Source organism: Coregonus lavaretus (assembly GCF_964263955.1).
Source record: "Coregonus lavaretus genome assembly, chromosome: 30".
Taxonomy (NCBI): Eukaryota; Metazoa; Chordata; class Actinopteri; order Salmoniformes; family Salmonidae; genus Coregonus; species Coregonus lavaretus.
In genome coordinates this window covers 1863779-1929176 of record NC_140017.1, presented here as the reverse complement: position 1 = coordinate 1929176, position 65398 = coordinate 1863779, and the positions used below count along the sequence as shown (strand labels likewise).

Genomic DNA, 65398 nt, shown 5'->3' with positions numbered 1-65398 from the left:
AAAATCATATAAAATAATGGCACAGCATATAAGCATATCTTGTCAGCTAAATGAACAAGCCTACAGCCTATGGCATGGAGCATAGCCAGATAACATAAGCCTCCAGTAGGCCAACTCATATTCTGTTCTTCTGAAATACATTTTCTTCATATCAATGCTTCTTTAGATCTGACTAAAATAAAAAATTGATTTATTGTGATGGTGTATATTACATTGATTTATTATACGTTTTTAAAAATGTATTTGTATTTATTAAGGATCATGATTAGCTACTCCCAAGGCAGCAGCTACTCTTCCTGGGGTTCAGCAACATTAAGGCAGTTATATACAATTTAAAATATTACATGACATTACATTTCAAAACACTTTTCACAACATATTAAGTGTGTGCCCTCAGGCCACTACTCTACTATCACATATCTACAATACAAAATCCATGTGTATGTGTGTCTGTGTCTCTTAACAGTCCTCACTGTTCCTTAAGGTGTATTTTTATCTGTTTTTTTTAATCTGATTCTACTGTTTGCATCAGTTACCTGATGTGGAATAGAGTTCCATGTAGACATGGCTCTATGTAGTACTGTGCACCTCCCATAGTCTGTTCTTGACTTGGGGATTGTGAAGAGACCTCTGGTGGCATGTCTTGTGGGGTATGCATGTGTCTCTGAGCTGTGTGCTAGTAGTTTAAACAGACATCTCAGTGCATTCAGCATGTCAACACTTCTTACAAAAACAAGTAGTGATGAAGTCAATCTCTCCTCCACTTTGAGGCATGAGAGATTGACATGCATATTATTAATGTTAGCTCTCCGTGCACATTTTAAGGGCCAGACGTGCTGCCCTGTTCTAAGCCAATTGTCATTTTCCGGGGTCCCTCTTTTTGGCACCTGACCACACAACTGAACAGTAGTCCAGGTGAGACAAAACTAGGGCCTGTAGGACCTGCATTGTTGATAGTGTTGTTAAAAAGGCTGAGTAGCGCTTTATTATGGACAGACTTCTCCCCATCTTAGCTACGATTGTATCAACATTCTTTTACCTTTTTATCCAGAACCTCCAGAAACAGGATGCACCTGAGCTAAATTTCGAGTCTCATAGCAAAGGGTCTGAATACTTATGTAAATGAGGTATTTCTGTTTTTTATTTTTTATAAATATACAAAAATGTGTTAACCTGTTTTCGCTTTGTCATTATGGAGTATTGTGTGTAGATTGATGAGGAAAAACATTAATTTTATCAATTTTAGAATAAGACTGTAACGTAAGAAAGGGGTCTGAATACTTTCCAAATGCACTGTATGTAGCTTATGAAATAAGGTTCATGAAATTAATAACTTGCTAGTAACAGATGACATTCATATTCTGACTATCTCTGAAACTCACTCAGATAATACCTTTGATGATACAGTGGTAGCAATACACGGTTATAACATTTACAGAAAAGACAGAATTGCCAATGGTGGAGGTGTTGCTGTTTATATTCAGAAACACATTCCTGTAAAGCTTAGAGAGGATCTCCTGTTAAATACTGTTGAAGTAATATGGCTACAGGTTCATCTGCCTCACCTAAAGCCCATTCTTGTGGGAAGCTGCTATAGACCACCAAGTGCTAACAGTCAGTATCTGGATAGCATGTGTGAAATGCTTTATAATGTACACTACCGGTCAAAAGTTTTGGACACCTACTCATTCAAGGGTTTTCTTTATTTTACTATTTTCTACATTGTAGAATAATAGTGAAGACATCAAAACTATGAAGTAACACATTTGGAATCATGTAGTAACCAAAAAAGTGTTAAACAAATAGCCACCCTTTGCCTTGATTACAGCTTTGCACACTCTTGGCATTCTCTCAACCAGCTTCAATTTGAATGCTTTTCCAACAGTCTTGAAGGAGTTCCCACATATGCTGAGCACTTGTTGGCTGCTTTTCCTTCACTCTGCCGTCCGACTCATCCCAAACCATCTCAATTTGGTTGAGGTCGGCAGATTGTGGAGCCAGGTCATTTGATGCAGCACTCCATCACTCTCCTTCTTGGTAAAATAGCCCTTACACAGCCTGGAGGTGTGTTAGGTCATTGTCCTGTTGAAAAACAAATGATAGTCCCACTAAGCCCAAACCAGATGGGATGGCGTATCGCTGCAGATTGCTGTGGTAGGCATGCTGGTTAAGTGTGCCTTGAATTCTAAATAAATCACAGACAGTGTCACCAGCAAAGCACCCCCACACCATTACACCTCCTCCTCCATGCTTTACGGTGGGAACTACACATGCAGAGATCATCCGTTCACCCACACCGCGTCTCACGAAGATTGCTCGTGTTTCTTGGCCCAAGCAAGTCTTGTCGTCTTATTGGTGTCCGTTAGTAGTGGTTTCTTTGCAGCAATTCGACCATGAAGGCCTGATTCACAGTCTCCTCTGAACAGTTGATGTTGAGATGTGTCTGTTACTTGAACTCTGTGAAGCATTTATTTGGGCTGCAATTTCTGAGGCTGGTAACTCTAATGAACTTATCTTCTGCAGCAGAGGTAACTCTGGGTCTTCCATTCCTGTGGCGGTCCTCATGAGCGCCAGTTTCATCATAGCACTTGATGGTTTTTGCGACTGCACTTGAAGAAACGTTCAAAGTTCTTGATATTTTCCGTATTGACTGATCTTCATGTCTTAAAGTAATGTTGGATTGTCGTTTCTCTTTGATTATTTGAGCTGTTCTTGCCATAATATGGACTTGGTCTTTTACCAAATAGGGCTATCTTCTGTATACCACCTCTATCTTGTCACAACACAACTGATTGTCTCAAAAGCATTAAGAAGGAAAGAAATTCCACAAATTAATTTTTAAGAAGGCACACCTGTTAATTGAATTGCATTCCAGGTGACTACCTCAGGAAGCTGGTTGAGAGAATGTTTAGAGTGTGCAAAGCTGTCATCAAGGCAAAGGCTGGCTATTTGAAGAATCTCAAATACAAAATATATTTATTTTGATTTGTTTAACACTTTTTTGTTTACTACATGATTCCATATGTGTTATTTCATAGTTTTGATGTCTTCACTATTATTTTACAATGTAGAAAATAGTAAAAAATAAAGAAAAACCCTAGAATGAGTAGGTGTTCTAAAACCTTTGACCGATAGTGTTTGTGATATCAACAGAGAGGTATATTTTCTGGGTGATTTAAATACTGACTGGCTTTCATCAAGCTGCCCACTCAAGAAAAAGCTTCAAACTGTAACCAGTGCCTGCAACCTGGTTCAGGTTATCAGTCAACCTACCAGGGTAGTTGCAAACAGCACAGGAATGAAATCATCAACATGTATTGATCACATCTTTACTAATGCTGCAGAAATTTGCTTGAAAGCAGTATCTAGATCGAGGTTGAGAGGGATGAGGCAAAAATAATGTCAAATAAGTCTGGCTGTACAACCGATTGGCAAACGTACTGCAAATTGAGAAAACATATGACTAAACTGAATAAAAAGAAGAAGGAACTATACTATGAAACAAAAACAAATTATATATAGAATGATTGTAAAAAGCTTTAGAGCACCTTAAATTTAACTTTGGGCAAAAAGGCAAACTCAGTTCCATCATTCATTTAACTAGATGGCTCATTCATCACTAAACCCACTGATACTGCCAATAACTTTAATGATTTTTTCATTGGCAATATTAGCAAACTTAGGCATGACATGCCAGCAACAAACGCTGACACTAGACATCCAAATATAACTGATCAAATTATGAAAGACAAGCATTGTAATTTTGAATTCTGTAAAGTGAGTGTGGAAGAGGTGAAAAAAGTGTTGTCTATCAACAATGACAAGCCATCGGGGTCTGACAACTTGGATGGAAAATTACTGAGGATAATAGCGGACAATATTGCCACATCTTCAATCTAAGCCTACTAGAAAGTTAGGCCTGGAGGGAAGAGAAAGTAATTCCGCTACCCAAGAAAAGTAAAGCCCCCTTTACTGGCTCAAATAGCCGACCAATCAGCCTGTTACCAACCCTTAGTAAATTTTTGGAAAAAATTGTGTTTGACCAGATACAATGCTATTTTACTGTAAACCAATTGACAACAGACTTTCAGCTTATAGGGAAGGACATTCATCAAGCACAGCACTTACACAAATGACTGATGATTGGCTGAGAGAAATTGATAAAAAGATTGTGGGAGCTGTTTTGTTAGACTTCAGTGCGGCTTTTGACATTATCGATCATAGTCTGCTGATGGAAAGATGTATGCGTTATGGCTTTACACCCCCTGCTATATTGTGGATAAAGAGTTACCTGTCTTAATAGAACACAGAGGGTGTTCTTTAATGGAAGCCACTCCAACATAATCCAGGTAGAATCAGGAATTCCCCAAGGCAGTTGTCTAGGCCCCTTACTTTTTTCTATCTTTACTAATGACATGCCACTGGCTTTGAGTAAAGCCAGTGTTTCTATGTATGTGGATGACTCAACACTATACATGTCAGCTACTACAGCGAGTGAAACCACTGCAACACTTAACAAACAGCTGCAGTTAGTTTCAGAATGGGTGGCAAGGAATAAGTTAGTCCTAAATATTTCAAAAACTAAAAGCATTGTATTTGGGACAAATCATTCACTAAACCCTAAACCTCAACTAAATCTTGTAATAAATAATGTGGAAATTGAGCAAGTTGCTTGTAGTAACCCTGGATTGTAAACTGTCATGGTCAAAACATGTTTATTGTTTTTTTTTTTCTTCAAATTTATTTAAGCAGGTAAGCCAGTTGAGAACAAGTTCTCATTTACAACTGCGACCTGGCCAAGATAAAGCAAAGCAGTGCGATTTAAAAACAACAACAACACAGAGTTACATATGGGATAAAACAAAACATACAGTCAATAACACAATAGAAAATATTCATACAGTGTGTGCAAATGTAGTAAGTTATGGAGGTAAGGCAATAAATAGGCCATAGTGCAAAATAATAACAATTTAGTATTAACACTGGAGTGATAGATGTGCAGAAGAAGATGTGCAAATAGAGATACTGGGGTGCAAATTAGCAAAATAAAGAACAATATGGGGATGAGGTACAGGTGCAGTGATCGGTAAGATGCTCTGACAACTGATGCTTAAAGTTAGTGAGGGAGATAAGAGTCTCCAGCTTCAGAGACTTTTGCAGTTCGTTCCAGTCATTAGCAGCGGAGAACTGGAAGGAATGGCGGCCAAAGGAGGTGTTGGCTTTGGGGATGACCAGTGAGATATACCTAATGGAGCGTATACTACGGGTGGGTGTTGCTATTGTGACCAATGAGCTAAGATAAGGCGGGGATTTGCCTAGCAGTGATTTATAGATGACCTGGAGCCAGTGGGTTTGGCGACGAATATGTAGTGAGGGCCAGCCAACGAGAGCGTACAGGTCACAATGGTGGGTAGTATATGGGGCTTTGGTGACAAAACGGATGGCACTGTGATATACTACATCCAATTTGCTGAGTAGAGTGTTGGAGGCTATTTTGTAAATGACATCGCCGAAGTCAAGGATTGGTAGGATAGTCAGTTTTACGAAGGCATGTTTGGCAGCATGAGTGAAGGAGGCTTTGTTGCGAAATAGGAAACCGATTCTAGATTTAACTTTGGATTGGAGATGCTTAATATGAGTCTGGAAGGAGAGTTTATGGTCTAACCAGACACCTAGGTATTTGTAGTTGTCCACATATTCTATGTCAGACCCACCGAGAGTAGTGATTCTAGTCGGGCAGGCGGGTGCAAGCAGCGTTCGATTGAAGAGTATGCATTTAGTTTTACTAGCGTTTAAGAGCAGTTGGAGGCTACAGAAGGAGTGTTGTATGGCATTGAAGCTCATTTGGAGGTTTGTTAACACAGTGTCCAAAGAAGGGCCAGATGTATACAAAATGGTGTCGTCTGCATAGAGGTGGATCTGAGAGTCACCAGCAGCAAGAGCGACATCATTGATATACACAGAGAATAGAGTCGGCCCGAGAATTGAACCCTGTGGCACCCCCATCGACTGCCAGAGGTCCAGACAACAGGCCCTCCGATTTGACACATTGAACTCTATCTGAGAAGTAGTTGGTGAACCAGGCGAGGCAGTCATTTGAGAAACCAAGGCTATTTAGTCTGCCAATAAGAATGCGGTGATTGACAGAGTCGAAAGCCTTGGCCAGATCCATGAAGATGGCTGCACAGTACTGTCATTTATCGATCGCGGTTATAATATCGTTTAGGACCTTTAGCGTGGCTGAGGTGCACCCATGACCAGCTCGGAAACCAGATTGCATAGCGGAGAAGGTGCGGTGGGATTCGAAATGGACGGTGATCTGTTTGTTAACTTGGCTTTCAAATACTTTCGAAAGGCAGGGCAGGATGGATATAGGTCTGTATACCCCCAGCTTTCCAATCTCTGGGGTTCTCAGATGATACGAAAGAGAGGTTGAACAGGCTAGTAATAGGGGTTGCTACAATTTCGACGGCTAATTTTAGAAAGAAAGGGTCCCGATTGTCTAGCCCAGCTGATTTGTCGGGGTCCAGATTTTGCAGCTCTTTCAGAACATCAGCTATCTGAATTTGAGATGGTGAAGGAGATGCGGGGGGGGGGGCTATGGGCAAGTTTCAGCGGGGGGGCAGAGCTGGTGGCCGGGGTAGGGGTAGCCAGGTGGAAAGCATGGCCAGCCGTAGCAAAATGCTTATTGAAATTCTCGATTATCGTAGATTTATCAGTGGTGACAGTGTTTCCTAGCCTCAGCACAGTGGGCAGCTGGGAGGAGGTGCTCTTATTCTCCATGGACTTTACAGTGTCCTGGCTACGTTTTTTAAACCGTATTGTCCTGACATAAGAAATCATATTCAGACAAGACACAAAAAAAAAACATTTAATTTAAAAACATTCCTAAGTTTACTCAACAAGGGCAAATCATAAAGTCCTATTCTATTATATGGGCAGTCATGTGATATATAGTGTTGCGGTACATTGTCTTTTCGCAATATTCTGTATTTCGGTATATTGTCTCTTGCCTGATTGTTTGGGATAAGGCCTATAGCACTGCAAACGTTCACCTCTTTGGATATGTTTGAATTTTGCAGCACAGACTTTCATTTGCATGTAAAGACTAATGTTACCTCAGGTCTTCTCAATCGACACACTCCATTTCTATCTCTAATACAATCCAGACTGACTGAAATCATTCGGCTAGCCAAAGCAGACGCTGGAGCAAAAATGAACAAGTTAAACCATAACTCATATCTCCTCATAGCGTATGTATTTCCCAAAGAGCACTCCCGAGAGGATTCACTCTGTCCCGACGTGTGAATTACCCAGCCTTCTCTTCTTCAACTCTCTGTCTGTCTGCTGGGGGATTATTAACACATCGTTGAATGCCATCTATTGTCTGTAACATTAGGGCTGTGTCTGACATGACACCCTATTCCCTATATAGTGCATTACTTTGGCCAAATATAGTGCACTAGATAGGGAGTAGGCTGTATGGTACAAGAGAATAGGGTTCAACTTTTGGCCAAAGTAATGCACTATATAGGGAACTAATTGGATATGCGACCTGTGTTCACCCTGCCCTCCAGGACGGCCCCTCCATTTTCTAAACGCTCCAAAATAGGTGCCATTTCAGACTCACCCTAGACTTGTATAGTAGCCTTAGCCAGTCCACTGTGCTCAGTGAGTCAACTTCCTGTGTTCTTCTCCAGTGGAGGGTGCGTAAAGAGGCCATGATGGGTCTGGCTCAGATCTACAAGAAGTACACTTTCCAGGCAGAGGGAGGGAAGGAAGCCTCCAAACAGATCTCCTGGATCAAGGACAAAATTCTCCACATCTACTACCAGAACAGCATCGATGACATGTCCATCTATAACACATCCACAACACATCTATAACCCATCTACTACCAGAACAGCATCGACGACATGTCCATCTATAACACATCCACAACACATCTATAACACATCTACTACCAGAACAGCATCGATGACAAGTCAGTTGGTATATTACATGTCTATAACACATCTACTACCAGAACAACATCGATGACAGGTTGGTTTATAACATCTCTATAACACATCTACTACCAGAACAGCATCAATGACTGGTTGATATATAAAACATATACTACCAAAACAGCATAGATGAAAGGTCAGTTTGATTTTGCATTACTGAAATAATACTCCATCCCTGAGGACAATGCCAATGGAAAAGGAATATCGGCTGGCGTTACTAGTGTGCTGTGAAATGGCTCCGATGCACTCGCCTCAAGTAGCTGTTTCTCAGGGAGAGCAGAGGCTGTGTTTTTTTTTTTTTTTTTTTTTTTTTTTCTTCGGGGGGATGGATCAGCTTAATATTGCAGATAGATTGTATCTTCTATCAATGTAATTGTCTGCATCACTTCCAATCCCCCATGTTTTTTTTATTTTTTATATATATATTCCCCTTTATTACTTTTCAACCCCACCATCCTTTCCCTACTTGGAGTAAATTAGTGAACAACAACACCCAGGCCTCTACTTCCGGTCTATACTTACTATCTACACCTTATAGACAGAGTTAATTTTACAATAATTCTATATCTATCTACAGTGGGGAGAACAAGTATTTGATACACTGCTGATTTTGCAGGTTTTCCTACTTACAAAGCATGTAGAGGTCTGTAATTTTTATCATAGGTACACTTCAACTGTGAGAGACGGAATCGAAAACAAAAATCCAGAAAATCACATTGTATGATTTTTAAGTAATTAATTTGCATTTTATTGCATGACATAAGTATTTGATCACCTACCAACCAGTAAGAATTCCGGCTCTCACAGACCTGTTAGTTTTTCTTTAAGAAGCCCTCCTGTTCTCCACTCATTACCTGTATTAACTGCACCTGTTTGAACTCGTTACCTGTATAAAAGACACCTGTCCACACACTCAATCAAACAGACTCCAACCTCTCCACAATGGCCAAGACCAGAGAGCTGTGTAAGGACATCAGGGATAAAATTGTAGACCTGCACAAGGCTGGGATGGGCTACAGGACAATAGGCAAGCAGCTTGGTGAGAAGGCAACAACTGTTGGCGCAATTATTAGAAAATGGAAGAAGTTCAAGATGACGGTTAATTACCCTCGGTCTGGGGCTCCATGCAAGATCTCACCTCGTGGGGCATCAATGATCATGAGGAAGGTGAGGGATCAGCCCAGAACTACACAGCAGGACCTGGTCAATGACCTGAAGAGAGCTGGGACCACAGTCTCAAAGAAAACCATTAGTAACACACTATGCCGTCATGGATTAAAATCCTGCAGCGCACGCAAGGTCCCCCTGCTCAAGCCAGCGCATGTCCAGGCCCGTCTGAAGTTTGCCAATGACCATCTGGATGATCCAGAGGAGGAATGGAAGAAGGTCGTGTGGTCTGATGAGACAAAAATAGAGCTTTTTGGTCTAAACTCCACTCGCCGTGTTTGGAGGAAGAAGAAGGATGAGTACAACCCCAAGAACAACATCCCAACCGTGAAGCATGGAGGTGGAAACATTATTCTTTGGGGATGCTTTTCTGCAAAGGGGACAGGACGACTGCACCGTATTGATGGGAGGATGGATGGGGCCATGTATCGCGAGATAATGGCCAACAACCTCCTTCCCTCAGTAAGAGCATTGAAGATGGGTCGTGGCTGGGTCTTCCAGCATGATAACGACCCGAAACACACAGCCAGGGCAACTAAGGAGTGGCTCCGTAAGAAGCATCTCAAGGTCCTGGAGTGGCCTAGCCAGTCTCCAGACCTGAACCCAATAGAAAATCTTTGGAGGGAGCTGAAAGTCCGTATTGCCCAGCGACAGCCCCGAAACCTGAAGGATCTGGAGAAGGTCTGTATGGAGGAGTGGGCCAAAATCCCTGCTGCAGTGTGTGCAAACCTGGTCAAGACCTACAGGAAACATATGATCTCTGTAATTGCAAACAAAGGTTTCTGTACCAAATATTAAGTTCTGCTTTTCTGATGTATCAAATACTTATGTCATGCAATAAAATGCAAATTAATTACTTAAAAAATCATACAATGTGATTTTCTGGATTTCTGTTTTAGATTCCGTCTCTCACAGTTGAAGTGTACCTATGATAAAAAATTACGGGCCTCTACATGCTTTGTAAGTAGGAAAACCTGCAAAATCGGCAGTGTATCAAATACTTGTTCTCCCCACTGTATATATATATATATATATATACATATATATATATATATATATATATATATATATATATATATATATATATATATATATATATACATATATATTTATTTTTTTGCTCCTAAACTTCTTCTACTCTCAACCTCTCCGATCATTTTCATGATGTCCATCCGGTTTGCTTCTAAATGCCATATCTTTCTAACTGTGCTCTTTCCCAAAAGCTCCCAACATACAACCTATATACTTATTATGGACACAGTATGCTTACATTATTAGCTATCTTTGTTATTATTTGTTGTTATTTGTTATTAGTCCCATCCTTCAACTCTATTCAATACCTCCCATCTATCTCTTAACACCATCCATATAGGATTTCTATTTGCCATATATATTTCAACCATACTGTGATGTTTTACAAAAGTTCTGAACCTTTCTATTCTCATTGCTTCTACAGATTGTGAATTAAAAATAAACATTTTTGCTAAAAGTATTATTATATTATTGATTGATTGACTATGACTTTTCAGATCACCCAGTAATGCTATCTGCAAGGTTAGTTCCAGGTAAATATTGCAATCCTTTAGCCATTCCTGGACCTGTGTCCAAAAACAAGCTACAAATGGACAGAACCAAAACAAATGATCTAATGATTCTATCTCTTCACAGCAAAATCTGCAGAGCTGGGAAGATTGTATCCCCCATATAAATAACATTCTATTGGTAGCAAGAATTTTATATAATAATTTAAATTGAAAGATTCTAATTTTTGAATCCGGTGTCGTTTTGCGTGTCAGTTCATAAACACTATGCCATGGGATCGGTACGTCAAAGATCTCTTCCCAACTATTTTGCAATCTATATGGGACTGCTGTCAATCCTTTGGTCCTTAAGTGAAACTGATATACTTTTTTATTTATCACAGTTTTCCTTAACCAATTATGTTCTTTAATGCAAGGCCGACAGACAAGTTCCTTACTTTCTCCCCCTTCAACTTTCCTCTTCCACTTTTGCGGTAAGGCTGCAATTATTTGGTTGTAATTTTGGGTAGAGCAGACATTTCCATATGTTTTTGTTAGCTGCATGTGCGACATAACTCCACCAGTCCTACCGATGATATCATTTACGAAGATTATACCTTTTTTAAACATTCTGTCAAAAAATAAAGGTTTTTTGTCAATTAGTATATTTGAATTTAACCACAATATTTGTTGCATTATTTGTTCTGTCGTTTCTGGAGGATTAAATTGAAATTGCAACCAACTTTCTATGGCTTGTTTTAGAAATAGTGACATTTGGGAGATTATTTCCTTTTCAAATAACTGAAAGTGAGAGGTTGTAATCTGAATAAAGGGAAAAAGGCCTTTCTTGAACAGTGGGTGAGACAATCTTACTAATTTGCTTGAGAACCAGTTCGGATTTAAGTATAACTTTTGGATGACTGAAGATTTTAGTGATAGGTCTAATGCTTTAATATTTAATAATTTCTGTCCTCCGAATTCATATTCATTATATAAATATGCTCTTTTAATTTTGTCTGGCTTGCCGTTCCAAATAAAATTGAATATTTTTTTCTCATATAATTTAAAAAACTGTTTGCTAGGCGTAGGCAAGACCATAAGCAAATAGGTAAACTGGGATAATACTAAAGAGTTAATCAGGGTGATTTTTCCACAAATTGACAGGTATTTTCCTTTCCATGGTAGTAAGATCTTATCTATTTTTGCTAACTTTCTATTAAAATTTATTGAAGTGAGATCATTTATTTCCTTTGGGATATGTATTCCGAGTATATCCACATCACCATCAGACCATTTTATTGGTAAACTACATGGTAATGTAAAAATTGTATTTTTTAGTGATCCAATACGTAATATAGTACATTTGTCATAATTTGGTTTTAATCCAGAGAGGTTAGAAAATGTATCTAGATCCTCTATGAGGCTGTGGAGGGATTCTAGTTGTGGATCTAAAAGAAAACATGAATCATCTGCGTACAATGACACCTTTGTTTTTAAGCCCTGTATTTCTAATCCTCTGATATTATTATTTGATCTGATTTTAATAGCTAACATCTCGATGGCCACAATAAATAGATATGCCGATAGTGGACAACCTTGTTTCACTCCTCTTGACAGTTTGAAACTTTCTGAGAAATAGCCATTATTTACTATTTTACACCTAGGGTTACTATACATGATTTTGACCCATTTTATAAGAGATTCTCCAAAATTGAAATGCTCCAGGCATTTATATATAAATTCCAGTCGAACTTTATCAAATGCCTTTTCGAAGTCTGAGGCTGTGATTGCATTCATCTCAAGGACATGTTTTCGACCTGCTCCCTTTTGCCATCGACTGCACTACACAGCCAGGCAGTCTGGATGCAGAATACAGACGGTTGATGAGATCTCGTATTCAGACATCCAAGCTGACTTTTTTTTTTTTTTTTACAATTCTTGCCTGTTAGTAGCTAAAGATGGATAAGCTCATTAAACAGCTCTTACTGAGAGAGACCACAGCCTCCCAGTGAGAGAGGATCTGATTAGAGCATAGCACAGACACGTTTAGGAGTCAATTTCAGATGGGCCAAATTGGATTTACCAGCCATTCTGAGGTAATTGATTGAGTCTGGTGTAGTGGTAGCGCTACTGACCCCAGACTACAAATGCCAACCAGCGGCAGGGGTTCAAGCCCCGATTTTGCCTTAGACTACAGGGAATGTAGAGAATGTGTCTCCTCATTTCATTCCCTCTTACAAAAACGTTGTAAAAATCAAAAAGAAGAACAGAAATGCGTCCTTAAAAGAACAAAATGAAGAGTATTTCTTGCAAACGAGCAACACGTTGGTTGAGCTTCATTTTGACAAGACAACGTTCTTTGTTCCTGTGTTTCTGCCGCAGATTGTTGGTGGAGCGTATCTTTGCCCAGTACATAATTTCTCACAACCTGGACACCACGGATAGGATGAAGTGTCTGTATTACCTCTATGCCACGTTGGACGACAACGCTGTGAAGTGAGTTCACTACACCTACACAACGGAGAGGATGAACTGTCTGTATTACCTCCGCGCCACGTTGGACGACAACGCTGTGAAGTGAGTTCACTACACCTACACAACGGAGAGGATGAATTGTCTGTATTACCTCTATGCCACGTTGGACGACAACGCTGTGAAGTGAGTTCACTACACCTACACAACGGAGAGGATGAACTGTCTGTATTACCTCCGCGCCACGTTGGACGACAACGCTGTGAAGTGAGGTCATTGCACCTACACAACGGAGAGGATGAATTGTCTGTATTACCTCTACGCCACGTTGGACGACAATGCTGTGAAGTGAGTTCACTACACAAACACCACGGAGAGGATGAATTGTCTGTATTACCTCTACGCCACATTGGACGACAACGCTGTGAAGTGAGTTCACTACACCTACACAACGGAGAGGATGAATTGTCTGTATTACCTCTACGCCACGTTGGACGACAACGCTGTGAAGTGAGTTCACTACACCTACATCACGGCCGTGCTCATTAGGACAAGCAACAGGAAACATTTTTCAATGTTTTGCTAAAAAAAAAAAAATGCATTTCTAATTAGTCCAGGTAGTCCCTCCCTGTTTCAAACTTTTCCTCCATTTGGTCCTTAATGAACATAACCATGATATGCATTACATTTTGACTTACATATTTTGTATGATCATTGAATTGGCACCCAGTTTTTGCTGCAGCTATACAGTTGCTGAGTTGTTTTGAATTGTGCCTTTGACCTGTTTTCTGTGTATCTACCAGAGCTCTGTGTCAGGACATGATCCTGCATCACGTCAAATATCTCCTGGATCTGGTCAAACAGAACAAAGTAAGGAATATGTTTGTGTCATCGATTTTTGTTTTGTTAGGTTCTGACAAAGAGTAAACTCACGGACAACTAGAAAAAGCTCAAACCAAGTTTATTCACCCACTGGGTCAAACAGCTGCAAAGACAAAGACATGTTTACACAAGCACATATATTTATACCTTCCTGCTAGGCTGAGTCAACTCCTTGCACATCTAGACAGCCAATGCATCTCTGTTGCTAGTCAGGAACTTAATTGGTTCCTCTCACTGGTGTAGTCATGGCCCTGCCTCCTGCTAGAACCTTCGTGGGCATGGAAATGTATGTGTGTGGGATAGGACTGTTCCTTCTCACTTCATCTGATCTGACATTGGGTCTAATTTCTCGCTCCTCCCTAATCCACAACTGTCCTACCTTATCTGTGACTGAAAGCAGAATGTTACCCTTTGTCTCCCTCCTTAGGAGCCATGAGATTTAACAATACCATGTTTTGACAGAATGTAAACTTTCTTTACTCCCCCTTCCTCACTCAGTAACTTTCCATACACCTAGTTCTTATCCACCCTCCATTGACCCCAACAAATACATTCCTTATACATAAAATAATCAATAAGTTCTAGTATGGTAACATGAAGAAGTATATTTCAAGCTAGAATCCAACAGTTTTTACTATAGATGGTATATAAGTTGTCTTTCACTCAAGATTTCCTGGGTAATTTCAATTAATAATTATGTATATCCATTTATTCTTGAAGAATATAACTTATAAATGCCTCATGAGCTGTTTTATCATATCATAACCCCAAATATAAGGTTGTATTACTCCATTGAAAACAAAGAGTGTATAGCAGTGGTTCCCAACCTTTTTTGGGTACTGTACCCCTAAAACACTTTGACCTGGCTGAAGTACCCCCTCATGCGCGTGCGACCAGCGTGATTCCTAGATTAGGTGTAAATTTGACAAAAATGTGTTTTACGCACCCAGTCAAGTTTGGCAGACTTGTTTTCAATGTCAGGGAAGTAGGAGTTGAACTCACTGTTGAGTTTGGATAAATGTGAGCTTACCATTTGCACCATAGGAGCTCTGTCAACATCACTTCGAGCTGCTGGAAACAACTTTTTTCCCAATCTTCACATTTTCTCTCCAAGAGTTTGATCTTCTTCATGAATCCACACACTTTGTCATACATTTTTATAATGTGTGTCTTTACCTTGCAGAGTTAGATTCAGGTTGTTCAGTTTGCTGAACACATCAGCAAGATAGGCAAGGCAAGGGGGTGTGAGTGCTCAGACAGAAAATCACTTACTTCGGCACGCAGCTCAAAAAGCCTCTGTAGCGTTTTCCCTCTGGATAGCAACCGGACATCGGTGTGAAGCCGTAGCTGCTGGTTCTCTGTCCCACTGTCATCACAGAGCCTTTCAAACAGTCGGCGATTCAGAGGCCTGGACATGATAAAGTGAAGAACTTTCACTGCGTCATTCTAAACATAATGTAACTCAGGACTCATTCTCTTGCTGGTCAATGCCTCCCTGTGAATGATATATTGGGATTTAACTTCTTTATGTGGGCAATTAATCGTTTCACTCTCCCAGGCATTGATGCACCACGATCCGTGCACACATGAACACAGGATTTCCGATCCAGATTGTGCTCTGAGAAAAAGCTGTCAATAACCTGAAACACATCCTCACCTGTAGTTCTCCCCGTTAGCTTCTTGCAGAACAGAATGTGCTCGTTAATTTCCGAAATGTCGCTGTATCTCACAAACGCACTCAACTGACATAAGTCGATTCGTCCACTGACATAAGTCGATTCGTCCAACTGCAGAGAAAATGGACCATATTTTATTTGATTTTTTGCACCAATTGATCAACAATATCAATGACCATGTCATCGATCCTACGGCACACCGTGTTAATTGACAATGGTACAGTCTTCAGTGCATCAGCTGCTGTCTTATCATTCATAGTTTCTGTAAGGATAACAGCAGCAGGCACTCTAGCGCGCGGAGCAAAGGATCACGTGCACTTGGCATGAGCAGAGGATCAAACATTGAGCCAACGGGTGGGCCAGGTAGACAGAGAAATGCGCACAGACCAAAACTAAAGTAAAAAAGTAGGCCTATAAATATAAAATGACTACAGATTTCACACCAGTGACTCAGTAAATGTTTTCCTGCCTATTAAATTTGAATTAAATTGAATATATTTTGGGGGGGTAATATTTTTCCCAATATTTTTTATTTGCTCACATTTTTGAATATCTTCCCATGTACACCGTGGGGAATGCCCAAGTACCCCTAGGGGTACGCGTACCCCCGGTTGGGAAACACTGGTGTATAGCTTCAAAATATGTTTAAAACTATGTCGATCTTACGGACTGTCAGTCCTTGCATCCAAAGCTGTGTCTATGAATTTGAAAGTGGTTACAATTCTCAACCTGTATACCAAACCAAATGGTATAAAGTGGGCTGAATTACAGGATTGTGGATTGAAATGACAGGTAAAATGTTTCTTTTCAGAGCGAGTCCTACCAGAAAGCAGTGTTTGCCAAAGTCATGATCATCACACGTAAGTCTGTCTTACTGTCCCACTCAGTACAGACACTCTTGATGCAGGAGAATAGTTATGTTCCCATATAAATAATATTAGAACACTTTTATATGTGTGTGTATGCATGTACTTTATCTCTGTGGTTCCTCCTGTATAAAAGACACCTGGGAGCCAGAAATCTTTCTGATTGAGAGGGGGTCAAATAATTATTTCCCTCATTAAAATGCAAATCAATTTATAACATGCGTTTTTCTGGATTTTTGTTTTGTTATTCTGTCTCTCACTGTTCAAATAAACCTACCATTAAAATTATAGACTGATAATTTCATTGTCAGTGGGCAAACGTACAAAATCAGCAGGGGATCAAATACTTTTTTCCCTCACTGTAATTGTGATGGACGCTGTAGGAGAGAGGAATAACGTCGTGGGAGAGACAAAAAGTGAGTAAAAAACACCCTAAATATGTTTAGAACTACAAATGAACTTTCTTCTGTCGATTCTTGTTTTTTTATGTCACAATTCCAACCCTCCTCCTTTATCCGGGCTTGGGACCGGCAAAAGTGACCCAAAAGAGACACTCTGGCGGAGTTACTTAGTTATTTATTTTATTTTTTGTTATATATATATTTCATATTTTATTTATTTTATTTTATTTTTCTTAAGTTTGGTTTGGTTTTTAACCTTATGGTCCACTTAGGAGCCTACAACAAGTCACAGTAAAACATGAACAATTTTAACCATAACATTTAAAAAAGAAAATTGGTATACAATCTACATTAACAATCTAAATGGACCAAAAAGAGACAATAGAAAAAACTGTCAATGGCAATGTGAGAAAATGATGGTAACTAGTCTGGCCCTAATTCAGGTTAATTGTTTCCAGACCCCCCTCCACACACACACAGGCTGTGCTGGCTCACAGAAAGAGTGGGTCATCGTCATTTTGGTCAAGGCTCTCTATGGCAGGTTCAGCAACTGAGGGAGCTGAGTGAAATTAGTAAGCAGCTGATGTGCCAAAAAGCTGCAAAACATTATCAGGCAGTCCATATCGAATGTACAGGATGGAGTTAAGGTTCTGCAAGGACATCCGATTTGTAAGTTTGCTTTTTACCACACTCATCTGGCTGAATACTCTCTCGACTTCAGCATTCAAGTGTGGCAAGGACAACACAGACACAGCAGCCATGGCAAGTTCTTGAAACGGGTTGATATCAGCTGCATCCCTGAACTTCCAAATCTCACTCCAGAGGCCCAGAGTGTTTTTTGTCCATTGCTGGACAATCTCGTCTATCTCTGCAGGGGAGTAGCCAAGGAGCTTGGCTATTTTTTCTATTTCTCCAGGGCTCTTATTGTGCTTTAGAGTTTCCTCCACATTGAAAACTGACATGTACTGCAATGCTTCGATGTTGTCCGGCAGTCTCACACTCAACTCATTAGTGAGGGAGATGGTGAAGGCTACACACCGCTTTTGGACATTGTTTTCATCCTCAGGCGCAAGGTGGAGCTCAGCTGCCTTTGACTCAAAAAGGTAACCAAGGTACGGTTTGGGACTGATGTATCCATCTATTGGCCCTTTGAGTACATCAACATTTGCCAGTGGATTCAGCACCCTGCTGCTCACAGACTTGATCAGGCTAACCAAGCTGTCAAGTAGCTTAAGAGGATCTACTTGCTCTCCCTTAAAAGCCTTGATGGCCAACTGTACCTCACCCAGCACTGACTTCAAAAAAGTCAGATACAATATGTTTTGAGGATCACTGTACATGGAGTATGAAACCTCAGCCATGTAGCAGTGTTCACTGGACTTGGTGACTGTGAAATGCAGCCTAAGCTCCTCCCACTGTCCAATGCGTGAAACCGCGGGTTCAATGGAATAATTGAGTGGAATTAAATTGGCCTGTGTGTATTTTCAGCAGTCAAAATCAAATCTATTTTTATTTGTCATATGCGCCGAATACAACAGGTGTAGTAGACCTTACAGTGAAATGCTTACTTACAAGCCCTTAACCAACAATGCAGTTTATTTTTAAGTAAGTAAGAAAGAAAACATTTGCTAAAAATTTTTATACAAAATACAATAAACTAAAGTAAAAAATCATGTATCTTATATATCCAACAGAACTATCACACATACACAGCCTATTTTATGCAGGATTTCTCCTGAAGCTCCTCAGCTGGTTGCTGCTGTAGTAAAACATGTGCTTTTAAAAGCCCATTCATTGCGCAACAATTCTAAATGCAATCGCAGTTTTGGTGCACAATTAAAAAGAGCTACTATTTTTTCTCAACTGGTAATTGAAGCATGCCTCCCATTCACCATTCAAGTGCAGGCAACAGGCTATCAGTGCGTCACACACCACTTTACAATGTGAGCTGGAGGCAGTATGCATTTTGAAAACATACTTAATTGTTTCAAACCTGAATGTTTTATTACATATTATGAGGCATGTCTTACCTTGCTTCAAAGTAGCCTATAGGCAAAATCTGACCATGGAAACGTGAAGGCAATTATTTTATAAAGATTTCATAGGCGGCGTGTGAGTTTCAAGTTTGGGGAAGCTTACAATTTATCCTACCATTTCTACCGTTCTGTGTGGCAGTTATGATTTTCATATGCACATTTTCGTGAAAGTATTTCATTTCAATAATAACGTTTTAGTTTCTCAAAATCACGTGGTTAATAATACAAATCTGAATTAAAATTATAGAAATCTGGGCTCCCTTGTGGCGCAGCGGTCTAAGGCACTGAATCGCAGTGCTAGAGGCATCACTACAGACCCTGGTTTGTTCCCGGGCTATATCACAACCGGCCGTGATCGAGAGTCCCATAGGGCGGCGCACAATTGGCCCAGCGTCGTCCGGGTTAGGGGAGGGTTTGGGCGGGGGGCTCTAGCGACGCCTTGTAGCAAGCTGGGCGCCTGCAGGCGGCTGACCTCGGTTGTCAGGTGAACGGTGTTTCCTCTGACACATTGGTGCGGCTGGCTTCCAGGTTAAGCGGACAGGTGTTAAGAAGCGCGGTTTGGCTGGTCATGTTTCAGAGGACGCATGACTCGATCTTCACCTCCCGAGCACGTTGGGGAGTTGCAGCGATGAGACAAGATGAAAAAAGGGGGTAAAATACAATACAAATATTTTTTACAAATGATAAAAATTTTCTCTAAGTTAAAAGTAAACTAATGTGAGATCACCAGCCTCTGCCATATTGACACATTGATACACCGTGATCCATTGTCGGATAAAGAAATGAGCGCATGGAACTCATAGCCTATAGGCCAATGCAGCAGTAGGACTAGAACTTCCATTGCTCTTTCACACCGAGGATTGGTGATGATCGATGGGGGAGATTGTTGGAAAGGTTTTTCAAATAGTTTACTGTGAGGAACTATATTTTTAATATATTATCATTCGCAATGGATGTTTGAAAAAACACTTTCCTACATCTTCGCCACACACCCCTCCCCTTCCTGTCTCAACATTTTAAATTATACTTAAGACACATTATCTTCACATATACAGGTTTATTTGATCAGTGATAGACAGAATAACAAAAAAATCCAGAAAAATGCATGTCAAAAATTTTATAAATATATTTGCATTTTAATGAGGGAAATAAGTATTTGACCCCCTCTCAATCAGAAAGATTTCTGGCTCCCAGGTGTCTTTTATACAGGTAACGAGCTGAGATTAGGAGCACACTCTTAAAGGGAGTGCTCCTAATCTCATTTTATTACCTGTATAAAAGATACCTGTCCACAGAAGCAATCAATCAATCACATTCCAAACTCTCCACCATGGCCAAGACCAAAGAGCTCTCCAAGGATGTAAGGGACAAGATTGTAGACCTACACAAGACTGAAATGGGCTACAAGACCATTGCCAAGCAGCTTGGTGAGAAGGTGACAACAGTTGGTGCGATTATTCGCAAATGGAAGAAACACAAAATAACTGTCAATCTCCCTCGGCCTGGGGCTCCATGCAAGATCTCACCTCGTGGAGTTGCAATGATCATGAGAACGGTGAGGAATCAGCCCAGAACTACACGGGAGGATCTTGTCAATGATCACAAGGCAGCTGGGACCATAGTCACCAAGAAAACAATTGGTAACACACTACGCCGTGAAGGACTAAAATCCTGCAGCGCCTGCAAGGTCCCCCTGCTCAAGAAAGCACATATACATGCCCGTCTGAAGTTTGCCAATGAACATCTGAATGATTCAGAGGAGAACTGGGTGAAAGTGTTGTGGTCAGATGAGACCAAAATCGAGCTCTTTGGCATCAACTCAACTCGCCGTGTTTGGAGGAGGAGGAATGCTGCCTATGACCCCAAGAACACCATCCCCACCGTCAAACATGGAGGTGGAAACATTATTCTTTGGGGGTGTTTTTCTGCTAAGGGGACAGGACAACTTCACCGCATCAAAGGGACGATGGACGGGGCCATGTACCGTCAAATCTTGGGTGAAAACCTCCTTCCCTCAGCCAGGGCATTGAAAATGGGTCGTGGATGGGTATTCCAGCATGACAATGACCCAAAACACACGGCAAAGGCAACAAAGGAGTGGCTCAAGAAGAAGCACATTAAGGTCCTGGAGTGGCCTAGCCAGTCTCCAGACCTTAATCCCATAGAAAATCTGTGGAGGGAGCTGAAGGTTCGAGTTGCCAAACGTCAGCCTCGAAACCTTAATGACTTGGAGAAGATCTGCAAAGAGGGGTGGAACAAAATCCCTCCTGAGATGTGTGCAAACCTGGTGGCCAACTACAAGAAACGTCTGACCTCTGTGATTGCCAACAAGGGTTTTGCCACCAAGTACTATGTCATGTTTTGCAGAGGGGTCAAATACTTATTTCCCTCATTAAAATGCTAATCAATTTATAACATTTTTGACATGCGTTTTTCTGGATTTTTTTTTTGTTATTCTGTCTCTCACTGTTCAAATAAACCTACCATTAAAATTATAGACTGATCATGTGTTTGTCAGTGGGCAAACATACAAAATCAGCAGGGGATCAAATACTTCTTTCCCTCACTGTATTTTGGATGCTTTTCACTGACAGCCGCAACTCAATAATCAGGCCACTCGTGCTGGCCAAATTGCGAGCTTGTGATTTGAAACAATCCACAGCAATTATTTTTCAAGAATGATCCTCGATTCCTCTGTGGCTAAGTCATGCTTTCTGGTGAAGTATTTTGAATTATTTTATTTCTGTATAGACCGGAGTAAGTATATAATTTTGGAAAATGTATTTCCCTTTACTTCCCTTTTGGACCCACCGCTATGCCGTTTCTCTCCTGTTCTATTGGTTTTCATATCAACTTTATTTCGTTGTCCAGAAGCCAAAGGCACAATCCTAGTCATATTAGCAACCCATCCTAGTTGTTTGTATTTGTATTTATTATGGATCCCCATTACTCTTCCTGGGGTCCTGCAAAATTAAGGCAGTTACATCTTAAAGATTCCATGTTGCATCTTTAGATTCCCCCTCTTTCTAAATTTCTAACAGAGATTTTAATCTCTGTCACATAGGGAACCGCTATCAGGTGCGCTGTTTAGAATGGTGTTTTCCCGCTAATTGCATTTTGGCAAATGTTTGAAAATGATGTTTTATTGGCTGCTTCATTACATGAGTTGCATGTTCTGTTAAGATGCATTGCCATAATCTAAATCAATCAAATGTATTTATAAAGCCCTTTTTACATCTTCAGATGTCACAAAGTGCTATACAGAAACCCAGCCTAAAACCCCAAACAGCAAGCAATGCAGATGTAGAAGCACGGTGGCTAGGAAAAACTCCCTAGAAAGGCAGAAACCTAGGAAGAAACCTAGAGAGGAACCAGGCTCTGAGGGGTGGCCAGTCCCCTTCTGGCTGTGCCAGTTGGAGATTATAACAGTACATGGCCATTAAGGCCAGATTTTTCTCCAAGATGTTCAAATGTTCATAGATGACCAACAGGGTCAAATAATAATCACAGCGGTTGTAGAGGTTGCAACAGGTCAGTACATTAGGAGTAAATGTCACTTGGCTTTTCATAGCCAGGCATTTAGAGGTTGAAATAGCAGGTGCGGTAGAGAGAGAGAGTTGAAAACAGCAGGTCTGGGACAAGGTAGCACGTCCGGTGAACAGGTCAGGGTTCCATAGCCGCTGGCAGAAGAGTGGAAACTGGAGCAGCAGCACGACCAGGTGGACTGGGGACAGCTAGGAGTCATCAGGCCAGGTAGTCCTGAGGCATGGTTCTAGGGCTCAGGTCCTCCGGGAGGGGAGGGAGAGAGGGAGAGAGAGAGAATTAGAGGGAGCATACTTAAATTCACACAGGACACCGGATAAGACAGGAGAATAACATCAGATATAACAGACTGACCCTAGCCCCCCGGCACATAGACTATTGCAGCATAGATACTGGAGGCTGAGACAGGGGAGGGTCGGGAGACACTGTGGCCTCGTCCGACGATACCCCCGGACAGGGCCAACCAGGCAGGATATAACCCCACCCACTTTGCCAAAGCACAGCCCCCACACCACCAGAGGGATATCAACAGACCACCAACCTACTACCCTGAGACAAGGCTGAGTATAGCCCACAAAGATCTCCTCCACTGCACAAACCCGAGGGGGCGACAAACCGGACAGGAAGATCACGTCAGTGACTCAACCCACTCAAGTGACGCACTCCTCCTAGGGACGGCATGGAAAGCACCAGTAAGCCAGTGACTCAGCCCCCGTAATAGGGTCAGAGGCAGAGAATCCCAATGGAGAAACAGGAACCGACCAGGCAGAGACAGCAAGGGCGGTTTGTCGCTCCAGTGCCTTTCCGTTCACCTTCGCTCCCATGGGCCAGACTACACCCAATCATAGGACCTACTGAAGAGATGAGTTTCATTAAAGACTTAAAGGTCGAGACCGAGTCTGCATCTCTCACATGGATAGGCAGACCATTCCATAAAAATTGAGCTCCATAGGAGAAAGCCCTGCCTCCAGCTGTTTGCTTAGAAATTCGAGGCCTGCGTTTTGTGACCGTAGCGTACGTGTAGGTATGTACGGCAGGACCAAATCGGAGAGATAGGTAGGAGCAAGCCCATGTAATGCTTTGTAGGTTAGCAGAAAAACCTTGAAATCAGCCCTAGCCTTAACAGGAAGCCAGAGGCTAGCACTGGAGTAATATGATCACGTTTTTTGGTTCTAGTCAAGATTCTAGCAGCCATGTTTACCACTAACTGAAGTTTATTTAGTGCTTTATCCTGGTAGCCGGAGAGTAGAGCATTGCAGTAGTCTAATCTAGAAGTGACAAAAGCATGGATTAGCTTTTCTGCATCATTTTTTAACAAAATGTTTCTAATTTTTGCAATGTTACGAAGATGAAAAAAAGCTGTCCTTGAAATATTCTTGATATGTTTGTCAAAAGAGAGATCAGGGTCCAGAGTAACACCGAGGTCCTTCAGTTTTTTTTTAGACGACTGTATAACCATCAAGATTAATTGTCAGATCCAACAGAAGATCTCTTTGTTTCTTGGGACCTAGAACTAGCATCTCTGTTTTGTTCGAGTTTAAAAGTAAAAAATACATGTGATTTCTGTCATTCTGAATATCGTGGGTGGACGCACTGATGAGTTATGCACCCAATGCATATGGGTCCGGTAAATCTCTCAAATGGCAGGTTAATTTTTATCTTCCTGGTCACGTTGTCCGGTGCCACATTTTCCTAATGGAAACCCTGACATATACCTGCGTGCACACACACACACCTCTCCCCTGTACGTCTTCCCCAGGTCGTTGCTGTAAATGAGAATGTGTTCTCAGTGAGCTTACTTGGTAAAATAAGGGTCAAAATAATCATAATAAAAAGCACACACTCACAGGCACAAACCCACCAGGGCTAAACCGCAAGATACATTTTTAACTTGGTAGAGGCATTTCTCCTAGAGAATCCTCTGTCTTGTGTTATGATAATTGGACTAACTCACTGTTGTGAATGAACATTGTTCTACCCCTTAGGCCCATCAAACTCAACTCTGGATCTCAAAGCCAGTTCCACTGCGCTTTTTCATTGTTCCCCTCTAATCAGGGATTGATTTAGACCTGGGACACCAGGTGGGTGCAATTATTATCAGGTAGAACTGAAAACCAGCAGGCTCCAGACCTCTTATGGTAAGAGTTGAATACCCCTGCCCTAGGCTGTGTTAAATCTGGGTTGTGTTCATTAGGCATGAATCGGAATAATCACTCAGAAATGTAGTGAAACAAGGAGGTACTATCTAGTAGTGATGGAGGTGAAAATCGATATCGGGACATAATTTGACGATATATCGCAATATTATTTTTACGATATCGCAATATTATTTTTCCACTTAGTCGGCGACAAAACTCAAGTATTTTTCCTTCTATGGCTTCCATCTTCTTTTTAAATGGTGAGCCAATATGTTTTCAGCACTTTTATTTCCATGACTGATCAAAACTCGTTTTCTCATGGCTCTCTCTTGTCCCTCTGCAGCAGACATATAGTGAGCAATATGTTTGGAACATCGAATCGGAATAAAATCGCAGTATTGAATCGCATTCATATTGAATCGTGATACCTATACCTAATATTGTATTGTGATGTCCCAGGCAATTCCCAGTCCTAGTACTATCTGTACTTTTCCATAGTCACCCATTCAGTTCAGGAGTCCCCGCAACAAGCAAAAGGTTGAGTTAAAGAATTAAATGAGCTACTGTGCCTACCCAAAAAAGTATTGTAAACTGTAGATCAAATATTAGAATACGTTTTTTATTGCTTCTTTTTGCATTTATTGAATTCAATATCTAAGCCATCCCCGCAGTTTTGGCTGCTGCCTTGCTCAGGGGATGCCCATAGAAATGCCTGTTTTCTTTTTCCGTTCCAAGCATTTATTTCTACGGTGTTCCGTAATGAACACGACCCTGAAGAAGGATTGCTGTCTATGTTGCTCATGTCTTAGCAATGAGGTAACTTCTCACTATACTCTCTTTTTTCTCTCTTCCTTCCCCAGGTGCTGTCGTTTACTCACCATCCTCTCTTCTTCCTCCCCCAGGTGCTGTCGTTTACTCACCATCCTCTCTTCTTCCTCCCCCAGGTGCTGTCGTTTACTCACCATCCTCTCTTCTTCCTCCCCCAGGTGCTGTCGTTTACTCACCATCCTCTCTTCTTCCTCCCCCAGGTGCTGTCGTTTACTCACCCTTCTCTCTTCTTCCTCCCCCAGGTGCTGTCGTTTACTCACCATCCTCTCTTCCTCCCCCAGGTGCTGTCATTTACTCACCATCCTCTCTTCTTCCTCCCCCAGGTGCTGTCGTTTACTCACCATCCTCTCTTCTTCCTCCCCAGGTGCTGTCGTTTACTCACCATCCTCTCTTCTTCCTCCCCCAGGTGCTGTCGTATACTCACCATCCTCTCTTCTTCCTCCCCCAGGTGCTGTCGTTTACTCACCCTTCTCTCTTCCTCCCCCAGGTGCTGTCGTTTACTCACCATCCTCTCTTCTTCCTCCCCCAGGTGCTGTCGTTTACTCACCATCCTCTCTTCCTCCTCCCCCAGGTGCGGTCGTTTACTCACCCTTCTCGCTTCCTCCCCCAGGTGCTGTCGTTTACAGGATGCACCTGAACTCAATTTCAAGTCTCATTGCAAAGGCTCTGAATACTTGTCTAAATAAGGTATTTATTTTATTTTCTTTAGCTAAAATTTCTAAAAACCTGTTTTAGCTTTGTCATTATGGGGTATTGTGTGTAAATTGATGAGGATTTTTTTTTATTGAATCCGTTTTAGAATAAGGCTGTAGCAAAATGTGGAAAAAGTCAACTGGTCTGAATACTTTCCAAATGCTATATAGCAAGCCATACCTAGACTGTACAATAGTGTAAAACCATCCCCCAACACTTAACAAAACCTGTCTGTCTGTGTGTCTGTCTCTTTCTCTGAGTCCATGCAGATCCAGGGCATCAAGCTGATGGTGCGGTGGCTTCTCGGAGTGAAGAACAACCAGAGTAAATCGGGCAACTCCACTCTGAGGATGCTAACAGCCATACTGAACAGTGACTGGGACCTTACAGAGCAGGGCAAGATCAGGGACTGCACTCATAAGCTCTGGTCCATGTCGTTAGTGCGCGTGCCTTCACTAAGTGAGTAACGACCTGGACCAGAGATAGGCACTCATTCTTTATTGAATCTGATCGTCTGGGTGTGTTTACAGTAGGGTCAACTTTGCTGACTGCTTTGCTTTCTGTCTGTATCATGTAACCACTATGAACATTTTATTTGAAATCTATGTTCAGGACCATGTTCTGTGAGTGAGGTGAACTAACCCCTTGTTTTGTGTTTGTGTGTGTGTTGTAGGAAGCCTGATATGTCCCGGCTGCGTCTTGTCGCGGGGTGTGCTGTCCTGAAGCTGTCTCAGGAGCCCTGCTACCACGATATCATCACCTTAGAGCAATACCAGCTCTATTCTCTGGTCATCAACGTAACAGAGGATTCCTGCTACCATGAGATCATCACCTTGGAGCAATACCAGCCGTAAGAACACACACACACACACACAGTACCAACTCTGTGCTTACATTATTACCATACGGGCAGCCCCTGGCTGCCGTCATTCTAGCCTGGTTCTTTGTAGTGCATTCTGTACTTAGCTCTGTATTGCAGTTCATGTTTAGGCCTAGTTCTTAATTTAATTGTCTATATAAATGTATATTTTAGTGCTTGCAGCATTGTCTCCTCTAAGCGGGGCCAGTTGACCATGCTTTATCTGGGTTGTGTTTATTAGGGCACACTGTGGCAAAAGGTTTTGCAGCAGAAAACAATTGCTTATTTTCAAAGTTTAGAAAATATCTTCCTGTTTCACTGTTTTGGACAGTTTTTTATCCTGTTTCGTGCGTACTGAACATGATCCTGTTCTCGTCTCTTTTTGTTCCTCCAGGACGAGTGTTATCAGGTGCGGCAGACCTTTGCCCAGAAGCTCCACCGGGGTCTATGTCGTCTGCGTCTGCCCCTGGAGTACCTGGCATTGTTCACTCTGTGTGCCATGGACCCCATGAATGAGCGGCGGGCGCATTCACGTCAGTGTCTGGTCAAAAACATAAACCTCAGGAGGGAGTACCTGAAACAGCATGCCGCCATCAGTGGTAAGACATGGTCAGGAGAAATGACAGTTTAGGGCCTGGAGTTTTAAAGTGATAGTTCACAGTTTTTAAATGAATGCACCACATTACATTTCCACAAGCATTGCTACATACTTAAAAAATGCTAGCCAGGAGATTCTGGACATTGCTAAATAACAAACTTAAAAGCTGTTCAAATGAAATGAGAACAGCCTAGGTAAATTTAAATAAACGTAAACAACAAAAAAAGTTAACTATCTCTTTAAACGGCTCTAACTAGGGCCTGGGGTTTTTCCTGGACTCGTTATGTTGTCAGGAAAAACTCTTGACCCTAGGGATGGATCAAACATCGTAATTGTTGATTGCCTTGTCACTGTAGTTAGCAGTCTGCCATAGCGCTGTGTGGTATGGTCCTCATGTGTTTGTGTGCATGTTTGTGCTCGTGTGTGTTTTTCTTGTAGAGAAGCTGTTCTCGCTGCTGCCAGAGTACGTGGTGCCGTACGCCATCCACCTTCTAGTCCATGACCCAGACTACGTCAAGGTGCAGGACATCGAGCAGCTCAAAGGAGTGAGTGGCTAATCTGACTATACAGAACTTTTTCCTCTGGGGTGCCCATTTTCTAAATGGAAAAATGGACAGACAAATTGCTCAGAAATGACTTCATTGCACAAAAAGGGGCACACCAATGAGCAAAAGCATGTATTGTTTACCTTAAACAAAGGATCAGTGTGGTTTCATGAGATAACAAATTGATATCATACATTGAAGGCCAAATTGTAATGGTGACATAAAAAATTTGCAACTAAATAGCATACATAAGCCTATATAAGTAAGTAAATAAATTAACTAATTAAAATACAAAATTGAAGTCACTGGTATTTCAGATACAGTATACAATTGCTCATACAATTAAGCAGCATTAAGCATTCTCACAAAGTAGGCCATATAGTCTAGGGGATAGATTAAATAATTGTTCCATTTTATGATACAAGTATCAGACTTCGTACACTAATACTAGATACCTAGTATTTAAGAAACATTAATGTGTTGAAAATTCCAAATAGTTTGCATAGTCAACTTACACACAGCTCTGACACACACACTTACCCCACCAGACATGACACCAAGGGTCTTTTCACAGTCCCCCAATTCCAGAACAAATTCAAGAAAGCGTACAGTATTATATAGAGCCAGTATTGCATGGAACTCCCTTCCATCTCATATTGCTCAAATGAACAGCAAACCTGGTTAAAAAAACAAACAGATAAATGAACACCTCTCCCCTATTTGACCTAGATAGTTTGTGTGTATGTATTGATATGTAGGCTACGTGTGCCATGTAGTTCTGTCCTTGAGCTGTTCTTGTCTATTAATGTTCTGTATTATGTCATGTTTTGTGTGGACCCCAGGAAGGGTAGCTGCTGCTTTCGCAACAGCTAATGGGGGTCCTAATAAAATGCAGAAAAAATACCTTCAGGAACATTTAAGATTGGTGGCAGTCTGGGAAGCCTGTCAGTCAACCAGGGCGGCCATTTTAATAAAATGGCTGCCATCTGGATTTCCTGTTGGAAGAAAATGGTCTACAATCATTCCAAAGACAATTTACCATAGCCGCATCATTTTCAAACTTCATCCCATATGACAAGAAAAGTTTGAGGTGGAAGGAGAAAACAGATGCGGTGACCTATCACATAGCAACAAGCTGCTAAACACACTTGACCCCAAATATCAGCTATCAAGCTGCAAGTATTTTGCGGAAGAAGCAATGCCACGGTTATACATTGCTACCCGCGAAAGAGTCACCGAGAAGCTGGCTAATGTGTCTTACTTTTCTACCACAACCAATCTATGGTCGAGCAGAACATCGGAGCCATACCTAAGCTTGACAGTCCACTATATAGATGAAGAATGGACATTGCTAAATGTATGCCTCCAGACATCACACTTCCCTTATGACCATACGAGTGAAATAATAGCCCAGGGTCTCAAAGACGCACTGGCATCGTGGAAGCTGAGCGATAACAGACAGGTGTGCATGACAACCGTCAGCGGGAGCAACATAATAAAAGCATTGCGCTTGAACAAGTAGACCCGCCTTCAGTGCTTTGGACACAGGCTTCACCTCGCCATCGGTAAGTGTGCCATTGGATAATGAAAATGCATTCAAAAAAATGAATCTTCAGACCATTAGTAGCTGGTTGTAATTCTACTAATCCAATAGCAAATGTGTGGGAATGATGTATTTGTCATATTACTGAAAATGGTGCTATTCTAAATATCCTTTCTTTGTTTATTCATTTTTATTTATTTTTTATTTTACAGAGAATGGTGTGAAAGAACCTCAGATAGACCGTGCCATCGGGGTATGCAAGAAGGTTGTCAGCAGCTTCTCCTTCAGATGGAAGAAGAGGAGAGATATGGTTTTGGCACAGGCTGAGCTCAGTCTACCCACTCACCAGCTCATCACAGAGGCCCCAACCAGGTGAGGTTCAAGACAGAAGATGGTTGAACGAGTCCTGGAGCAGGAGAAGGCTATAGCCCAGGTCCTGGGCTCCGAGAAGAAAAGCAGGCACCTGGTGCCCAGCTGGCTGGATAGACGTTTTGGAGTCAGTGACTAAAGCCATAAGCCCACTACAAGAATTCACTGATGTTCTGTCTGGTGAGGACTACGTTAGCTTCTCTTACCTCAAGCCTGTGCTACATCTGTCCAACACCAGCCTCCTGCTGCCAGAGGGTGAGAACGATCTCACAAAACAAATCAAAAGCGTCACACTGGAGTATCTAAACGACAAGTACGATGACCCTGCCACAGATGACCTCCTGAATATGGCTTCACTGATGGATCCCCGGTTCAGGACAACATACATAGCAGATGACAAGGTTGAGGGCATCAAACGAAGAGTTGTTTTGGAGCTCCAGTCTCTAATAGCTGAGAAAAGCACACCTCAGCCTGGCACGGCTGTGCGCATGCGCCAAGAAGAAGAAGCTGAACCTGTGGCTAAGAAGAGCAAGAAAACACTCGCAAGCTTCTTCAAGAAGACAGTGCCGTCTGCCTCCCAGTCAGAGGAGGACACCATCAAAACTGAGCTGCCAAGCTACTGTACTTGATGTCCCCTGACACAGACACAGACCCACTTGAGTGGTGGAAGCTCCATGAGGCCGGTCTTCCCAAGACTGAAGTACCTATGCAGTCCTGCTACAAGTGCCCCTTCAGAGAGGGTATTCAGCACAGGTGTAATATGTAGCAGGGTCAGTAGACAGGCTTGTGTTCCTCTCCAGAAACCTATAGGAGCAAAGTAAAATAACATTGTTTTGTTTGACAGCAATTCAATATTTGTTTTGTTATTTTGCACATTTTCAGGGATATATGAGGCATGTTTTAATTCTTATTTAAAAAAAATCTTATGTACAATGATGACAGCCTGGCAAGTGGTGTTGTTCATTTGTTTGTTTTAATAAAGAAAACACTTATTTGAATTATGTCTTGGTCTTTTTTTGTTTGTTTAGAGAAAAACAAGAAAAATACAGATGAATATATATATATATATCTATATAGTAAATTGTCCAGATTTCTGAAAGAAATGGAGATATTACTTTTAGGCCATATTGCCCAGCCCTAGTCGGACCCCCCTTTGCCTCCAGAATAGCCTGAATTCTTCAGGGCATGGCTTCTACAAGTTGTAAACGTTCCACAGGGATGTTGGTCCATGCTGACGCGATGGCATCATGCAGTTGCTGCAGATTGGACAGCGGTCCACCACCGCCACCAGCCTGTACTGTTGACACCAGGCAGGATGGGTCCATGGACTCATGCTGCTTACGCCAAGTCCTGACTCGCAATTGTCCAGTGTTGGTGATCACGTGCTCGCTGAAGCCGATTCTTCTTGTTTTTATTTGATAGGAGTGGAACCCGGTGTGGTCGTCTGCTGCAATAGCCCATCCATGACGAGGATGGACAAGTTGTGCATTCTGAAATGCCATTCTGCACACCACTGTTGTATTGCACCGTTATTTGTCTGTTTGTGGCCCGCATGTTAGCTTGCACAATTCTTGCCATTATCCTTCGGCCTCTCTCATCAACAAGCTGTTTTCACCCACAGGACTGCCGCTGACTGGATGTTTTTTGTTTGTCACACCATTCTCAGGAAATCCTAGACACTGCTGTGCGTGAAAAGCCCAGGAGGGCGGCCATTTCTGAGATACTGGATCCGGCGTGCTTGACACTGACGATCATATCACGCTCAGTCACTTAGGTCACTCATTTTGCCCATTCTAGCTTTTAATCTAACAGTAACTGAATGCCTCAATGGCTGTCTGCCTGCTTTATGTAGCAAGCCATGGCCACGTGACTCACTGTCTGTAAGAGCGATCCATTTTGGTGAACGGGGTGGTGTACCTAAAACTGGCCGGTGAGTGTACATGGACAATAGGAAACAAACGTACTCTTAACCAGGGGTTGGAACTGAAATTATTTCCAATCGTTTCATTCTGAACATAACCATAATTTTTTTCATTCCGTTACACTGTTCTGACCAGCAAAATAAAGTTCTGAACCGGTTTGAACAACAAAAAAAGTACTGGTTTATATCGTTCCTTTTCTTACTTCAATCAGTGCGGATAGAGCAGCTTGCTGTGGAGGGGGTAAGCGATTTAATCTGTATAGGAAAGTCGTTATGAGCAAATTGTATTTTGCCGTAACAGCATGGTTTAAACATAATGAAATACAAACACATACCTATGGAGGAACTTTGAATGTCTTTGAAATACTGTGTTGATTTAACGTAGGACCAGAGCAAACGTTAGCTAGCTAACAAGCTTGTGTGTGCAGAGCAGCACTATAATTAAAAACACATCTTACCTTTTTGTAGTTAATAAATCCAATGTGAAACGTGATAACTATAGTGTCCTTAACTAGCATTGAAAAAGTCAATCCATTCTTCTCTAATTAAACATCTCTCCCTAATTTCTGAATTACGCTTGTAACGTCGTCAGTAGGCTACAGTAACCTATGCTTCAGAGGGGAGGGGCAGGTAGCCTTCTGAGTGACACCTTTGCATAGGTGCCTTTTTGCAATTATGTGAGACAAAAAAAAAAATGCTTTTAACCGGTTTCCATGCTTTTAAAATAACAGAGCAGGTTCTGTTCCTCAAATAATAAAATGTTTCTGTTCCTTGAACCGGTTCCTACCCTTGCTCTTAACTGGAAAGAAACTGAAGAATGGCTTGACAGGATTTAAACACAAACTAAAGGTGCGAATGAGCTTATCAGGGCATTCCTGATAATTAGTGACAAGTGTGTGAAATCAACTTGGTTGATCAAGTTCATCTCAGAAGTATGCTGCTCCACTCTGAGGCCCAAAGATGCCATATATACGTATCCTTTGAAATGTTAGTAGAAAAGTGGTGAAAGCGTGTGCCAACTTACTGTTTTTTGTAAATGTTTTCATGGCTAGTTCCAATAGTTTACATGTAAATACTCAAAAAATGATGTGTGTTCCCTGAAGGGAAGTCTACTGATTGCAGTGATATATAATATGATATTCTGTTGTGTCAATTTTAAGAAATGTGACAGGAAACCTTGCCTGTACACGTCACTTTAGGTAAAATCCCATAAGAATGCATTGTATAGAGGCGTCACTACAGACCCAGGTTCGATCCCAGGCTGTGTCGCGACCGGGCGACCCATGAGGTGGTGCACAATTGTCCCAGCGTCGTCCGGGTTAGGGGAGGGTTTGGCCGGCAAGGATGTCCTTGTCCCATCGCGCTCTAGCGACTCCTTGTGGCGGGCTGGGCGCATGCACGCTGACTTCGGTCGCCAGTTGTACGGTGTTTCCTCCGACACATTGGTGTGGCTGGCTTCCGGGTTAAGCGAGCTGTGTGTCAAGAAGCAGTGCGGCTTGGCAGGGTTGTGTTTCGGAGGACGCATGGCTCTCGACCTTCGCATCTCCCGAGTCTGTACGGGAGTTGCAGCGATGGGATAAGAGTGTAACTACCAATTGGATATCACGAAATTGGGGAGAAAAAGGGGTAAAAAGTACAACAACAAAAAAAATATATACAACTAAAATAAATAATTAATTAACTTTTAAAAAATGAAATAAGAATGCATAATGTCCATCTGAGATACGGGTAACCCAATATGAGGAGACCTTTCAGTCTTTACACAAAGTGAGTAAACTACTACATAAAGATGTCTAGCCACTGTGCCATTGCAGATTTAATAACCTATTATACTCTAAAAGACCAGTTTTCCAAAATGACCGCCAACCAGCTACATTGGTTCTAATTGGACAGGATTTACATTGCCATATCTCCGTAAATAATTGGTACATACAGCCAAATGATTAATTAAAATGTTTGAGGTGGTGTGGAGAACACAGTAAAATGACCCAAGTACAGTTGAAGTCGGAAGTTTACATACACTTAGGTTGGAGTCATTAAAACTTGTTTTTCAACCACTCCACAAATTTCTTGTTAACAAACTATCGTTTTGACAAGTCGGTTAGGACATCTACTTTGTGCATAACACAAGTAATTTTTCCAACAATTGTTTACAGACAGATTATTTAACTTATAATTAACTGTATCACAATTCCAGTGGGTCAGAAGTTTACATACACTAAGTTGACTGTGCCTTTAAACAGCTTGGAAGATTCCAGAAAATGATGTCATGGCTTTAGAAGCTTCTGATAGGCTAATTGACATCATTTGGAGGTGTACCTGTGGATGTATTTCAAGGCCTACCTTCAAACTCAGTGCCTCTTTGTTTGACATCATGGGAAAATCAAAAGAAATCAGCCAAGACCTCAGAAAAATAATTGTAGACCTCCACAAGTCTGGTTCATCCTTGGGAGCAATTTCCAAATGCCTGAAGGTACCACGTTCATTTGTACAAACAATAGTACGCAAGTATAAACACCATGGGACCACGCAGCCGTCATACCGCTCAGGAAGGAGACGTGTTGTGTCTCCTAGAGATTAACGTACTTTGGTGCGAAAAGTGCAAATCAATCCCAGAACAACAGCAAAGGACCTTGTGAAGATGCTGGAGGAAACAGGTACAAAAGTATCTATATCCACAGTAAAATGAGTCCTATATCGACATAACCTGAAAGGCCGCTCAGCAAGGAAGAAGCCACTACTCCAAAACCGCCATAAAAAAGCCAGACTACGGTTTGCAACTGCACATGGGGACAAAGATCGTACTTTTTGGAGAAATGTCCTTTGGTCTGATTAAACAAAAATAGAACTGTTTGGCCATAATGACCATTGTTGTGTTTGGAGGGAAAAGGGGGATGCTTGCAAGCCGAAGAACACCATCCCAACCATGAAGCACGGGGGTGGCAGCATCATGCTGTGGGGGTTTGCTTTGCTGCAGGAGGGACTGGTGCACTTCACAAAATAGATGGCATCATGAGGAAGGAAAATTATGTGGATATATTGAAGCAACATCTCAAGACATCAGTCAGGAAGTTAAAGCTTGGTCGCAAATGGGTCTTCCAAATGGACAATGACCCCAAGCATACTTCCAAATTTGTGGGTAAAACTGAAAAAGCGTGTGCGAGCAAGGAGGCCTACAAACCTGACTCAGTTACACCAGCTCTGTCATGAGGAATGGGCCAAAATTCACCCAACTTATTGTGGGAAGCTTGTGGAAGGTTACCCGATGAAAGAAATAAAAGCTTAAATAAATCACTCTCTACAATTATTCTCACATTTCAAATTCTTAAAATAAAGTGGTGATCCTAACTGACCTAAGACAGGGAATTTTTACTAGGATTAAATGTCAGGAATTGTGAAAAACTGAGTTTAAATGTATTTGGCTACGGTGTATGTAAACTTCCGACTTCAACTGTATATACAGGGAGTACCAGTACCAAGTCGATGTGCAGGGGTATGAGGTAATTGAGGTAGCTATGTACAGTACATATCAGTACAGGATAGATAAGACTGTAGCAGCAGCGTATGTGGTGAGTGTGTGTGGCGTCCGTATGCATGTTATGTGTGTGTGGGGGTGTCAGTGTGAGTGTGTGAGTAGAATCCAGTGTGTGTGCATAGAGTCAGTGCAAGAGAGTTAGTGCAAAAAAGGGTCAATGCAAGTAGTCTGGGTAGCCATTTCATTAGCTATTTAGCAGTCTTATGGCTTGGGGGTAGAAACTGTTCAGTGTCCTGTTGGTTCACAGACTTGGTGCACTGGTACCACTTGCCTTGCGGTAGCAGAGAGAACAGTCTATGGCTTGGGTGGCGCTGTCGTGCCCTCTTCACAAGTGTGTGTGTGGACGATGTTAATTCCTTAGTGATGTGGAAACGAGGAACTTGAAGCTCTCGACCCGCTCCACTACAGCCCCATCGATGTGGATGGGGGTGTGCTCGCCCCTCCATTTCTTGTAGCCCACGATCAGCTCCTTTGTCTTGCTAACGTTGAGGGAGAGGTGGTTGTCTTGGCACCACACTGCCAGGTCTCTGTCAAAAGTAGTGCACTAAATATAAGGATTAGGGTGCCTTTGTCAAAAGTAGTGCACTGAGTATACACAACATTAAGAACTCTTTCCATGACAGACTGGCCAGGTGAATCCAGGTGAAAGCTATGATCCCTTATTGATGTTACCTGTTAAATCCACTTCAATCAGTGTAGATGAAGGGGAGCCGACAGGTTAAAGAAGGATTTTTAAGCCTTGAGATGATTGATATATGGATTGTGTGTGTGCCATTCAGAGGGTGAAGACAAAAAACGTAAGTCTTTTTGAACTGGGTATGGTAGTAGGTGCCAGACTCACCGGTTTGTGTCAAGAACTGCAACGCTGCTGGGTTTTTCACGCTCAACAGTTTCCCGTGTGTGTCAAGAATAGTCCACAAGGGACACAACATGTAATCACTACCCCAGTTGCTGCAGATATATCTTGCCTTCTTGAACACAAACTAACACCCCAGACTGTGCATAGCTCAAATTCTGGGACATCTTAATGGAGTCTCCTTAACCGGCCAGGTACAGTGGGGAAAAAAAGTATTTAGTCAGCCACCAATTGTGCAGGTTCTCCCACTTAAAAAGATGAGAGAGGCCTGTAATTTTCATCATAGGTACACGTCAACTATGACAGACAAAATGAGAAAAAAAATCCAGAAAATCACATTGTAGGATTTTTAATGAATTTATTTACAAATTATGGTGGAAAATAAGTATTTGGTCAATAACAAAAGTTTCTCAATACTTTGTTATATACCCTTTGTTGGCAATGACACAGGTCAAACGTTTTCTGTAAGTCTTCACAAGGTTTTCACACACTGTTGCTGGTATTTTGGCCCATTCCTCCATGCAGATCTCCTCTCAAGCAGTGATGTTTTGGGGCTGTCGCTGGGCAACACAGACTTTCAACTCCCTCCAAAGATTTTCTATGGGGTTGAGATCTGGAGACTGGCTAGGCCACTCCAGGACCTTGAAATGCTTCTTACGAAGCCACTCCTTCGTTGACCGGGCGGTGTGTTTGGGATCATTGTCATGCTGAAAGACCCAGCCACGTTTCATCTTCAATGCCCTTGCTGATGGAAGGAGGTTTTCACTCAAAATCTCACGATACATGGCCCCATTCATTCTTTCCTTTACACGGATCAGTCGTCCTGGTCCCTTTGCAGAAAAACAGCCCCAAAGCATGATGTTTCCACCCCCATGCTTCACAGTAGGTATGGTGTTCTTTTGATGCAACTCAGCATTCTTTGTCCTCCAAACACGACGAGTTGAGTTTTTACCAAAAAGTTATATTTTGGTTTCATCTGACCATATGACATTCTCCCAATCCTCTTCTGGATCATCCAAATGCACTCTAGCAAACTTCAGACGGGCCTGGACATGTACTGGCTTAAGAAGGGGGACACGTCTGGCACTGCAGGATTTGAGTCCCTGGCGGCGTAGTGTGTTACTGATGGTAGACTTTGTTACTTTGGTCCCAGCTCTCTGCAGGTCATTCACTAGGTCCCCCCGTGTGGTTCTGGGATTTTTGCTCACCGTTCTTGTGATCATTTTGACCCCACGGGGTGAGATCTTGCGTGGAGCCCCAGATCGAGGGAGATTATCAGTGGTCTTGTATGTCTTCCATTTCCTAATAATTGCTCCCACAGTTGATTTCTTCAAACCAAGCTGCTTACCTATTGCAGATTCAGTCTTCCCAGCCTGGTGCAGGTCTACAATTTTGTTTCTGGTGTCCTTTGACAGCTCTTTGGTCTTGGCCATAGTGGAGTTTGGAGTGTGACTGTTTGAGGTTGTGGACAGGTGTCTTTTATACTGATAACAAGTTCAAACAGGTGCCATTAATACAGGTAACGAGTGGAGGACAGAGGAGCCTCTTAAAGAAGAAGTTACAGGTCTGTGAGAGCCAGAAATCTTGCTTGTTTGTAGGTGACCAAATACTTATTTTCCACCATAATTTGCAAATAAATTCATAAAAAATCCTACAATGTGATTTTCTGGAGAAAAAAAATCTAATTTTGTCTGTCATAGTTGACGTGTACCTATGATGAAAATTACAGGCCTCTCTCATCTTTTTAAGTGGGAGAACTTGCACAATTGGTGGCTGACTAAATACTTTTTTTCCCCCACTGTATATGTTCTAATCTGGTGGTAGTAAATGGAAAACCAGCCCAACTGGTTAATGGAAAAGCACCTTTGTGCATTATAGCAGTGATTTGTTTATTGTTCCTGTAGTATTGTGATGATTGTGCATGCCGATCAGTGTGCATTTGAGAGAGAGCGAGAGCATGCACCATGCTCCTTTGAACAGTTTTGTCTGACAGGACAGGTGAGTGCCCAGTTAACAAATGTTCCCACAACTTTAGAGAACATTCATTTATGAGTCTCATTAGGTCATTAACTATCGTTTTCATAGGAATGTTCCCGTGATGTGCAAGGAATGTTTCCAAGAGAGACCATCCCCTTAATGTCAATTAGAACTTACCCAGAACGTGGTTACATTGTTATCAGTATTTAAGATATTAATGTTCTGGACACGTTTCATGGGAACGTTGCGAGAATATTCCATCAACGTCCCACCAACAATAAACAGAACATGTTTGCCATGTTCTCAGAACATACATATTAATGATTTAGACATGTTCCATGGGAATGTTGTAAGAACATTCATGTGTCCAGATCTGAGAGTTAGGAGAATATTCCATCAACATCCCACCAAACATACACAGAACATTGTTGCCATGTTCACATAATATTATATATTAATTTGTAAAAATGTGTATGATTTTATTTTCACTCTGACAGTATTTTGTGTAGATCAATGACAAGAAATTACAATTAAATCTATTTCAATCCCATTTTGTAACGCAACAAAATGTGAAAAAAATTCAAGGGGGTGTAGACTTTCGTCCCTGTATGTGTGTTTGTTGTGTGTTGGTCATGTGAGACAGTTAACCAATGGCAACCGTGGATTAGACGCCGCCGGTGTAGTTTGCGTTTTAGCTAACCAGAACCCTTGTCCTAACCTGCTATCTTCATTCGCTTAACCTGCGGCGTAAATTATCCTAACCAGCTACAGAAAGTCAATTCTGACTAACTGTATCCCATCTAGTCAAAACAGGACAGAATCAGAACGCCGGTTTCACTCAGCGTTTATCAACGTAGCCTACCTATTTGTACATCTTGCTGTTGCTGCTGACATGTAGCCGAAACGAAAAATTGGCCGGCAGAAGTATATACGGTAATTATGATGCATGTTAAGTTGTTACAATGTTGCCGATTGAACGGGATACACATTTAAGGGAGTATGCTACGCGAAGAATCGTTCTCTGTTGAATTTGTGGTTATAGGTTTTCAGTAGAGCGGTTTCTTTAGGCTAGCTAGGGTATATGTACGAATGCAGTGGTTCCCAACCAGGGGTACTAGGACCCTTGGGGGTACTTGGCCCAGCCACAGATGGTAATTGAGAAGTCTCATAAAACCATAGGCCTACTGGTAAAATGCACTTGAGGGGTTACAGAACAAAATTCAGTTACCCAACAGTGGTACAGTAACCAAAAAAGGTTAGGAACCACTTAGCCAAGATGTACTCTTATGTGTCTTTAATTTAAGGTCCAAGGACCGTATGTTATGTTCAGAGGTAGACTGGCTCTGGCAGCCAAAACACTCCATCTAAACGTGAACAAATTATCAATTGCGATATGGTTCTAGAAACATAAATCCCTTTACTTTCATATTACATGAAAATAATTTCACAAATGCTAAATATGCACTTACTGTACACTGTTTTAACCGGCTTTATCACAGTATTTCTCAGTGACAACACGTGTCTGGCGGCATTGTTCCATTACACACAGCTGTTCAGCGCGTGTTCAGAGCGTGCTGATTAGCAGAGGTGGTCCCTCTGTCTTCTGGAAACGCGCTGTAACATGGAGAAATGGCCTTGTGGGAACACTAATCCTATAAAGGTGTGTATCACAATTATGATTATTTTCGCTGATCTGAAAAAGAAGGTTCTTATGCTTCCAAAACCTTACCGTATCAATGTTAAGACTGAGCATCAAGGCTCTTAACAAAACTGCCCCGTACAGAAGACGCCTTAGTGCAATGACTCAAATGTGTAATGGAACTGAGAGTTATGATTGATTAGTACCACTGTACTAATGTATGAGTTATTATTGAGAAAGGGAAGTTTCCCCCTTTATTAGTCTAAAAAAGGACAACAATTACTTATGTGCCTTGTGGTATCACTTTCCGGTCAAAGTATTGGAGCATGTGTATTGTCTAGAATAGATATTAGGCTTAATACGTTATTGTGTTAAAGCACTATTTAAATGTTTTATTTATTATTTCATTTTTACAAATTTCTGACGGGGTTAGACATTTGGAAAAGAATTAAGCATATTTTCGTAGGGTATGTCAATGTAATCAACCCTGATCTAACGGCATAATATCTATTCTGGCCCCTGAGGCCCTTTTTATAGCATTATCAGCCTAATATAAGTAATAAAATCAGTCTGTAAGTACTGTATGGGGAAATTCCACGGTAACAGTGACACTGAGACTCAGATTTTTCTGCTCAGATGCAAATTTTGGTAAGAAAATAATGGCACAAACCATCATTCTGTTACCAAACTTTGTATCTGCACTGTTCAAGTAAATGTATTTTTGTAAAATGTTCAGTGAAAATTGTTAAAAGTAGTCCTGCATAGAGTTGTATGGTTTGTTTAACTTTGCAATTGCCCTATGGCACTCTAGGGACCACGGTCAACTGTTGAGTAATGAGTCACCAACTGTCTGTATCTAAGTGGCATGCTTCACTGAAAAACCGGTTCTGTTGTGGTTCATGAGACTTAGTATTGTGCTCTCCCGCTTCCAGGGATTTGTGTAGCCTCTCTAATGTGAGTGTGTAGCCTCTACCAAAAGGTCTGAACATTTAGGGTTGGTTTCCTGGATACAGATTAAATCTAGTCCTGGACTAAAAAGCATGCTCAATGGAGAATATCCATTGACATAGCTTTTAGTCCAGAACTAGGTTTAATCTGTGTCCAGGAAACCAGCCCTTATAGCACAGGTGGTAGATGTTGTGCATGTTCCCTATAACTGCAGGATTGCTGGCTCAAGCCCCGCTCCGGCTGTAACTCTTTAATCGCTACTCTGCAGGAAATTAACACTACCTGGCAGCAACTGCTGAGATTTAAAGGTCAGTAGGCTGTCTGTTCAAATCATAGAGATTGATGGAGGGCTCATCTTTATATCTGTACCATTATACATTTTAGTCATTTAGCAGACGCTCTTATCCAGAACGACTTAGAGTTAGTGAATGCATACATGTTTTTTTTCATACTGGCTCCCCGTGGGAAACGAACCCGCATCGCTGCCGGCCAAACCCTCCCCTACCTTGGACGACGCTGGACCAATTGTGCGCCGCCCATGGGTCTCCCGGTCGCGGCCGGCTGCGACAGAGCCTGGACTCGAACCAGGATCTCTAGTGGCACAGCTAGCACTGCGATGCAGTGCCTTAGACCACTGCGCCACTCGGGAGTCTTATAGCATCTGTGACAGCTTGGGCAGCGCCATTGAGGTTACAACCCATAGGAATCCACACCCAGTTACCTATTTTGGCAACTTTAAAATGGTGGAAGCATGGCGGAAGCCCTCAATGACACTGCCCATGCTCAAATAGCCTTTTGGTCACTAGAGGCCTCTATCATTCTCTATTGTTCAAATAATGAAACCCTTGATTCTGAGAGGAATATCATATCATATTTGGAACTGTATGTACTGAGAGTTGGGGTTGAATGTTTATTTAATCTTGTGCACATTCACTGCTAAATGTGGAATTACGGTATAGGCCTACAGATAGAGGGGGGAAAAGGGCAGCGATGAAGGGTCTAGCCAGCTTCAGAGGGTTCCTTCACAACGGAGTGTGTCTGCTTAGTGCCCATGGTGAATACTGCTTCTGCTGGTAGTGGCGACCTACTAGAGTTGGATGATGTAGGGTTGATGATGGGGATGGTGATGCAGTTGGCTCGCTGGCCTAGAAGTAAACCTCTGTTGATTACAGCTCATTGTTTACATGAAAGACAGGAAAAGACATTGTCTCAAATAGGCAGTGGGAAGGATTGGAAGGCTACCCACACTAACACGGCAGACTACATGTGTACACTAGGGGTGGTGGCACTAACTGCTAGACCACCACAGGCCACAGTTGACACTGCATAGAATCCCATTGAACAGTCTCTGTATGGCAGATTCATTCAATGGAAAATAAATGTGGGAAATTGATCAGAGCACTGACCTGGAACAGCCATATCACACATGTTGTGTTAATAGCTACAGAAATGCATCTTCTTATGACATGCATGTGTATCCTATTTCCTTCAGTTCAGTTGAATCTTGTCAATTCAATTACAACCATTATGTTCTAAAATCCCTCTGTCGTTCAATCAATCAACCCATAGGGCTACACAAGATCACTCTCTCAAATTGCCTTATCAGGAAAGTTGGAGTCACCTCATTTGTTCTTAATTACTATACAATTTGTGTTTGAGTGTATTTTCATTATATATAAAATCCTGTTGCCTGTATTATTGAATTGCAACAAGTGGGAGAGGGCAACATAACATGAAGTACTGTTAAAATTCTCTTGACTACCAAAGAGAAAAGAAAGAAGAACACAGTTTCTCCCAAACACAGAAGTCGCTGCATTTGTTATACATTTTGGAGCTGATCTTTTTGTAATGTGTTTCCTGTGATCTAATTTTAGTCTCTATTGTCATTCAGAGGTTGAGCGCCGGGCGGGAGCTTTACATCTTACAGCTGCTTACATAATACCCATTGCGCCGACAGTTGTTGCCTTCTCACCAAGCTGCTTGCCTATTGTCCTGTAGCCCAGCCCAGGTTAGATGGGGAGCGTCGCTGCACAGCTATTTTCAGGTCTCTCCAGAGATGTTAGATCGGGTTCAAGTTCGGGCTCTGGCTGGGCCACTCAAGGACATTCAGAGACTTGTCCTGAAGCCACTCCTGCGTTGCCTTTTGGCATTCTCCAAGCGGGCTGTCATGTACCTTTTATTGAGGAGTGGCTTCCGTCTGGCCACTCCACCTGATTGGTGGAGTGCTGCAGAGATGGTTGTCATTCTGGAAGGTTCTCCCATCTTCACAGAGGAACTCTAGAGCTCTGTCAGTGACCATTGGATTCTTGGTCACCTCCCTGACCAAGGCCCTTCTCCCCCGTTTGCTCAGTTTGGCCGGACGGCCAGCTCTAGGAAAAGTCTTGGTGGTTCCAAACTTCTTCAATTTTTAAGAATGATGGAGACCACTGTGTTCTTGGGGACCTTCAATGCTGCAGACATCTCAAGGGGTCAGACTCCTTATGTAAATACAGTATTTTAATTTTAATAAATTTGCGAAAATATCTAAACCTGTTTTTGCTTTGTCATTATGGGGTGTGTGTGTGTGTAGATTGATGATGTTTTTTTATTTCATCCATTTTAGAATAAGGCTGTAACGTAACAAAATGTGGAAGAAGTCAAGGGGTCTGAATTCTTTCCAAATGCACTGTATATCTCACTAAGTCAGGATATTTAAGCCTCCATATATCCACTAGTTCCAAAATATCCATGATATTTGTGATTTTCTTAAGTGCATAAGGGTGATAGTTTGCTGTGTGATTTCCTTTACGGTCCATTGAGGTATTTAAAACCGTATTATAATCTCCCACCATAATAGTATTGTATTGCTTGTAGGCTTGATAAATTATTATATATATTTTCAAAGAAGCTTGGATCATCATTATTTGGAACGTATAGATTAATGAGACAAATCTGTTTTATGGTCCAATAACATATTTAAAATAATCCATCTACCTTGCGTATCTGTTTTGGACAATTTTGCAAATTCTGATAAAAATGATATATTGTTAATTAATATCATCAACCCTTTAAAAAGAGCACACAGTGCCACCCACAGAACAGAAGCAGATTAACTGCTCAAAGCATTTCCAACGCCCTCACCTTGATTGTATTGTATACAGTTATTTAAAATATATATACACTACCGGTCAGAAGTTTTAGAACACCTACTCATTCAAGGGTTTTTCTTATTTTTACTATTTTCTACATTGTAGAATAATAGTGAAGACATCAAAACTATGAAATAACACATATGGAATCATGTAGTAACCAAAAAGGTGCTCAACAAATCAAAATATGTTTTATATTTGTGATTCTTCAAATAGCACCCTTTGCCTTGATGACAGCTTTGCACACTCTTGGCATTCTCTCAACCAGCTTCACCTGGAATACTTTTCCAACAGTCTTGAAGGAGTTCTCACATATGCTGAGCACTTGTTGGCTGCTTTTCCTTCACTCTGCGGTCCGACACATCCCAAACCATCACAATTTGGTTGAGATCAGGGGATTGTGGAGGCCAGGTCATCTGATGCAGCACTCCATCACTATCCTTCTTGGTAAAATAGCCCCTACACAGCCTGGAGGTGTGTTGGGTTATTGTCCTGTTGTAAAACAAATTATAGTCCCACTAAGCCCAAACCAGATGGCATGGCGTATCGCTACAGAATGCTGTGGTAGCCATTCTGGTTAAATGTGCCTTGAATTCTAAATAAATCACAGATAGTGTCACCAGCAAAGCACCCCCATACCATAACATCTACTCCTCCATGCTTTACGGTGGGAAATACACATGCGGAGATCATACATTCACCCACACCGCCTCACAAAGACACGGCGGTTGGAACCAAACATCTCCAAATTGGACTCCATACCAAAGGACAGATTTCCACCAGTTTAATGTCCATTGCTCATGTTTCTTGGCCCAAGCAAGTCTCTTCTTCTTATTGGTGTCCTTTAGTAGTGGTTTCTTTGCAGCAATTCGACCATGGCCTGATTCACACATTCTCCTCTGAACAGTTGATGTTGAGATATCTGTTACTTGAACACTGAAGCATTTATTTGGGCTGCAATTTCTGAGGCTGGTAACTCTAATGAACTTATCCTCTGCAGCAGAGGTAACTTTGGGTCTTCATTCCTGTGGCGGTCCTCATGAGAGCCAGTTTCATCATAGCGCTTGATGATTTTTGCGACTGCACTTGAAGAAACTTTCAAAGTTCTTAATGTTCCGTATTGACTGACCTTCATGTCTTAAAGTAATGATGGACTGTCGTTTCTCTTTGCTTATTTGAGCTGTTCTTGCCATAATATGGACTTGGTCTTTTACCAAATAGGGCTATCTTCTGTATACACCCCCCTACCTTGTCACAACACAACTGATTGGCAAAGGGTGGCTATTTGAAGAATCTCAAATATAAAATATATTTTGATTCGTTTAACACTTTTTTGGTTACGACATAATTCCATATGTGTTATTTCATAGTTTAGATGTCTTCACTATATTCTACAATGTAGAAAATAGTAAAAATAAAGAAAAACCCTTGAATTAGTAGGTGTTCTAAAAAGTTGGACCGTGTGTGTGTACATATACATACATACAGTGGCTTGCGAAAGTATTCACCCCTCCCTTGGCATTTTTCCTATTTTGTTGCCTTACAACCTGGAATTTTTGGGGGGTTTGTATCATTTGATTTACACAACATGCCTAGCACTTTGAAGATGAAAAATATTTTTTCTTGTGAAACAAACAAAAAATAAGACAAAAAAACTGCGAACTTGAGCGTGCATAAGTACCAGATCTTATTTAGGGGCTTCATAGCAAAGGGGGTGAATACATATGCACGCACCACTTTGGACTATTTTGTGTATGTCCATTAAAACAAGTTCTTTTTTTCATTTCACTTCACCAATTTGGACTATTTTGTGTATGTCCATTACATGAAATTCAAATAAAAATCCATTTAAATTACAGGTTGTAATGCAACAAAATAGGAAAAACTCGAAGGGGGATGAATACTTTTGCAAGGCACAGTACACACACACACATACACACACAGACTCTACCGGTCAAAGGTTTTAGAACACCTACTCATTCAAGGGTTTTTCTTTATTTTTTTACATTGTAGAATAATACTGAAGAAATCAAAACTATGAAATAACACATATGGAATCATGTAGTAGGCAAAAAAGTGTTAAACAAATCAAAAGTTTGATTTTGTCGACAGTATCACCTGGGATCTGTAGCACTTTAAGAAGGAATTTATTCACCACACTCTCAGGATCTTCAGTTTAATTTTCTTTAATACCGGTAAGTACCAGATCTAGTCTGATCATTGATCTAGTCTGTATTTCAAGTAAGGCTTCTCTCAGAAACAAGTTCTCCTTTTAAAGTTCTTTAACATCCGTTTCAGTAGTGTTGTCTACCTTTTTAGCTTGTTTCTTTCTCCATTATGGCAGCTTTTTCCTCACTCATCTCGAGGCTCGCCATCATCTCCTTTATATCTATACTGACTAGTTCAAGTATGCCCAGTTTATCATTTATCGAGTTTAGCAAGTCGCTTTCTACACTTACCATTCCTGGTGGTGAAAAGCGTAAATCGTTCGTGTCCGTCGGAATCTCGTTTTCTTTTGGGGATTTGTTCTCCATGCTTACTCTCCGACATGTTTTGGTGTTGATTGTATTGGTGATATTGGTCGGTACATTTTCTAGCCTTATTTGTTTTGTGGTGTTATCCAGATTGAAGGTTATTGCCCACGAGTTTGTGGAGTGAAGTGCTAATATTTAGTCAAACTTACTGATATTGAATATTACGTTTTTATCTTGAGGCATTCTGCACCGCTGTCTTCAGTCCGCCATTTGCAGAAATCACACTATTAAAACTAATTTGGATTGATATGGATTTGACGTTTTAAAAAACATATAGATGAGCAGGTTAAGAAGCTAAGATTTAAAGTTGGCTTTTTCTACAGAAAGATTGTGCCTTTCTCTAAGCAGTGGGAAGCAGATTATTCAGTCAACCTTTATCTGTTCTTGATTATGGTGATATTACTTATCAAAGTGCAGCTGCTACTACTCTTAAACCTTTGGATGCCATCTACTATAGTGCCCTTTGTTTTGATACAGGTGACAGTTTGGATACTCATCACTGCATCCTGTATCAAAAGGTTGGCTGGACTTCGCCAAAGACCCATAGATCTCTACATTACTCCCTTTTTGTTTACAAGGCCCTACTTCATAATCTTCCGTCTTATCTAACTTTGCTGTTGAAGTATAGACACCTGAGTTGCCTAAACCAATCCTGTGAACGGGTAACTCTTGAGATTCAAAAGTTGCAAGAGTGCATTTTTTTGGACTAGGCCTAATCAAAATGTATTTTCAGAAGAAACCTTTGACTCTCCTCCTGAACTGCCACTGTAGCCTACACAGCACAACCATTGGTTAAGCAGCACACAAAATGTTTTTTGATCAGCAAGAGCAGAGCAGGCCGGGGCTCAGGGTTGGAATATATATTGCGGTGTGTAATGCAACCTAGTTTTATTTACACCTTCCCAACAGCTATCTTAGAAATATAACTTTGTCCGTGCTTCTCCAAGCATGTACTTCATAGCCTATAGGCTATGGATCATTTGCTTGAGACCACACTAAATAGCCTACAGGCGCATTTGATATTGTAAGTCGCTCTGGATAAGAGCGTCTGCTAAATGACGTAAATGTAAATATTGTGGCCCAGTGGAGCATCAGAGATGTGGGGCAGCATCAGGCACACAGCGATATACAGTGGGGGAAAAAAAGTATTTAGTCAGCCACCAATTGTGCATGTTCTCCCACTTAAAAAGATGACAGAGGCCTGTAATTTTCATCATAGGTACACGTCAACTATGACAGACAAATTGAGGAAAAAAAATCCAGAAAATCACATTGTAGGATTTTTAATGAATTTATTTGCAAATTATGGTGGAAAATAAGTATTTGGGCAATAACAAAAGTTTGTCAATACTTTGTTATATACCCTTTGTTGGCAATGACACAGGTCAAACGTTTTCTGTAAGTCTTCACAAGGTTTTCACACACTGTTGCTGGTATTTTGGCCCATTCCTCCATGCAGATCTCCTCTAGAGCAGTGATGTTTTGGGGCTGTCGCTGGGCAACACGGACTTTCAACTCCCTCCAAAGATTTTCTATGGGGTTGAGATCTGGAGACTGGCTAGGCCACTCCAGGACCTTGAAATGCTTCTTACGAAGCCACTCCTTCGTTGCCCGGGCGGTGTGTTTGGGATCATTGTCATGCCGAAAGACCCAGCCACGTTTCATCTTCAATGCCCTTGCTGATGGAAGGAGGTTTTCACTCAAAATCTCACGATACATGGCCCCATTCATTCTTTCCTTTACACAGATCAGTCGTCCTGGTCCCTTTGCAGAAAAACAGCCCCAAAGCATGATGTTTCCACCCCCATACTTCACAGTAGGTATGGTGTTCTTTGGATGCAACTCAGCATTCTTTGTCCTCCAAACACGACGAGTTGAGTTTTTACCAAAAAGTTCTATTTTGGTTTCATCTGACCATATGACATTCTCCCAATCCTCTTCTGGATCATCCAAATGCACTCTAGCAAACTTAAGACGGGCCTGGACATGTACTGGCTTAAGCAGGGGGACACGTCTGGCACTGCAGGATTTGAGTCCCTGGCGGCGTAGTGTGTTACTGATGGTAGGCTTTGTTACTTTGGTCCCAGCTCTCTGCAGGTCATTCACTAGGTCCCCCCGTGTGGTTCTGGGATTTTTGCTCACCGTTCTTGTGATCATTTTGACCCCACGGGGTGAGATCTTGCGTGGAGCCCCAGATCGAGGGAGATTATCAGTGGTCTTGTATGTCTTCCATTTCCTAATAATTGCTCCCACAGTTGATTTCTTCAAACCAAGCTGCTTACCTATTGCAGATTCAGTCTTCCCAGCCTGGTGCAGGTCTACAATTTTGTTTCTGGTGTCCTTTGACAGCTCTTTGGTCTTGGCCATAGTGGAGTTTGGAGTGTGACTGTTTGAGGTTGTGGACAGGTGTCTTTTATACTGATAACAAGTTCAAACAGGTGCCATTAATACAGGTAACGAGTGGAGGACAGAGGAGCTTCTTAAAGAAGTTGTTACAGGTCTGTGAGAGCCAGAAATCTTGCTTGTTTGTAGGTGACCAAATACTTATTTTCCACCATAATTTGCAAATAAATTCATAAATCCTACAATGTGATTTTCTAGATTTTTTTTCCTCAATTTGTCTGTCATAGTTGACGTGTACCTATGATGAAAATTACAGGCCTCTCTCATCTTTTTAAGTGGGAGAACTTGCACAATTGGTGGCTGACTAAATACTTTTTTCCCCCACTGTATAGCCTAATAAACATCTAATATAGAAATGTCATCAATTACAAATTACATGACCCTCCCCTGGACTAGATTATATATTTTTTAAATACTAAACCCTCCACTTGACTGAAATTGAAAAAGCATGACCCTCCCCCATTTTCCTCCAGGTAACCATTCTGTAAATTTCGATCTGTCCCTAATGACATAAGGATCCTCTCTTTTGGTTGTCCTTTAGCCTTGCTTGACCTCTAGCAATCATGCTAAATCTGCTGTGATGATGCTGGGTTTGACATCCGTACTGATATTGTAATTCTCACACCGATCATTATATTGAATGATTTAAGAATAATTTTGTTCATCATGTAGAGACATTAAAAGGCAAGGGTTGTGTTCTGTAGGAAAGAAATGGCAGAAAATGTTTTGAAATGGAACAAGGGACTACCTGTCCTGAACTAAAAGGCCAGGGTTGTGTTTTGTTCACAAAACAGCAGATTTTGGGGGTGGAAATGGGACAAGGGACTACCTGTCCTGAACTAAAAGGCCAGGGTTGTGTTTTGTTCACAAAACAGCAGATTTTGGGGGTGGAAATGGGACAAGGGACTACCTGTCCTGAACTAAAAGGCCAGGGTTGTGTTTTGTTCACAAAACAGCAGATTTTGGGGGTGGAAATGGGACAAGGGACTACCTGTCCTGAACTAAAAGGCCAGGGTTGTGTTTTGTTCACAAAACAGCAGATTTTGGGGGTGGAAATGGGACAAGGGACTACCTGTCCTGAACTAAAAGGCCAGGGTTGTGTTTGGGGGTGGAAATGGGACAAGGGACTACCTGTCCTGTACTTATCCCATAAGAACACTGGTTGTGTCCCAAATGCCACCTTATTTACTATATAGTGCGCTAGCCTCTGCCTTGAAAATCCAACGGGTTGTTATTGTCTTCCCTGTAGCTGTGCTGGTTTATGAGCGAGCCTGGATGACCGTGATGGAGGAGGCTGCCACTCGGCTGGAGAGGGAGCATGTGCACAGCGTCTACGAGAAGATTGCTCCCTATTTTAACGACAGCCGCTACAAGGCCTGGCCCAAGGTGCGCCAGTTCCTACTGGAGCATGAGCCTGGCAGTATCATCGCTGACGTGGGTATGTACTGTGTCTGTTCTACTGCTGCTGGACATGCATTAAGTGGGTATGTGCTGTGTCTGTTCTACTGCTGATGGACATGCATTAAGTGGGTATGTACTGTGTCTGTTCTACTGCTGCTGGACATGCATTAAGTGGGTATGTACTGTGTCTGTTCTACTGCTGCTGGACATGCATTAAGTGGGTATGTACTGTGTCTGTTCTACTGCTGCTGGACATGCATTAAGTGGGTATGTACTGTGTCTGTTCTACTACTGATGGACATACATTTACATTTACATTTTAGTCATTTAGCAGACGCTCTTAACCAGAGCGACTTACAGGAGCAATTAGGGTTAAGTGCCTTGCTCAAGGGCACATTTACGTCATTTAGCAGACGCTCTTATCCAGAACGACTCACCAATTGGTGCGTTCACCCTATAGCCAGTGGGATAACCACTTTACAATTTTTGGGGGGGGGGGGGGGGGTAGAAGGATTACTTTATCCTATCCCAGGTAATCCTTAAAGAGGTGGGGTTTCAAATGTCTCCGGAAGGTGGTGAGTGACTCCGCTGTCCTGGCGTCGTGAGGGAGCTTGTTCCACCATTGGGGTGCCAGAGCAGCGAACAGTTTTGACTGGGCTGAGCGGGAGCTGTGCTTCCGCAGAGGAAGGGGAGCCAGCAGGCCAGAGGTGGATGAGCGCAATGCCCTCGTTTGGGTGTAGGGACTGATCAGAGCCCGAAGGTACAGAGGTGCCGTTCCCCTCACTGCTCCATAGGCAAGCACCATGGTCTTGTAGCGGATGCGAGCTTCAACTGGAAGCCAGTGGAGTGTGCGGAGGAGGGGGGTGACGTGAGAGAACTTGGGAAGGTTGAACACCAGACGGGCTGCGGCATTCTGGATGAGTTGTAGGGGTTTAATGGCACAGGCAGGGAGGCCAGCCAACAGCGAGTTGCAGTAGTCCAGACGGGAGATGACAAGTGCCTGGATTAGGACCTGTGCCGCTTCCTGTGTAAGGCAGGGTCGTACTCTCCGAATGTTGTAGAGCATGAACCTGCAGGAGCGGGTCACCGCCTTGATGTTGGCGGAGAACGACAGGGTGTTGTCCAGGGTCACGCCTAGGCTCTTCGCACTCTGGGAGGAGGACACAGCGGAGTTGTCAACCGTGATGGCGAGATCATGGAACGGGCAGTCCTTCCCCGGGAGGAAGAGCAGCTCCGTCTTGCCAGGGTTCAGCTTGAGGTGGTGATCCGTCATCCATACTGATATGTCTGCCAGACATGCAGAGATGCGATTCGCCACCTGGTTATCAGAAGGGGGAAAGGAGAAGATTAGTTGTGTATCGTCAGCGTAGCAATGATAGGAGAGGCCATGTGAGGATATGACAGAGCCAAGTGACTTGGTGTATAGGGAGAAAAGGAGAGGGCCTAGAACTGAGCCCTGGGGGACACCAGTGGTGAGAGCACGTGGTGCGGAGACAGCTTCTCGCCACGCCACTTGGTAGGAGCGACCGGTCAGGTAGGACGCAATCCAGGAGTGAGCCGCGCCGGAGATGCCCAGCTCGGAGAGGGGGGAGATTCAGCAGGAAAGAAAATGTGGCAAAGAGCTTCCTAGGGTTAGAGGCAGATGCTTGGAATTTAGAGTGGTAGAAAGTGGCCTTAGCAGCAGAAACAGATGAAGAAAATGTAGAGAGGAGGGAGTGAAAAGATGCCAGGTCGGCAGGGAGTTGAGTTTTCTTCCATTTCCGCTCCGCTGCCCGGAGCTCTGTTCTGTGAGCTCGCAATGAGTCATCAAGCCACGGAGCTGGAGGGGAGGACCGAGCCGGCCGGGAGGATAGGGGACACAGAGAGTCAAAGGATGCAGAAAGGGAGGAGAGGAGGGTTGAGGAGGCAGAATCAGGAGATTGGAGGGAGAAGGATTGAGCAGAGGGAAGAGATGATAGGATGGAAGAGGAGAGAGTAGTGGGAGAGAGAGAGCGAAGGTTGCGGCGGCGCATTACCATCTGTGTAGGGGCAGAGTGAGTAGTGTGGGAGGAGAGCGAGAGAGAAAAGGAAACAAAGTAGTGGTCAGAGACATGGAGGGGAGTTGCAGTGAGATTAGTAGAAGAGCAGCATCTAGTAAAGATGAGGTCAAGCGTATTGCCTGCCTTGTGAGTAGGGGGGGACGGTGAGAGGGTGAGGTCAAAAGAGGAGAGGAGTGGAAAGAAGGAGGCAGAGAGAAATGAGTCAAATGTGGACACAGGGAGGTTGAAATCCCCCAAAACTGTGAGGGGTGAGCCATCCTCAGGAAAGGAACTTATCAAGGCGTCAAGCTCATTGATGAACTCTCCAAGGGAACCTGGGGGGCGATAGATGACAAGGATATTAAGCTTAAATGGGCTAGTGACTGTGACAGCATGGAATTCAAATGAGGAGATAGACAGATGGGTTAGGGGAAAAATTGAGAATGTCCACTTGGGAGAGATGAGGATTCCTGTGCCACCACCCCTCTGACCAGATGCTCTCGGGGTATGCGAGAACACATGGTCAGACGAGGAGAGAGCAGTAGGAGTAGCAGTGTTTTCAGTGGTAATCCATGTTTCCGTCAGCGCCAGGAAGTCGAGGGACTGGAGGGTAGCATAGGCTGGGATGAAGTCAGCCTTGTTGGCGGCAGAACGGCAGTTCCAGAGGCTGCCTGAGACCTGGAACTCCAGGTGTGTGGTGCGTGCAGGGACCACCAGGTTAGAGAGGCAGCAGCCACGCGGTGTGAGGCGTTTGTGTAGCCTGTGCGGAGAGGAGAGAACAGGGATAGGCAGAGGTATAGTTGACAGGCTGCAGCAGATGGCTACAATAATGCAGAGGAGATCGGGATGAAATGAACTGAACATCAGGGAAAGGAGAGAGCAGGCCTCCCTCACCAAAAAAAACAAAATATAGACATGCGTTAAGTGGGTATGTACTGTGTCTGTTCTACTGCTGCTGGACATGCATTAAGTGGGTATGTACTGTGTCTGTTCTACTGCTGCTGGACATGCATTAAGTGGGTATGTACTGTGTATGTTCTACTGCTGCTGGACATGCATTAAGTGGGTATGTACTGTGTCTGTTCTACTGCTGCTGGACATGCATTAAGTGGGTATGTACTGTGTCTGTTCTACTACTGATGGACATGCGTTAAGTGGGTATGTACTGTGTCTGTTCTACTGCTGCTGGACATGCATTAAGTGGGTATGTACTGTGTCTGTTCTACTGCTGCTGGACATGCATTAAGTGGGTATGTACTGTGTATGTTCTACTGCTGCTGGACATGCATTAAGTGGGTATGTACTGTGTCTGTTCTACTACTGATGGACATGCATTAAGTGGGTATGTGCTGTGTCTGTTCTACTGCTGATGGACATGCATTAAGTGGGTATGTACTGTGTCTGTTCTACTGCTGATGGACATGCATTAAGTGGGTATGTACTGTGTCTGTTCTACTGCTGATGGACATGCATTAAGTGGGTATGTACTGTGTCTGTTCTACTGCTGCTGGACATGCATTAAGTGGGTATGTACTGTGTCTGTTCTACTACTGATGGACATGCATTAAGTGGGTATGTACTGTGTCTGTTCTACTGCTGATGGACATGCATTAAGTGGGTATGTACTGTGTCTGTTCTACTGCTGCTGGACATGCATTAAGTGGGTATGTACTGTGTATGTTCTACTGCTGCTGGACATGCATTAAGTGGGTATGTACTGTGTCTGTTCTACTACTGATGGACATGCATTAAGTGGGTATGTGCTGTGTCTGTTCTACTGCTGATGGACATGCATTAAGTGGGTATGTACTGTGTCTGTTCTACTGCTGATGGACATGCATTAAGTGGGTATGTACTGTGTCTGTTCTACTGCTGATGGACATGCATTAAGTGGGTATGTACTGTGTCTGTTCTACTGCTGCTGGACATGCATTAAGTGGGTATGTACTGTGTCTGTTCTACTACTGATGGACATGCATTAAGTGGGTATGTACTGTGTCTGTTCTACTGCTGATGGACATGCATTAAGTGGGTATGTACTGTGTCTGTTCTACTGCTGCTGGACATGCATTAAGTGGGTATGTACTGTGTCTGTTCTACTGCTGCTGGACATGCATTAAGTGGGTATGTACTGTGTCTGTTCTACTGCTGCTGGACATGCATTAAGTGGGTATGTACTGTGTCTGTTCTACTGCTGCTGGACATGCATTAAGTGGGTATGTACTGTGTCTGTTCTACTGCTGCTGGACATGCATTAAGTGGGTATGTACTGTGTCTGTTCTACTGCTGCTGGACATGCATTAAGTGGGTATGTACTGTGTCTGTTCTACTACTGATGGACATGCATTAAGGGGGTATGTGTCTCTATCTTATTACTGGCCTCTCTGTCCTACCACTGACTATCTGTGGTGGCCTGAGTTTAATTGAAACGAACAAAAAGGCCAATAACATACTCTGCCAAAGGTTTTCTACCTGCTGTTGATTGATTTCATGAGGCAAGTTAATAGGGTGCCATTTTGTATTGTCCTCCTGGGGTTTACATCTGCATCCTAATTCTCCGCCCTTCTCCCAAAGGGTGCACATGGATTAAACAATGGTGGAAACTCCCTCCAGACAATGTTTACACCAATCCAATTATTTGAAATCCATGATGGCAAGTGAGCAAGTGCACACTGGGAGAATGGTGAAGAATTGGGACTGGGACCTGGTGTTTGTTGTTGATTGTGTGCCCTCATCCCTACCACAGGCTGTGGCAATGGCAAGTACTTGCACATCAACGGCAGTGTGTTTAAGCTGGGCTGTGACGTGTGTCGCCCCCTGGTGGACTCTGCCTGGAGCCAGGGCCACGAGGTGCAGCTGTGTGACTGCCTCAGGCTGCCCTACAGGGACAGCTGCTTTGACGGCGTCCTCTCCATCGCAGGTTGGCCTATATTTCACTCAACATGGGAGGGTAGGGGCCTGTGTGGTCTAGCGGTTAGTGTGTCTGACCCCGGTTCAATCGGAATGGATTTGAATCCGGCCAACTGGCTTGCATTTTGACTCACACTCCTGCTACCATTACGGTCTTATTTTCACTGTCCCTCTCACTCCCCCTCGGGCCTAACCCTATGATGTTTGCATATCGGAAGGGTCTGGATAGGTATAAGCAGTGCTTGACTTGGGATGAAAGAAGTGCAGGAGCTGTCTTTTTCGAAGTCGGTCCATTAGAATACTGTATGTTCACTGAAATTCTCAAATGACATTATGCTATAGAGACATCTGATTTTTCACTGTTAAGGGTTTATACACATTTTCCATGACTTCTCCATGACTTTTAACCAAATGTTCATGACTATTATTATAGCCTACATGAAAAAGTAAGCATTATTGCTTTGAAAGGCTGGTCATGGCTCACATCAACACCATTATCCCAGAAACCCTAGACCCACTCCAATTTGCATACTGCCCCAACAGATCCACAGATGATGCAATCTCTATTGCACTCCACACTGCCCTTTCCCACCTGGACAAGAGGAACACCTATGTGAGAATGCTATTCATGGACTACAGCTCAGCGTTCAACACCATAGTGCCCTCAAAGCTCATCACTAAGCTAAGGACCCTGGGACTAAACACCTCCCTCTGCAACTGGATCCTGGACTTCCTGACGGGCCAGGAAGGGTAGGTAACAACACATCTGCCACGCTGATCCTCAACACGGGTGTGTACTCAGTCCCTTCCTGTACTCCCTGTTCACCCATGACTGCATGGCCAGGCATGACTCCAACACCATCATTAAGCTTGCCGACAACACAACAGTGGTAGGCCTGATCACCGACAACGATGAGACAGCCTATAGGGAAGAGGTCAGAGACCTGGCCATGTTGTACCAGGATAACAACCTTTCCCTCAACGTGATCAAGACAAAGGAGATGATTGTGGACTACAGGAAAAAAAAAGACAACTGAGCACGCCCCCATTCGCATCGACGGGGTTGTAGTGGAGCAGGTTGAGAGCTTCAAGTTCCTTGGTGTCCACATCACCAACAAACTATCATGGTTCAAACACACCAAGACAGCCGTGAAGAAGGCACGACAAGGCCTATTCCTGCTCAGGAGACTGAAAAGATTTTGCATGGGTCCTCAGATCCTCAAAAAGTTCTACAGCTGCACCATCGAGAGCATCCTGACTGGTTGCATCACCGCCTGGTATGGCAACTGCTCTGCCTCTGACCGCAAGGCACTACAGAGGGTAGTGCATACGGCCCAGTACTTACTGGAGCCAAGCTTCCTGCCATCCTGGACCCCTATACCAGGCGGTGTCAGAGGAAAGCCCTAATATTGTCAGATTCCAGCCACCCTAGTCATAGACTGTTCTCTCTGCTACCACACGGCAAGCGGTACTGGAGCGCCAAGTCTAGGTCCAAAAGGCTTCTTAACAGCTTCTACCCCCAAGCCAGAAGACTCCTGAACAGCTAATCATGGCTACCCAGACTATTTGCATTGTACCCCCACCCCCACCCCACCCCCTCTTTTACGCTGCTGCTACTCAGTTTATTATCTATGCCTAGTCACTTTAACTCTACCCACATGTACATATTACCTCAACTAACTGGTGCCCCCGCACATTGACTCTGTACCTGTATATAGCCTTCCTACTGTTATTTTATTTTACTGCTGCTCTTTAATTGTTTGTTGTTTATATTTTTTACTTACAGTGAGGGGAAAAAAGTATTTGATCCCCTGCTGATTTTGTACGTTTGCCCACTGACAAAGACATGATCAGTCTATAATTTTAATGGTAGGTTTATTTGAACAGTGAGAGACGCATGTCAAAAATGTTATAAATTGATTTGAATTTTAATGAGGGAAATAAGTATTTGACCCCTCTGCAAAACATGACTTAGTACTTGGTGGCAAAACCCTTGTTGGCAATCACAGAGGTCAGACGTTTCTTGTAGTTGGCCACCAGGTTTGCACACACCTCAGGAGGGATTTTGTCCCACTCCTCTTTGCAGATCTTCTCCAAGTCATTAAGGTTTCGAGCCTGACGTTTGGCAACTCGAACCTTCAGCTCCCTCCACAGATTTTCTATGGGATTAAGGTCTGGAGACTGGCTAGGCCACTCCAGGACCTTAATGTGCTTCTTCTTGAGCCACTCCTTTGTTGCCTTGGCCGTGTGTTTTGGGTCATTGTCATGCTGGAATACCCATCCACAACCCATTTTCAATGCCCTGGCTGAGGGAAGGAGGTTCTCACCCAAGATTTGACGGTACATGGCCCCGTCCATCGTCCCTTTGATGTGGTGAAGTTTTCCTGTCCCCTTAGCAGAAAAACACCCCCAAAGCATAATGTTTCCACCTCCATGTTTGACGGTTGGGATGGTGTTCTTGGGGTCATAGGCAGCATTCCTCCTCCTCCAAACACGGCGAGTTGAGTTGATGCCAAAGAGCTCGAGTTTGGTCTCATCTGACCACAACACTTTCACCCAGTTCTCCTCTGAATCATTCAGATGTTCATTGGCAAACTTCAGACGGGCCTGTATATGTGCTTTCTTGAGCAGGTGGACCTTGCGGGCGCTGCAGGATTTCAGTCCTTCACGGCGTAGTGTGTTACCAATTGTTTTCTTGGTGACTATGGTCCCAGCTGCCTTGAGATCATTGACAAGATCCTCCCGTGTAGTTCTGGGCTGATTCCTCACCGTTCTCATGATCATTGCAACTCCACGAGGTGAGATCTTGCATGGAGCACCAGGCCGAGGGAGATTGACAGATATTTTGTGTTTCTTCCATTTGCGAATAATCGCACCAACTGTTGTCACCTTCTCACCAAGCTGCTTGGCGATGGTCTTGTAGCCCATTCCAGCCTTGTGTAGGTCTACAATCTTGTCCCTGACATCCTTGGAGAGCTCTTTGGTCTTGGCCATGGTGGAGAGTTTGGAATCTGATTGATTGATTGCTTCTGTGGACAGGTGTCTTTTATACAGGTAACAAGCTGAGATTAGGAGCACTCCCTTTAAGAGTGTGCTCCTAATCTCAGCTCATTACCTGTATACAAGACACCTGGGAGCCAGAAATCTTTCTGATTAATAGGGGGTCAAATACTTATTTCCCTCATTAAAATGCAAATCAATTTATTACATTTTTGACATGCGTTTTTCTGGATTTTTTTGTTGTTATTCTGTCTCTCACTGTTCAAATAAACCTACCATAATGTCAGTGGGCAAACGTACAAAATCAGCAGGGGATCAAATACTTTTTTCCCTTACTGTAGATTCCGGGGGTCATCGACTGAATTTTGATTGACCAAAATTGTCAAAGACTCCAGTCACCCAAGTCATAGACTGTTTTTGTTGTTATTCTGTCTCTCACTGTTCAAATAAACCTACCATTAAAATTATAGACTGATAATTTCTTTGTCAGTGGGCAAACGTACAAAATCAGCAGGGGATCAAATACTTTTTCCCCTCACTGTATCTATTGTTTTACTTAACACTTATTTTTCTTAACTGCATTGTTGGTTAAGGGCTTGTAAGTAAGCATTTCACTGTAAGGTCTACACCTATTGTATTCGGCGCATGTGGCAAATAACATTTGATTTGATTTGACACTGGAAGGTTGCTGTGTCTGATCCCATGTAGGCCTACCATCTCCTGCCATTGTGCCCTAGATCAAGGCACTTAACCCCCCACAAAGTATAACTGCACTGTTAGTCACATGTGTTCAACATGTGGTCAACACGCCATCTGGAGAGCTCCTGGGTGTGCTGGCTTTTGCTTTTGATCCAGCCTTGAAACACCCAAGTCTGCTTATCAAGGTCCTGTTGAGCAGCTGATGTTTAGGCTACAATGTGGTTAGACCAGGGCTTGAACAAAAGCCTGCACACCCAGTAGCTATCCTGGAGGATGGTTGCCACCCTTGATATAAAATATTGCAACATTACAACAATACTTTTGTCTTTATAAAATGATTAACTCATTCAATGAATCAGGGATCAAATATATAACTTGCTTTGAAGTAGCCTACCTTATCTAACTAGACATGTTTACATAGCCTACAGTAGAAGGCTCAAATATTCATGTTCCGGGGTAGATCTATGCACAACAAGTTTATTTTTAAATTAGGCTATTCTTAGAATATATTTTTTTACATTGTTGCAATTACATGGATACTGTTTAATAGAGGGGAATCCCAGCATTCCAACTGTGCAGATTTATTTAGGCCAGGATTCCCCCAACTGGCGGCCCAAGTTTTCGGAGCAAAAAAACTAGAAAATATATGTTTTACATTGTTGGACATAAAAGACTGTAAAAACACCAGTTATTTCAATTGAAGAAATCTGTTCCCAAGTATTCCCACGCATAATAGAGAGACACGTGATTGTATGTAAGCAAGGTTTGAAATGATCATGCTTTTGTCAAATATATCTGTTTGGGATTCTTCTACAAATTATTTGTAATTATGTTCCTGGCACACACATACATGCACTGAAGGGTCATTACGATAGTGACTGATATGTAGATTAAGTGGTTGATAATATTTAAGTGTGCGTTCATGAATTACATTTTCAAAAATTACGAAACTAATTTCCATGACTTTACGAACCCTAATTTGACAATTTGGAACAGAGCATCATGCTCATTCAGGCTGGCGCATTTTCAATCTGCACAATCTCGGACAGCCTATTGTCACGCAGATTCACCGACTAGGGGCAAATAAACTTGAACAAAACGGAATCAGGAAATTAATGCCCACTTGCCATTTGCTATTCAATGCAGATCCCGCCTTCATTCCGCTTTGAGCAACCTTTTTTGCCTCGGTGTGTGAATCTGGGCCGGTGATATGCTACTTTGTTTTATAGAAGAGCTGATGAGCGTTTCCCCTAAATGTAGAAGTGTAGGTACAGTGCTCCAGACAGCTCTGGCCCAAGTCTAGCACTGTGTAGGGAGTGAATTGGGACCGAGTGTTAGACTGACGGGGCACTTGATTAAATTCAATTAAAAAAGCTTTGTATATCCAATTTATATTAGACAGTTTTCTTTGGCATGAGGCTCACATGCAACACATTTATCCATCTCTCTTCAATTAAGGGGGCAATGTGGGATTGGTACATACATTTTTGGACTTTTAAATATAATGATATATATAGCCATTGTTTATTGATGAATATAACATGTGCATCCCTCATGAGTTTAGTTCAACTGTCTTACCCCATCACCCATTATATTTATAAGCTGTTTACTCCATTGTTTGTAAATGTTGTAATTTGAAAATAAACACTGTACAGCTTCACAACATGGTTGAAAATCATTTTGATCTCATTTTTGGTCAGTCCTTGCAACCATAGCTCTGTCTGAATTTGAGTGGTTACATTTCTCCAGTCCAATCCCACTGCTGTTTTACCCAAATAAATGTATTTTAGTTGTTTGAATCCCAGATTGCTCATTTAACATACTGGCAACTGCCTCTGCTTGGGTATCATGCAGCTGTTCATGTTCAGTGCTTCACTTCAAATCAATGTGGTTGAGTGACATGAATGAAATGATGAAAACCAAGCGGGTCAAATCAAATTTGATTGGTCACATAAACGTGTTTAGCAGATGTTATTGCGGGTGTAGCGAAATGCTTGTGCTTCTAGCTCCGACAGTGCAGTAATATCTAACAATTTCACAACATATACCCAATACAGGTGACATGAGATAAGCACTTCCTGGCACAGCCGCCCTAGTTGCCTAGGCAGCCGGGTCACCAAGGTAACAAGAGTATGTTGGGAAATAATCCGTGGTTTTATTGCAAGGTAAAGTGGTGTCTAATTACCAACGCGTGAGTAGGCAGGATTCGGGTGCTCATTTGCCCTAGGACAGTATTAATAAACACAAACACTGGCCCTTCAGTGGCCTCAGGTGGTCGAACAGTTACTGCCGCTGCCTTCAGAGCACAGGTAGAGTGGTGTTGGTGTGGGTTTAGGGGTTGGGGTTGGGGTCAAATCAAATTGAAAGAAGTCAACTCATGAAGTCCATTTTGAATTTAAAATTGACCATCAACTTTTGAAATAAATAAATACTTAGATGCCCCTTATGCTATTATTGAACTGGAATTTCAGTTGACTTCCTGAGTTGATTGCCTCAATTCGAATTGAACCCAACCTTGTAGCCTTATGCCCTTTTAGCAACCCTCTTGTCCCTCTTCACTATCTCAACCACCCCCCCCACCCCCCCCCGGCCTATTCTGAACTGGCCATTCAGAAAGATCTGTTGAACATGTGACACAATACTAAGAAGATCCAACGCCCACCACTGTCCTGTTTTTTTTCTCCTACTAGTCATCCATCATCTGTCCACCAAAGAGCGTCGTATTCGAGCAATAAAGGAAATGGCAAGGACCCTGCGTGTGGGCGGGCGCATCATGATCTACGTGTGGGCCATGGAGCAGACACGGCGGAAGTTTCAGAAGCAGGACATCTTCGTGCCCTGGAACCCCAACCCCCCGTCCCCCACCCTGGACAGGGAGAGGCCCACACCCCGGAGGAGGGGCGCAGCACAGAGTGTAAGCGGTAGGTAGCTGTTTAGGGGTTAGGGAGGTGCCAGAAGGTTGCTGGTTCAAATACCAGGCAGGGCAATATAAGAGATAAGCTGGCAATATCTGGAAGGCTGCTGTTTTATGTTGTTGATCCCAGGACAACAAAGACGAGCACAGGAAGGTGAAAAGCACATCGTTCATGCTGGACGAAGAGGAGATTGCCTGTAGTCCCCAGCAGAGCCAGAGGCTGTGGTTCTTCTCGCGCTCCCTGGACTCGGTCTTTGACTTTGGCAGCCTGACCATCTCCAGGTCCACCTCCAGGGAGCTCATCAGCACCTTCTCCTCCCGGCTTGGGGAGGGAGGCAAGGTCGGCCGCAGAGGCAGGGGAGCGGGCCTCATCAAGCAGGTTTCCAGCCTCTTTTCTGGCTTATCCAGGAACAGCTCGGAGGAAGACGTCTTTGACTCGGCCACAGACTTAGTCAGGAGCCAGAGAGATCATGGGGTGTGCAGCAACGACAACCACTCCCCCTCCACAGAGATGACCAGTGTCTCTACCGCCTTGGTCCAGGAGTGTGGCTCTGTGGCCCTGCCTGACCTGGTCTCCTCCTACCAGATGGAGCACACAGAGGGACCAGGGCAGCCAGGGGAGAGGGATGCAGGCCCACCAGGAGACCTCAAACAGGGACAGAACAGCAGTCAGTGCCCCCAGGACAGTGAAGGGGAGCCGGCAGCCGCCTCGTGTCTGCGCTATTACCACGTGTTCCGGGAGGGCGAGCTGGCGGAGCTGATCGAGAGCCACGTCGAGGAGCTCCACGTCCTTTACTCCTGCTCTGACCACGCCAACTGGTGCGTGGTGGCCGAGAAGGTCCAGGTTTGGAAGATATGACTTGGTTTTAACAAGTTTTATTTTATTTTGGATCATGATTTATTTATATTGCGCTTCAAATATATATAGAAAAAAATGTTGAGAGATGTTGAAGGTACTGTTCACATTCTTACAGTGTTTTAAGAGTTACTGTGTTTTGCAAATGAATAGCACCTAATAAGCAGTATCCAGGGACCCAGGGCCAGGGTATATCTGGCTGTGTCCCAAATGGCACCCTATTCCCTAGACTTCTATCCTCTGTTCCAATGCTGCTGTCAATGGACCACCAATAACTATGAAAAATGTCCGCTAAGGAGTCACGTCATTTCAGTTTTCCCCCTCTAGATTTTGCTTTTCTGTTTTTAGCCACAGAGGAACTTATAGGATACCCCCCCCCCCCCCCCCCCCCCTTCCATCAGCCCTTTAGACTAACCATTGACCATTAGTGGTGGAATGGGTCTCATATGCAAATTCTGCCTGTATTTGTCTTCAAATGTTCCGCAATATATAAGAGGAACCAACCTTGCAGCAATGTTCTGTGATGTGTTGGTATCCCTTTCTATGGACCACCTGTGAATAATGGGTCATGTTCTAAGGAGCCATGTGCTGTTATTAAGAACGCTTAAGGCAAGTGCTATAATTTTAATGCTGTGTATGTGATTTGGTGTTAATATTTTGTCCGGTTGAACTAAACCAATGTAATTTTTGGGCCAAATGAACAGACACACATCCTAGATGATACAGTGAAACGTTGCACTGTAGGTATGTTGCTGCTTGCTGAATGTCAGCGGCTCGAACATGAATAGCTCTCGGAAAACATGAAAAATGTATGTAGTAATTGAACCAGGGCGGTTGCATAAGCCTGTCAATGCAGTGCAACATGTCTAGACCCACTACTGTTACTGGTATAGAGATTGATATCTCACCTAGCCTACATTATTTTTGTAAAAAATGTTTTAAGGTTTACTTTTTAAAATTGAAATTTCTTAAAATAATTTGTCAGTGTATGTTTTTGTTTACCCCATTAATAAATAATTTTTATGAATCTCCTCCTTGTGATTGATTTACTGGTCCTAATCAAATGTTTATTCTACCAATGTACTCAATCTCCTGATACACAGAGGCCAGGGATGCAGGTACAGAACAACATTTACTGTCTGTCAGACATTTAATAGACTACACTACATAATACTGGTAGTGCCATCCTATGGCAAGCCAGGGAACGACATGCATTACAGTTATGTAGTTTAGTATACCACAGTTCAGAGTGGAATGATGCAAAATATCGTGGTGGCTTGGATATTTTCCTTTCACATTGTCCTTTGCAGTACAGTTTCAAGTGTCGGGATTCAATCCAAAACCGCACTATAGCCCGCTTGACATTTAAAGGTCATTTAATTTCTAATTGAGCCGACATTACCTTAAATGCAATTGCCTTTTTAAAAGCTGTATTCTCTACAAGCGCGGTCGGATTGAATCGCGGTCAAGGCTAGCGAAGTATTGGCTTGGCTCAGTTTGGCTCAGCTCAAAAGGGTTGAGTGAGGTAGCTAAACCTAGTCTACATCACATGCAAGATTTTACCAAAATGACCAAAATCAGTAGCATGTAAGAATGCTTTATTACGAAAACAAATGGCAATCTTTATATAGACTTCCATTCAAGGTCGTTTTCATTGTTGCACCCCAAGTTGTTCTATTTGTACTATTGATAGTTTAATATTGATGTAATTCACAAGTGATGCATCCGTTTAATGTAGCCCTAAAACACAAGATATTAATGTGATTAAAAATACTTTGCATTGTATACGTCCTTACATTGATAAACATAACTAGTGAAGATTAATGCTCTCTGGGTTCTCTTGAGCCTCAGGTAAAACCATGGAGTTACATCCTCTGTTCTCTCCATAACTGAAAGGAAAGGAACAGTAGTTTAACCATTTGGACTCAGTGTCAGAGATATGCTCTGAGACTTGTCTGGACTAGTGGCCGTCCTGGGTAGTGGACAGTGGAGTGTCTCAGGTACTCCGTGGACTAAACAATTCATCACCAGAGTAGTGGACTAGTGTCTGACCTGGTTATTGGACTAGCGAGTGTCTGACCTGAGTAGCTGCTGACTTGTCGACTTCTTTGGAATAGCCTTCTCCTATAACCGGAACACCTCTGTCCACCACTGCCTTTATCACATACAGGTCCCTATTGTAAAGACCTGTCAAAGAAACAACAGCATTGAACACCAGGGGTGCGTTCAGTTCATTAAATGACTACATCGGTGCACACAGTAGTTCAACAGTCTGAGGTATATTTACACCCGTTTGGTGGGTGTGGCCTGATCAATATAGGTGTGACCATTTGAAATCACAAAACTCATGCAGCACTCCGTAGGGACACAATCACCCTCTGGCCGACCATAATCACAACATTCTTCAACTGGTCGTTCAGAACAGCAATGTTTCCGTTAAATTAAATGTTACACACCATTGTGCGTTGTCTATATTTCTTTCGTTTTATCTAACTTAGTGTTTCCCAATCCTGGTCA

At 42.7% G+C, this 65398-nt stretch overlaps 1 protein-coding gene across 1 annotated transcript; it reads left to right on the top strand.

The window, feature by feature from the left end:
• Positions 1–39164: 39164 nt before the first annotated feature.
• On the top strand, positions 39165–63188 carry LOC311105835 (putative tRNA methyltransferase 9B). Its single transcript, XM_084148045.1, has 5 exons — positions 39165–39364; positions 50333–50521; positions 55249–55422; positions 61802–62025; positions 62156–63188. The coding sequence occupies exons 2-5, from the start codon at positions 50359–50361 to the stop codon at positions 62882–62884; spliced, it is 1290 nt and encodes a 429-aa protein (XP_084004171.1). The 5' UTR covers positions 39165–39364; positions 50333–50358; the 3' UTR covers positions 62885–63188.
• Positions 63189–65398: the final 2210 nt, after the last annotated feature.

Coding starts and splice junctions, on each gene's coding strand:
- LOC311105835 (XM_084148045.1), top strand. CDS start 50,359: ATGACCGTGATGGAGGAGGCTGCCACTCGGCTGGAGAGGGAGCATGTG. Junction 50,522..55,248: donor CAGTATCATCGCTGACGTGG/GTATGTACTGTG, acceptor TCCCTACCACAG/GCTGTGGCAATGGCAAGTAC. Junction 62,026..62,155: donor GGAGGGGCGCAGCACAGAGT/GTAAGCGGTAGG, acceptor TGTTGATCCCAG/GACAACAAAGACGAGCACAG.